This window comes from Oryctolagus cuniculus, chromosome Y (assembly GCF_051225735.1).
Source record: "Oryctolagus cuniculus isolate XC-2025 breed Fujian yellow rabbit chromosome Y, ASM5122573v1, whole genome shotgun sequence".
Taxonomy (NCBI): Eukaryota; Metazoa; Chordata; class Mammalia; order Lagomorpha; family Leporidae; genus Oryctolagus; species Oryctolagus cuniculus.
This window is the reverse complement of record NC_142889.1, coordinates 8,566,698-8,638,786: the sequence shown is the minus strand read 5'-3', so window position 1 is coordinate 8,638,786 and position 72,089 is coordinate 8,566,698. Positions and strand designations below refer to the sequence as shown.

At 40.6% G+C, this 72,089-nt stretch overlaps 1 long non-coding RNA gene across 1 annotated transcript; it reads left to right on the top strand.

Annotated features, from left to right (window-relative positions):
• The first annotated feature begins 33,822 nt into the window (after positions 1 to 33,822).
• On the top strand, positions 33,823 to 67,820 carry LOC149119202 (uncharacterized). The gene is made up of 3 exons (XR_016228611.1): positions 33,823 to 33,963; positions 66,850 to 66,948; positions 67,746 to 67,820. It is a non-coding gene; the product is annotated as an uncharacterized LOC149119202 (long non-coding RNA).
• The last annotated feature ends 4,269 nt before the right edge of the window (positions 67,821 to 72,089 follow it).

The following is a 72,089-nucleotide window of genomic DNA, read 5'->3' as shown; positions in this document are numbered from 1 at the left end:
TTAATTTTTAAAAGATTTTATTTATGTATTCTTAGGGGTAGAGTTGCAGAGAGTGGTGGAGAAATAAAGGTCTTCCATCAGCTGGTTCACTCCCCAAATGGCTAAAATGTCCAGAGCTGGGCTGCTCCAAAGTGAAGAGCTTCTTCCAGGTCTCCTATATTATGAAGGTGTCTGAGCATGGGGTCATCATCCACTGCTTTACTGTGCCATATGAAGAGAGCTGGATTGGAAGAGGAGCAGCCAGGACATGAACCAGCACCCATATTGGATGCAGGCATCACAGGCAGAGGGTTATCCTATTATGCCACTGTGCCATCCCCACTCGTAATTTTATGGCTGATATTAACACAGATGGGGGGGTGGTTCCAAGATGGCAGAATAGGGAGGGAGCTTACTGCTGTAGTCTAGGGAAACTCAGTTAAAAAGGTGGAGAGAGGGCAATCTCAGGGAAGAGTTTGGGAGAAAACTGCTGTGGACTTATGTGGAGGGTGTGGACATGCACAACTCAGGACCCCAACAGCTGAGAATGTCAGCACCATCTTTGTAGAGTGAAGTAAGACCAGACTGGCAGCCCAAGCCACTGGCAATGAAGCCACGGAACAGCCTGATATGAGTCTGGCCTAGAGACCTGTGGGGAACAGTATACCTGCAGATATGGAGAGGAGAGAAAAGGGAGGGCATGTTTCTCTCTCCCCAACTAACTGGCACTGATATCCTGTAACTAGCTGAGAGAGACAGGGTGTCATTTTGGACAAACATAATTGCTGTGCCAACTGGTGTCCACGTGCCCAGCAACCAACTGAGAGGAGGGCACAGAGTGTGGCTTGAGTCTGTGGGAAGTCACTGTAGGCAGCTTCACATGCTTGGGGCTCCTGATTCCTTGGTGAGGGTCAATGCTGTGGGACCCATGCTCACATTGAGGACTGCACAATTCCTTTGTGTGGTCTTTGTTGCAGCACAGATGAACATTATACCCAGTGTGATAGTGCCAAGGCATGAATCTCCTGGGAGGAGATGAGGTAAACATGAGAGTATGCTTATGGAGTTGAAGAATCCTCCACTCAGATGAAAAAAAAAAATATGGGATTTACCACACTCATCCTTGGACACTCCCCTCACAAGAGAGTAGTGAACAGAGCTTACTGTCCACACCCAGCAAATTCTTCAAGGTATGCACTGAAATAGACGACACTCCACTCGGACACAGAGGCATAGTCCACAGATAGGGAAAAAAAAAACTAAATGTATCTCCACAGGGCTTAAAATTAATGCAGCAATTCAACGAACAAGAAAGGAAGACAAAATGATGTGCCCAAAAGAACACAACACGTCTGTACTAGAATGTGAAGATGAAGAGATTGAAGAAATGCCAGAAATGGAAGTAAAACATTGATGGTAGGCGTAGTTAGAACTTATCAGAAGAAAGTCCACAAATTAAAGAAATTCATACATGACATGAATAAAAATTTTCCCGTGAATTTGAGATTTAAAAGAAAAATCAGATCTGAGAAGAAGGTCTTCGGTATCTTGATTGGTATTGCATTGAATCTATAAATTGCTTTTGGGAGAATGGACATTTTGATGATATTGATTCTTCCAATCCATGAGCATGGAAGATTTTTCCATTTCTTGGTATCCTCTTCTATTTCTTTCTTTAAGGTTTTGTAATTTTCATCGTAGAGATCTTTAACGTCCTTGGTTAAGTTTATTCCAAAGTATTTGATTGTTTTTGTAGCTATTGTGAATGGGATTGATCTTAGAATTTCTTCCTCAGCCATGGCATTGTCTGTGTATACAAAGGCTGTTGATTTTTGTGCATTGATTTTATACCCTGTGACTTTGCCAAACTCTTCTATGAGTTCCAATAGTCTCTTGGTAGAGTTCTTTGGGTCCCCTAAATAAAGAAATCATGTCATCTGCAAAGAGGGATAGTTTGAGTTCTTCCTTCCCAATTTGTATCCCTTTAATTTCTTTTTCTTGCCTAATAGCTCTGGCTAGAACCTCCAGAACTATATTGAATAGCAGTGGTGAGAGTTGGAAACGTATATTCATTAAATAAAAGTTAAAAAAAAAAGTAATCTATAGGAGTGAAATGAACACTTTGAGATGCTATGACTGAACAGCCCTTGTCTCGATTGTTGAGGAGCAGGTTTTTTTTTGCTTTCTTTAATATTTGTTGTATTCTTTGCTTAGTATAGAGTTAATCGTATGTGTGTAAAGTTAATTGAAAATATATCTATGCAAAACATAAGAATGGGATTGGGTGAGGAAGGAGGAAGAAGGTTAGGAGTGTGGATGGGAAGAATCACTATATTCTTAAATTTGTATATATGAAATGCATGAAGTTTATATACCTTAAATAAAAGGTTTCTATGTAAAAATAAATAAGTAAAAAAATTAAAAAAAATAAATAAATAAATATGATTATTGCTTGGTATGTAAAAAAAAAAGAAAAATCAAAATAATATATCAAAAATGAGGTATTTAATGGATCAAATAAAAATTGTGTGGTGGAGAACATTAAGAACAGACATGGTGTGGGAGAGTAAAGAACTAGACTCACAGCAAACTTCTCATCAGAAACCCTACAGGCTAGGAGAAAATGATGAGGAATATTTCAAGTATTAAAAGAAAAAAACCTGTCAACCCAGAATACTGTACCCTGCAGAGCTCTCATTTATGAATGAAGGTTAAATAAAGACCTTCCATGACGAACAGAAATTGAAATAATTTGACACCACCCATCCAGCCTTACAAAAAATGCTTAAGGATATGCTACTCACAGAAACAGAAACATGGTCATCACTATGAAGGAAGGTGAAGGCAGAAAAATCTCCCAGTGGGCTGGCACTGTGGCTCACTGGGCTAATCCTCCACCTGCAGCACGGGTGCCCTGGGTCCTAGTCCTGACTGGGGCACCAGATTCTGTCCCGGTTGCTTCTCTTCCAGTCCAGCTCTCTGCTGTGGCCCAGAAGTGCAGTGGAGGATGGCCCAGGTCCTTGGGCCCTGCACCTGCATGGGAGACCAGGAAGAAGCACCTGGCTCCTGGCTTTGGATAAGTGCAGTGCCAGTTGTAGTGGCTATTAGTGGAGTGAACCAGCAGAAGGAAGATCTTTCTCTCAGTCTCTCTGTCACTGTCTATAACTATATCTCTGTTTCTCCCTCTCACTCTAACTCTGCCTGTCCAGAAAAAAAAAGAGTCAAAGGGAGGGATCATGTAAACAAGACTAGTGTCTGCTAATACTTACTGATAGAACTAAAAAGGAGAGAATGATCGACCATGGGAAGCAGGACACACAGCAGACGCATGGATGTCTTAAACATCACTCTGGCCTCAGAATCAGCACTTAAGGCATTTGGATCTGGCTAAAAAGCCTATGAGATTATTTCAGGCATGGAAAGCCAAGACACTCTGGGAAAAAAATGACCTAAATGAAAGATCTCTGTGAATGAGATGCCAGCAGAAAGAACAGGCCATCAAAGAAGGAGATACCTTTCTCCAAAGGGAAGAGAGAACTTCCACTTTGACTTTGGCCTTGTCTAAATAAGATCAGAGATGGTGAACTCAAGGGGCTTCCATAGCCTTGGCAGCTCATGACAGGAGCCTCAGGTGATTACTGATGTCATCAATAAGATTGTCAGTTGTAAATCAACAACACTTACTCCCCATTTGGGATCTCTGTCCTTAATGTGTTGTACTATGTGAATTAATGGCACAACTATAAAGTACTCAAATAGTATGTTATACTTTGTGTTTCTGTGTGGCTGCAAACTGTTGAAGTGTTTACTTAGTATATACTAAATTGATCTTCTTCTGTGTATAAAGATAATTGAAAATGAATCTTGATATGAATGGGATGAGAGAGGGATTGGGAGATGGGATGGTTGTGGGTGAGCAGGATGTTATGGATGTTATGGGGGGATAAGCTGCTGTAATTCACAAGTTATACTTTGGAAATTTAGATTTATTAAATAAAAGTTTATAAAAGAAGTATCAATGGATTTAAGGGAGACATTGACTCCAATACAAGAATAAAATAATACAGTAGCCCACATTCAGCATTGGGAAGATCAACCAAACAGAAAATCAGCAAGGAAACGAGAGTTAATTAACATTTTAGACTAAATGGACCTAACAGGTACCTACAGAACTTTTCATCCTGCAGCTGCAGAATACACATTCTTCTCACCAGTGCATGGGACTTTCTCTAGGATTCGCCACATCTAGGCCATAAGGCATGTCTCAGCAAATTCAAAAATCAGCATTGAAATCATAGAATGCATATATAGCAATTGGTGCCTATATCAAGAAATTGGAGTGGCACCAAGTAAATGAGTTATCAATACATCTCAAAGACCTAGAAGACAAAAACAAACCAAACATAAATCTTGTAGGAGAAAATAGTTAAGGTTAGATATGAATTAAAAGAAGAAACAAAAAATACAAAAGATCAACAAAACTGTTGGTTTTTTTGGAAAAAGCAAAGAAAATTGACACACCATTGTCCCAACTACCCAATAAAAGAAGAAAAATATCAAAATCAATAAAATCTGAGTTGAAAAGGGAAATGTAACAGTAGATACCACCGATAACAAAAATTACCAGAAATTATTAGAAAGAGCTGTCTGTCAATAAGTTGGGAAGTGTAGACAGTTGGTTAGATTCCTGGACATATTTTATCTGCCTAAATTTAGCCATGAAGACAGAAAACCTAAACAGACCAATAAACCAAGATGAAAATCGAATCAGTAATAAAGCTCATCCACACACAGAAAAGCCCAGGGCTGAATGGAATGGCTTCACTGCTGAATTCTACCAGACATTTAAAGAAGACCTAACTCCAGCTCTTTTCAAGATATTCAATACAACTGAAAGGCAGGGAATCCTCCCAGACGCCTTCTATGCAACCAGCATCACCTTAATTCCTACACCTGAAAAAGATGCAACAGAGAAAGAGTATTACAGACCAGTTTTCCCTAATGGATGTAGACACAAAAATCCTCAACAGAATTCTAGCCATTTGAGCCAAACAGCACATCAGATAGATCATCCATTCAGACAAAGCAGGATTTATCCCTGGTATGCAGGGACAGTTCAGCATTTACAAATCAATCTATGTGATGCAACACCTCAACAAACTGAACACCAAAAATTGTATGATTATCTCAATAGATGCAGAGAAAGCATTTGATAAAAATATAACACCATTTCATGATGAAAACTCTAAGCAAACTGAGTATGGAAGCACCATTCCTCAACATCATCAAGGTACTTTAACACAAACATATGGCCAGCATCCCATTGAATGGGGAAATTTTTCAAGCATTCCCACTGAGATCCAGAACCAGACAATGGTTCCCACTCTCACCATGGCTTTTCAATAGAGTCCTGGATGTCCTATGCAGGTCCTTAGGGAAGAAGAAGAAATCAAAGGATACAAATTGGGAGGGAGTATGCCAAATTATCCCTGTTTGGAGATGACATGATTCTATCTATATTTAATGCATCCAAAGGACTCCAAAAAAAGATATTGGAACTCATAGCAGGGTTTGGTAAAGTGGTAGAATATAAAATGAACAACACAAACTTAATAGCCTTTGTCTATTCAGATAATGACATGGCTGAGAAAGAACTTCTAAGATGAATCCCATTCAAAAATAACTTCAAATAAATTTAACCAAGATGTCAGAGATTTATACAACGAGAATTACAAAACACTAAATAAAAATGGAAGATTCACAAAAAATACTTCCATCTTCTTGGAATAGAATAATCCATAGCATCAAGAAATCCACAATGTTGGAAGCAGTTTATAGATTCAATGCCATACCGAAGAAAATTCTCAGATATAGAAAAATTAATGCTGGAATTCATATGGAAAAGCAGAGACCCCAGAAAGCTACAGCAATATTATATAACAAAAAAGATAGCTTCAGCCATCACAATAGCAGATTTCAAGACATACTATACAGCAGTTATAATCAAAACAGCCTGCAACTGATTCAAAATAGAGGCATAGACTGATGGAATAAAATATAAATGCCAGAAATCATTCCACACATCTTTAAGCAACTTACATTTGAGAAAGGAGCTACAATCCAGGAGAGTCACTTCAACAAATCGTGCTGGGAACCTGGTTCTTCATATGCAGCATTATGAAGCAAGATGCCTGCCTTCCACCTTTACAGAAAAATCCACTCAAAATGAACCCAAGATCTAAATCTATGACATCCATATAATCTATGACACCATCTAATTATTAGAGAATACTGGGGGAACCCTACAGAGGCATAGACATAGACAATGAGTTCCTGGAAAAGACCCAGTGGCACAGCCAATCCGAGCCAAAATTGGCAAAGGGATTGCATCAAGTTGAGAAGCTTCTGCAGTGCAAAAGAAACTCTAAGCAACATGATGAGACAACTGACGGTGTGGAAGAAATTGTTTGCAAACTATGCAACTGATAAAGGATTAATAACCAGGATAACTAAAGAGATCAAAACCCCCAACATAAACAACACAACCCACTGGGTTAGTAAAGAAATGGGAGGAGGATTTAAACTGGCAATTTCTCCAAAAGTGGAAATCCAAATGGCTAACAGACACAAGAAAAACTGCTCAGGATCACCAGCCATCAGGGAGATGCAAATCAGAACCACAATATGTTTCACAACATCCCTGTTCAAATGGTTTTCATACAGAAATCAACAAACAGCTAATGCTGGCGGGGATGCGGAGAAAATTTACCCTAATCCACTACGGTGGGAATGTAAAATGGTATAGCCACTGTGGCAGACAGTATTGGAATACTTCTACCCATGTAGAAGACCAGGATGATGTCCCTGGCTCCTGGCTTTATACCAGACCAGATCTCAAGTTTGCAGCTGTTTGGAGAGTGAACCGTTGGGTTCATGTTGTGTGTCTCCTTCTCTCTTTTCTCCATCCCCTCTCCTTTTCTTTATCACTTGTACCCCTCCTGTGTTGCTTGGCCCTTCAAAAACAAAATAGATCTTTAAAAAGCATTATTACACTCTCAACTTGTAGGAATTTTTTTTTTTTTACTTAACATAGGATGAAGAATTATTTTTCTGTGTCTTGCTTCTCTTTACACAATGACCACTGGTTCAGTCTACATTGTGGCAGATGACCAAGTTTCATCCATTTTATAGCTAACTATGCACCAGTTGATGCATATTTAGTTTACCTATACACCTGTTGATAGTCTGTTTCTGTTTCTTGGCTATTGTGATAATGAAATTAACATGAGAGTGCATGTTTGCTTCTACTGATTTTACTCTCCTTGTGTTATGTATACCCAGTAGCTGAAGAACTGCATTATATAAAAGGTTGAGTTGTACTTTCCTGAAAACTTGCATGCTCTTCTCCACAATGGCTGAACTAATTTAAGTTGCTGCCAATAGTGTGTATGAGTTGCCTTTTCTATAGATTGTGGCCAAATCCTTATAATATTTGGAAAACAAATGACATCCTGCCCTGTTCCATTATATTTAGTGATCCTAGGAACTTTAGTTCATTAGTATATATTCAGTTTCTAAATAAAAATTTAAAGTATATGTAAAAGGAAAAATAATGGCAAAATTGCAGTTCCCTTATTGAATAGACAAGAGATTTGTGGTCTGACAGATATACCTTTCTTGATGTTTGTTAGGATATAATTTGATTTGTAAAGTAATTTTTCATTTTAAATATAATAAATTGGATAGTTTGAACTAAAATGTTTTCAATGGTGTAGCAAAAATCCTTCAAAACCTGGGACTGCACTCATGTGACCCTCAATAAACTTGAAAGAAATTTTATCTGAATTATCATTATCCTTGTATTATGAGAAATTCATTTCTGAATGTATTTTCGTAAATAATCTATTGGAAAAAGAACAGGAATTTGAATGAGTTTATAAGACAATCATAATAATTAACTTGTAAATAATGAATTTAAATCCATCTATCCCAGATTCAAATTTGAATGAAATGGAAGACAAGAACCACTGGAAACATATTTTATTTGCATATGTATTTCTTTAGAATTAAATAAAGAAATAATATATTTTTCAAGTCTGTTGATGAATAGCAGACACTAAAACCACGTTTTAGAGAGATGAAAAATGTTTTCGATTTAGTCTTTGATGATATGACTGAGAATTCTCCTAGAGCAGGCTGTGCCCTGGCAAATAGTGTGCCTTTCAAAGTTCTGAGTCAGACATGAATGTCTTCACCACTCTGCTTTGAAGAGTTACTGAACATCACAGTAAATCGTCCCGTTAGAAGAACCCGAGGTTTAGTTATGCAGCTATAAGTAGTACATCTTTCAGCAAGTTAACATGTTTAAGTTTGTACAGGCTACTGGTCAATAAATGCTTTTCTGCTTCTACTTTTAGGGTTTAAAACCAAAATAAAATTCTTCTTTAGATGAAATTCTAGATATTCCCTTTGATTATATAAAGGTATATATTTACTTGAAGGCAAGGTGAGGGGGGATAGACAAGGGATCCCTAATGGTTGGCAGAGACCTAAGTACTGCCTTACCAGGTAAATTATCAGGAAGCTGAATCAGAAGAGTAGCCAGAACTTGAACTGCCACACTGATATGAGATTTGGACAACTTACATGGCAGTTTGAATCACTGTGCCTTACTTTTTCTTTTCTTCTCCATTTTTTTTTTTTTTACTTTTACATCTTCCACTTAAGTATGTAATCTATTTTATTGTTTGTATACTGTGAGACAAGTGCCTAATGTCATTCTGCAATGTGTTGATATGTCCAGCCGCATCATGAGTTTGTATTTTCTCCATTATGTGATCTTAGCATGTTTATAAAAGCTTGTTGTTGTCGGCACATGCTCACACGGACTTACCTCCAATGGTGGAACTAGAAATGTGCCAGGGGATTTCAACTCAGTCTTACCAAGGAGGCAGGTACCTATGCCAGCGCACTTGGTAAAGTGATAAGTATAAATACACAACCGATCAAAAAGATAGGGTATGCGTGGATGAGATTTCACAAATAAGACCAGTGTAAGCAAATAAAGAAGGACAGAATTAAAAGGGAGAGAATGATCCTGCGGGGGAAACAGGACACACAGCAGACTCATAGAATGGCAGCACTCCTGCCTCAGAATCAACCTTGGGACATTCGAATCTGGCTAAAAGGTCCATGAGAGTCTCACAGGCATGGAAAGCCATGGCACGGTGGCAAAAAAGAATCTAAATGAAAGATCCTGGTGAACAAGACCCCAGCAGAAGGAACAGACCATCAAAGAGAGAGGCACCTTTCTCTGAAGGGAGGAAGGAACCTCCACTGTGATACGGCCTTGACTAATCAAGTTCAGAGTCGTTGAACTCGAGGGGCTTCCATAGCCTAGACAGCTCATAGCAAGACTTGCCAAATGTTAAATCAGCAACAGGAGTTACTGGGTACATGCTACCCATGTGGGATCTCTGTCCTTAATGTGTTTTACTATGACACTTAAAAACAACACTACTAGTCGAACAATACCCTATACCTTGTGCGGTTGTGTGAGTTCAGCCTGTTGAAATCCTTGCTTAGTATATACTAAGTTGATCTTCAGTATATGAAGGTAATTGAAAATGAAACTCAATAAAGGGCGGGATGGGAGAGGCAGTGGAAGAGGGGAGAGCCACAGGATGGAGGGAGGTTGTGGGGGGGGCACAACAATACAAAAGGTGCACTTTGTAAATTCACATTTAAAAAATAAAAGAATAACTATATAAGAAACAAAAAAAGAACTTAATACTTTACCCTTTTAGTATATTTTATGTTCTACTTAAAACTATTGGTTGAACACTGTAATTAATACACAATTACTCGTAGGTGTTTAATTAATGCTATAACTAGTACTCAAATAGTATTTTACACTTTGTGTTTCTGTGTGGGTGCAAACTGTTGAAATCTTTACTTAATATATGCTAAATTGATCTTCTGTATATAAAGATAGTTGAAAATTAATCTTGATGTGAATGGAAGGGCAGAGGGAGTAGGAGAGGGGAGTGTTGTGGGTGGGAGGGAAGTTATGGGGTGGTGAAGCTATTGTAATCCATAAGATGTACTTTGGAAATTTATGTTCATTCAATAAAATAGAATAGAATAGAATAGAATAGAATAGAATAGAATAGAATAGAATAGAATAGAATAGAATAGAATAGAATAGAACTTGTTGTTGATATAGATTCATTTTCCATTGTTTCCTGAATCTTGTTTTCTCTCATGCATTGGCTATTATCTATGTCCATGTGGTTTTGCTTACTAAACTTTGTAGCATATTTTGAAGTTGGATAGTGTGATCCATTCAAGCTATTCTCTTTTGCTCAAGATTGATTTGGCTACTTGAAGTCTTTTGTGGTTCCATGCATATTTTAGTATTTCTGGGGAGATTCCAAGATGATGGATTACAGAATGACAAACTAAGCTAGGCTACAGGTAAAAAGAAACATGAGAGGGAGAAAGAGAGGCAGAGCGAGAGGTAGAGGGAAGGAAGTACACTCTCAGAGGAGAATTGGAGAGTAATCTGCACTGGAATTGCCACAAGAGGAAGAGGAACACCAGGGACCTGTGTGTAGGGTGTGATCATGCAGCATGAACACCAACAAGACACACAACTGCAGCAGTCAAGAACCTGAGCAGAAAGCCGCTTGAAGAGGGAAGTGAGACCGGACTGCAGCAACCCATGATGATATCGCTGGAGTGAGAGCGTGGCATAAGCCTGGGTTGGCGACGTCTGGGCTAGCAATTGCTAGAAGAAAATTATCTCCATGGTTGCCTAGAAATAAATTCAGAAATTCAAGAAACAAGAATAACAAATACATCATGACCCTCCACCCCAAGAAAGATAGCAACATTTCACTATTAAATGTGAAGATGAAGGGACTAGTGAAACGCCAGAAACAGAATTCAAAAAATTAGTAATAGAATACTTCTTCTAGGCCGGCGCCACAGCTCACTAGGCTAATCCCCTGCATTGCGGCGCTGGCACACCGGGTTCTAGCCCAGTCGGGGCGCTGGATTCTGTCCTGGTTGCCCCTCTTCAAGGCCAGCTCTCAGCTGTGGCCCAGGAGTGCAGTGGAGGATGGCCCAAGTCCGTGGGTACTGCTCCCGCATGGGAGACCAGGAGAAGCACCTGGCTCCTGGCTTCAGATCAGCGTGGTGCGCCGGCTGCAGCACACTGGCCAGAGCGGCCATTGTGGGGTGAAGCAATTGGAAAGGAAGACCTTTCTCTCTGTCTCTCTCACTGTCCAGTCTGCCTCTCAAAAAAAAAAGCATACTCCTTCTAGACACAATTTATGAATGGTTTTCATCATGAAAGAATGCTGTATTTGATCAAATTTGATCAATGATACCAAAGACCTCTATGATGAAAAATTGCAAAATATTAAAAAAATTCAAGACGTTCAAGTGAAAAAATATTCCATGTTTATGTAATAAGCATCACCAAAGTGCCATATTACTAAAAGCAATTTATAGATTCAGTATGATCCCAAACAATCAATGACATTCTTCACAGATCCAGAAAATGACTAAAATTCATATAGAAACACAAGAGACACCACATAGATCAAGCCATCTAATAAAACAAAAATATTCATCCTAACAGTAGTAAAAGTAAAAGTTTCTAAAGGTTAATAACCAACGTAATAAATATGAGTGGAAATGTTAAAACAGAGACATTGGGGACAGAAAGTGAGTGAGAAGAGGGCAATTTCATCACTGCTACTTTAAGCATCCTCACCCTAACCTCTCTCTTCACAGATTTCTGGCATGGACTAAAACTTTGTTGTTAATTCATATTTTAATTGGATAAGTAAAAAGTTACCCAAATGGGAGTGGCTCCAAGATGACAGAATAGGGAGGGAGCTCACTGATAGTCCAGGGAAAGATAGTTTAATAAAAGTGGAGGTAGTGAAGTCTCAGGGAAGAGTTAGGGAAAAAACTGCAGAGGGAACTCTTACAGAATTAGAGGGACACGGTGGACCTACGTGGAGGACAGGGGTGCCCATGGCTCGGGAGCCCACCTGCTGAGAATCTTCTCCTCCACACCAGTGCTGTAAAGAGAGGTGAGGTGAAACTGCAGTAGCCTGAGGCACTGCTGGAAAAGCGGCAGGAAGAGCCTAGTGGGAAGGAGGCCTGAAGCCCCGTGAAGGAAAGTACACCAGCCTAATTAGAGGAGAGCAAAACAAGAAAGAGACAGTATGGACATGATTGTCTCTCTCCACACTCCTTACAAAGGCATGCGAGATAATCGACAGATGCCATTTTGGACATACGTAACAGCTGCGCCAGCTTGAGGGGTGCCTTCCCTCATCCAAACAGAAAAATTTGAATCTGGTTGGGAGTAATAACAGGAAGTTAAGACATAGTGACTGTGTGGAGCTTATGAACCAGAACTGTGAAAAAAAAAAAAAAAACTTTTGAGGGTGTGTGGGAGAACTCACGGTGTCTGGGACGTGAGTATCTCAGTGGGAAACACCACAAATTTGGTAGCCTTGGCTACCCGGTGAGAGACATTGCAGGGGAATCTGAGCTTACGCTGAGGACTGCATAGATCCTTTGCGTGGTCCTTGGGACAGAGAAGATGAATATTATACCCACTGGGGCTAGCGCTCAGACACGGATCCCCATCGAGGAGAATAGCTCAGCTGTGCAGAATCACTTCCCTTCTGATTAAAAAAAAGTGGAAAAGAAGATTTAGCATGCCAAACCTGAGTGTGTCACATTTGGCACACCCTTAACCTGAAGAAATGAACCGAGATCTCTGGCCGCACCCACCACAAGCCTCTAGAGATTCACCAAAAGCAGACATTCCACTTAATCTAGAGTAATAGCACAAGGAGAGAATGCACAACAACCAACAACCACAACAACAAATGAAGAAGAAACCAAAGGATATCTCCACAATGCCAAACAACAAATGCAGAAACCGAGGAGCCAAGAACAAAGAAGACATTATGGCACTCCCAAATGAACATGACACTCCAATACAAGGTTATAAACATGATGAGGCAGAAGATTGCAATATATTGATTTCAAAAATTTATGAGAAGACCATTTAGAAGTTACCAAAATCTACAGGAATCAATACAGAACAAGACAGGAAATCTCACTTGTGAAAATGAAATCTTAATGAGGAATCGAAATGGAATGAGGAATTTAGTAGAACATGAAAATGAGATACTGAGAAACACAGTGAACTGAAGAATCAATAGAACAAATGAAAAGCACATGTGGGGCCTTAAAAACAGAATCAGTGAGGTAGAAGAAAGAATATGGGGCTTAGAAGACAGAGCACAGGAAAGTGTACAGTCAAACCAGAGAAAAGAAGAGGAAATTAGAAATCTAAAAAATACGGTTGGGGATCTCAGGATAGTATTAGAAAACCCAACATTCGGGTTGTAGGAGTTCCTGAAGGCAGGGAGAGAGAGAAAGGACATCTTAGTTGGGCTTATCCATTCTTTTTTTTTTTTTTATTTTTGACAGGCAGAGTGGACAGTGAGAGAGAGAGACAGAGAGAAAGGTCTTCCTTTGCCGTTGGTTCACCCTCCAATGGCCGCCGCTGCAGCCGTCGCACCGCGCTGATCCGATGGCAGGAGCCAGGATCCAGGTGCTTTTCCTGGTCTCCCATGGGGTGCAGGGCCCAAGCACCTGGGCCATCCTCCACTGCACTCCCTGGCCATAGCAGAGAGCTGGCCTGGAAGAGGGGCAACCGGGACAGAATCCGGTGCCCCGACCGGGACTAGAACCCGGTGTGCCGGCGCCGCAAGGTGGAGGATTAGCCTATTGAGCCACGGCGCCGGCCTGGGGCTTATCCATTCTTCAGACTGACTACATAACAATTACAGACACTTTTTGAAGCCTTGAAGGGTAAGATCCATCCACTGACACTATTTCTGTTTCACCAGAGATGCAATCTTCTGTGGGTGCTAGTAATATCGCACTATGTCATATTTTATGGATTTTATGGATGCCTGCAAAGATTGTTTTACAACTGGCTTTACTGCCCATTCCAATAAAGCCAACAGTAGACTTGATAGCTCAAGCTTCCAGAAAAACATGTTAATGCAATGGCTCTACCTGTCTCACACTCTTCCTCGTAATGTTTAACTTTCTGTATAAGCTGTTGCTGACTTAAATGCAAAAGGTGATTAACTGATCACTTAATGTTCTGGGTCTTGGCCTGATCAACATCTACCTCACATTCTCAAAACAGGATCATGAACAGTTACTCCAATCTCAATTATTTTATTAGATTACTCTAATGGATTCAGTGGATTAACTTTTATATAGCCTGCTCAAGGGCCTCCACTTAACCCTGCTATCTGTTCTTCCTGTTTCTTTCCATGCCATGATCTCTAAAACTCTCTTCCTCAAACTTTGACAGTCTTTTTTGACGGTTCTCCATCTAGTGGTATAATTATTTATAAAAATAAATAAATAAATAAAACTTCCCTCCCCAAAACAATACAACGTATCAGATTAGCTGTGGTACTGTTAACTATGTCTATCCAATATTCAGCCTTCAAATTTGATCACCATTTGTCATTATGTCACTAATTTACTTCTCCACCTGCCTTATGCTCGTATTACAATAGAACTTGACTTAATTTACTCAGTCTTTTCCTCACTGCAGGCGTTATTGATTAAACACCATCCTCCATTATTTGTGGCACATAGTTGCAGTCACACACCCCCTTCCCAGCATATTATCAGAAGTTAATCAGTGCTACCATCACGCTCTTTATGTTGCTGCTCTTTTCAGAGATCCTTACAAAGTCATGGATTTTCCATCAGTCTCCAAAATCTTTCTATTAACAGTTTCACATACTTCTCCCAGAGGCGTGTACTGGTTATCTCCAACTGTGTGCAGAGTGCAAATCCCACATTATTTTGTGCAGCTAATCACGTGGACAGCAAGCTAATGACCTTTGGCAAACGGGTGTTTCTCACTGTCCATCGCTAAAACCTTTTCCTTGCCTACATGTCATCACTGGTACACGGGCCATCCACCTGAAGGGTAAATCTTCTTGCCATGTTATTAACCACCTGCTCATGTCAACGGCTATCATGGGTAAGCCTAGCCAATTGAAACCTGATAATGCTCCTGCATACACTTCACCTGCCCTTTTCCAGCTTCTGTCGTTTGTTGGACATCAAATTCACGCATGGTATCCCTTATAATGCCACCTATTGCAGAGCATGCACATTGTACCCTTAAAACCCTTTAACAACAAAGGAAGGGATAAACACCCTGGGGTTTAATCAAACAATGTCTATTCTTTTAGTTACACTTAATCATTTATGCGACCCTTCAAGCACTTTTGAGGCAGCTGATGCTCCGGTGAGAAAATATTTCTGCCTCGTGCCCATTAGAATATAATAAAGGACCTCCTGCTCTGCCTTGGGAAGTACCAGAACCACTACTAATGTGGCAGTGAGGGGATGTCTTCTGGTCTGTCTCCTACAGGACCTGTGCGGATTCCTGCCCATTGCATTCACCCTGCGTGGCATCATGAGTTGGCTTCAAGGCCTTCAGGACTCCATGTCTCAGTTTTGCCTCAGGTTGGAGGGGGGAGAGAAAACATCTCGGTGTCACAGACCTTCTTTGCCCTGAAATACCACCAGTTACTTGGGGAGACATCAAGTCACTAGTCGCCTCAGCTCAGCAATTGACTCAACAAAAACATCAAGAAGAAACCCCAGAGATTCCTTTGATACTTACAGTGCCTCAACTGACATGGAACTTGTTGTTGTTAGTGTGTTGTCTTCTTCCTTTTTTCATAGGCAAAGTTGGACAGTGCGAGGGAGAGACATAGAAAAAGGTCTTCCTTTTTCCATTGGTTCACCCCTCAAGTGGCTGGTAGGGCCGGCACGCTCGCCGATCCGAAGCCAGGAGCCGGGTGCATCCTCCTGGTCTCCCATGTGGGTGGCCTCATTGAGCTTGAAATCCTGGTTCATTCAGTGCATACTCTCGTTGACTAATACTTGTACAGATTGTTTTCCCTGTTTCCAAAAACCCACCTATTACTAATGGTTACTCATAAAAAAGGGGGCTGCGTGGAACAGTGTTTCTGCAGAAGCACTCTCAGTGGGGACCAATCTTCCTGAACACCAGGTGCTGTGTAGGAGCAGATTGAGGATAATAAATGCCTTGCTAACAAGAAGAGCATTGAGTCCAACGCAGCTATATAGCAGACATGCTTATCTAATAACGCAATTCATAATCATGTGCTGTACAAAGGACTAATGCAACCCTTGTCAATAAAAGAAGCACATTGTAATGCACTGGCAGTGCTTTTTAGAGAAAGAGCTCCCATGTCCTTTCTCTCCTTCTTTAGAACCTCCCCAACAAAACTCGATGCTTCCAGAATTGCATTCACATTCTACTCCTAACTCGAGACCTACTTCCATATTTCCTGTCCCATGGAATACCTTCACAACCCATTCAGTTCTTCAAATCACAAAAGAACAGCTTGATCTTGTCAGTCTCTGTGACTAAATTACCACTGCTTTGTATACTTTCACTTCTTGCATTCTCCTCAGTCCATTAATTTTTTTCAACATTGCTGCTCCCACCAGTCTAAAAAAGGTTTGTCAACAACAGGAATCACTGTGTACTTACTCCTCATGTAGGATCTCTGTCCTTAATGTGCTGTGCATTGAGATTTAATGCTATAACGAGTACTCAAATAGGATATTTCACTTTGTGTTTCTATGGGGGTGCAAACTGTTGAAATCTTTACTTAATATATACTAAATTGATCTTCTGTAAAAAAAAAGAAATTATCAATTCCCAACTTGACTCTCACTGGGATTAAACATGACAATAGGTCTGATCTGATTTCATCAGCATTTAAAAAAATCATTTCTTACTTTTCACTTTATGTTTCTGTGTGGGAGCAAACTGTTGTAATCCTTACTTAATGTATACTAAGCTGATCTTATGTATATTAAGATAATCGAAAATGAATCTTGATGTGAATGGAAGGGGAGAGGGAGTGGGAAAGGGAGGGTTGTGGGTGGGAGGGACGGTATGGGGGGAAGCCATTGTAATCCATAAATTGTACTTTGGAAATTTATATTCATTAAATAAAAGTTAAAAAAAAGGTTTGTCTTAACTTGCAATCTCATAGAATCTAGAGATGCACTTTTAGAGAGAAGAGTTAAACGTCAATGCTGGGAGCTTTGAAGAAAGAGACATGAGCTTAACTAAGTCTTCATTGTTGAAGCTGGCAGAGTCCATCGTGAGTATGAATGCTCTTGTGATAATGAAATAATAAGCTTGTAATTGAGACAGATCATGCTATGTTTTGAAATAACCTCAAAGAAGACAATGGAAATTGAAGATTATATTTTTCTTTTACTCAGGTAATCTGTGATTTTGCACATGCAATAACATTGCTAGATCTTAAAACTCCAGCCTATATATCAGTGATATCACCGATAAATTGATAATTACATTCCATATGTGCATGTTAATGTTAATAAATGTATTTGAAGCTTAACAATTTATAAGCCAGGATAAAATAAGTCAATGTTTTACATGATTACATGATTTTAGTTTATATTTTTGCTAATACCACTGGCTTTCCAGAAAATTCTACTAATGTATCAAAACCATAAAATTGATTGTTATATGATTCGAGGTATCTTTTATGACCCATTTAAGTTTCTAGTCTTTATTGGGTTTTGAAATTGATAAGGTGAGGCCGGTGCCGCGGCTCACTAGGCTGGTCCTCCAACTTGTGACACAGGTACAATGGGTTCTAGTCCCAGGTGGGGTGCTGGATTCTGTCCTGGTTGCCCCTCTTCCAGGCCAGCTCTCTGCTGTGGCCAGGGAGTGCAGTGGAGGATGACCCAAATGCTTGGGCCCTGCAACCGCATGGGAGACCAGGAGAAGCATCTGGCTCCTGGCTTCGGATCAGTGCGATGTCCGGCGCAGCGCACCAGCCATGGCAGCAATTGGAGGGTGAAACAACGGCAAAGGAAGACCATTCTCTTGGTCTCTCTCTCTCACTGTCCACTCTGCCTGTCAAAAAAAAAAAAAAAGAAATTGATAAGGTGAAATTGGTTCATCTGCTTTTTTTTTAAGATTTCATTATAGCCCTAGTAGAGAATTCTAACCTGACTTTGATTTTTAAGTGCTTTTTAGCAGAAGCTACCTTTCTTCAAAGATTTTTTTTTAATTTTATTTAATGAATATAAATTTCCAATGTACGGCTTATAGATTACAATGGCTTCCCCATCATAATGTCCCTCCTACCCGCCACCCTCCCCTTTCCAACTCCCTCTCCCCTTCCATTCACATCAAGATTCATTTTTGATTCTCTTAATATACAGAAGATCAGTTTAGCATACATTAAGTAAAGATTTCAACAGTTTGCTCCCACACAGAAACATAAAGTGAAAAGTAAGAAATGATTTTATAAATGATGATAAAATCAGATCAGACCAATTGTCATGTTAAATCCCAGTGAGAGTCAAGTTGTGAATTGCTAATTTCTTTTTTTTTACAGAAGATCAGTTTAGTATACATTAAGTAAAGATTTCAACAGTTTGCACCCCCATAGAAACACGAAGTGAAATATACTATTTGAGTACTCGTTATAGCATTAAATCTCAATGCACAGCACATTAAGGACAGAGATCCTACATGAGGAGTAAGTGCACAGTGACTCCTGTTGTTGACTTTACAAATTGACACTCCTGTTTATGGCATCAGTAATCTCCCTATGCTCCAGTCATGAGTTTCCAAGGCTATGGAAGCCTTTTCAGTTCTCCGACTCTTATCTTGTTTAGACAAGGTCATAGTCAAAGCGGAAGTTCTCTCCTCCCTTCAGAGAAAGGTACCTCCTTCTTTGAAGATCTGTCCTTTCCACTGGGATCTCACTCACAGAGATCTTCTATTTAGGTCTTTTTTTTTGCCAGAGAGTCTTGGCTTTCCATGCCTGAAATACTCTCATGGGCTTTTCAGCCAGATCCGAATGCCTTTAGGGCTGATTCTGAGGCCAGAGTGCTGTTTATGACATCTGCCATTCTATGGGTCTGCTGAGTATCTCCCTTCCCATGTTGGATCACTCTCCCCTTTATTTATTCTCTCAGTTAGTATTACCAGGCACTAGACTTGTTTATGTGCTCATTTGACTCTTAGTGCTTTCATTATGATCAATTGTGAACTGAAATCGATCCCTTGCACTTGTGAGATGGCATTGGCACATGCAACCTTTATGGGATTGAATTGGAGTCCCCTGGTATGTTTCTAACTCTACCGTTTGGGGCAAGTCAGCTTGAGCATGTCCCAAATTATACATCTCTTCCCTCTCTTATTCCCACTCTTATGTTTAACAGGGATCACATTTCAGTTAAATTTCAACACTTAAGAATAACTGTGTATTAATTACAGAATTAAACCAGTCATATTAAGTAGAACAGACCAAAAAAAAAAACTACTAAGAGGGATAATGTATTAAGTTGTTCATTAACAGTCAGGGCTATGCTGGTCAAGTCACCGTTTCCCATAGTGTCCATTTCACTTCAACAGGTTTCCTTGTTGGTGTTCAGTCAGTTGTCACTGATCAGGGAGAACATATGGTATTTGTCCCTTTGGGACTGGCTTATTTCACTCAATATGTTGTGTTCCAGATTCCTCCATTTTGTTGCAAATGACTGGATTTCGTTGTTTCTTACTGCGGTATAGTATTCTAAAGAGTACATATCCCATAATTTCTTTATCCAGTCTACCGTTGATGGGCATTTAGATTGGTTCCAGGTCTTGGCTATTGTGAATTGTGCTGCAATAAACATTAGGGTGCAGACTGCTTTTTTGTTTGCCAATTTAAATTCCTTTGGGTAAATTCCAAGGAGTGGGATGGCTGGGTTGGACGATAGGGTTATATTCAGGTTTTTGAGGAATCTCCTGACTGATTTCCATAGAGGCTTGACCAGTTTGCATTCCCACCACCAGTGGGTTAGTGTCCCTTTTTCCCCACATCCTCGCCAGCATCTGTTGTTGGTAGATTTGTGTATGTGAGCCATTCTAACCGGGGTGAGGTGAAACCTCATTGTGGTTTTGATTTGCATTTCCCTGATTGCTAGTGATCCTGAACATTTTTTCATGTGCCTGTTGGCCATTTGGATTTCCTCTTTTGAAAAATGTCTGTTGAGGTCTTTGGCCCATCTCTTAAATGGGTTGTTTGTTTTGATGTTGTGGAGTTTCTTGATCTCTTTGTAGATTCTGGTTATTAACCCTTTATCTGTTGCATAGTTTGCAAATATTTTTTCTCATTCTGTTGGTTGTCTCTTCACTCTCCTGACTTTTTATTTTGCAGCACAGAAACTTCTCAATTTGATGCAATCTCAATGATTTTATCTTTGACTGCCTGTGCCTCCCGGGTCTTTTCCAGAAACTCTTTGCCTGTGCCATTATCTTGAAGGGTTTCTCCAATGTTCTCTAATAACTTGATGGTGTCAGGTCGTAGATTTAGGTCTTTAATCCACGTTGAGTGGATTTTTGTGTAAGGTGTAAGGTAGGGGTCTTGCTTCATGCTTCTGCACGTGGAAATCCAGTTTTCCCAGCACGATTTATGAATAGACTGTCCTTGCTCCAGGAATTGGTTTTAGATCCTTGATCAAATTTAAGATTTTGTAATTTTCATCGTAGAGATCTTTAACGTCCTTGGTTAAGTTTATTCCAAGGTATTTGATTGTTTTTCTAGCTATTGTGAATGGGAATGAATTAGCAGTTCTTTCTAAGCCGTGGCATTGCTTGTGTATACAAAGGTTGTTGATTTTTGTGCATTGACTTTATATCCTGCTACTTTGCCAAACTCCTCTATGAGTTCCAATACTCTCTTAGTAGAGTTCTCTACCTTGTGATGCCGACACACCCGGTTCTAGTCCCGGGTGGGGTTCTGGATTCTGTCTGGTTGCCCCTCTTCCAGGCCAGCTCTCTGCTATGGCCCAGGACGGCAGTGGAGGATGGCCCAAGTCCATGGGCCCTGCACCCCATTGGAAACCCCATGGGAAACCAGGAGAAGCACCTGGCTCCTGGCTTTGGATCAGTGTGGTGTGCCAGCCACAGCGAGCCGGCTGCCACTTCCATTGGAGGGTGAACCAATGGCAAAGGAAGACTTTTTCTCGGTCTCTCTCTCCCACTTTCCACTCTGCCTGTCCAAAAAAAAAAACACAATAAATTGATAAGGTGAAATTTGTTCATCTGCTCTTTTTAAAGATGTCATTATAGCCCTACTAAGTAAAGCATTCTAACCTGACTTTGATTTTTAAGTGCTTTTTAGCAGAAGCTAACTCTCTTCAAAAATTAATACTTGCTGCAAGAATAAGAGTCTTCAAGATTTGAATTCTTTCACTGTTTCAAACCTATTATATTTATTAAAACAAAATTGTGGCTTATATATACAATTATGAAATTGTAGACTATAAGTCGTAGGCTATAAAATCTATAAAATTATAGATTGTAGGATAAATTTGCATAGTTTCTTACATTATGTCCTGATTATTTATGCTCTATTTCCTGATGGGGAAAATAATGATTCAAAGCAGTTATTTGCCATGGAAAGGTCTCTGGAATTTAAGCTAAATGTCTCCTATGTCAGATAACCGTAATCAGATGATAAAATCGGTGTGTATCTGTATTCCATAAATTTGGTATGTTGTATTATCACTTCTTTTGTTTCCAGAGATGTTTTTATTTCCTTTTTGATTTCTTCTATGAACCACTGTTCGTTCATGAACATGTTGTTCATTCTCCATGTGTTTGCACGTGATGCAGAGATTCTTGAGTTGTTGATTTCTAGCTTCATTTCATTGTGGTCCAAGAAGACGCAAGGTATGATGTTGATTTTTTTTCATTTGCTGAGACTTGTGTTTTGGCCTAGGATGTTGCCAATCCTAGAGAAAGTCTCATGTACCAGAGAGAAAAATGTGTGCTCTGTGGCTGTGTGGTGTAAGGTTCGGCAGGTCTCTGCTAGGTCTGTTAGTTAAGTCTAAAGTGTTAATTACCTCTGCATTTGCTTGTTGATTTTCTGTCTTGTTGATGCGCCCATTGCTGAAAGCGGGTTATTGAAGTCCTGCATTACTACTGTATTTGAGTCTTTCTGTCACTTTAAATACATTAACATTTCTTTTAAATAGCCAGGTACCCTGCAATTATGTGCGTATACAAGTTCAATATCCCATCTTTCTGTTGAATTGGCCCTTTAATCATTATATGGTGCCCTTCTTTGTCTCTTTTAATTGTTTTTGTGCTAAAGTCTATTTGGTCTGATATTAGGATGGCCACCCCAACTCTGTTTCTGTTTCTATTAGCATGGATTATATTTTTCCACCCCTTCACATTCAGTCTGCTTGCATCTTTGTTGGTAAGGTGTTGTTCTTGTAGGCAGCAAATAGATGGGTTTCCTTTTTTAATCCATCCAGCCAATCTATGTCTTTTAACTGGGGAGTTGAGACCATTCACATTCAGTGTGACTATTGTTAAGTACCGACATTTCCCTGACAGGTTTCCATAGATAGTTGTATTTTATTTTATTTTTTATTTATTTCTTTATTTGACATGTAGAGTCATAGACAGTGAGAGAGAGAGAGAGAGAGAGAGAGAGAGAGAGAGAGAGAGAGAGAGAGGGGTGTCTTCCTTCCATTGGTTCACCCCCAAATGGCCGCCATGGCTGGTGCTGCGCCGATCCAAAGCCAAGAGCCAGGTGCTTCCTCCTGGTTTCCTATGCGGGTACAGGGGACCAAGCAGTTGGGTCATCCTCCACTGCCCTCCTGGGCCACAGCAGAGAGCTGGACTGGAAGAGGAGCAACCGGGACTAGAACCTAGCGCCCCTATGGGATGCTGGCACCGCAGGCACAGGATTAGCCAAGTGAGCCACGGCACCGGCCCCCATAAATAGTTTTGTTTATGTATTTTGGATTTCAGTTTTACTTTACCTGGTTCATTTTCTGTGTTCATCTACTTTTGCAGTGATGTTCCCATTTCTGTATTTCTCTGTGTAGGACATCCTTGAACATCTTTTGTAGGGTCGGGTAAGTAGTTATGAATTCTTTCAATTTCTGTTTGTTGTGGTAAATCCTCATTTCTCCTTCATTCAAATATTTTTCAAAAAAATTTTTTTCTTTCAATTTTTTTCTGACAGGCAGAGTGGACAGTGAGAGAGAGCGAGACAGAGAGAAAGGTCTTCCTTTGTCGTTGGTTCACCCTCCAATGGCCGCCATGGCTGGCACGCTGTTGCTGGTGCACCACATTGATCCAATGGCAGGAGCCAGGTACTTTTCCTGGTCTCCCATGGGGTGTAAGGCCCAGGTACATGGGCCATCCTCCACTGCACTCCCTGGCCACAGCAGAGAGCTGGCCTGGAAGAGGGACAACCGGGACAGAATCCGGCATCCCGACCGGGACTAGAATCCGTTGTGTTGGCGCCGCAAGGCAGAGGATTAGCCTAGTGAGCCACAGCGCCGGCCCCATTTCTCCTTCATTCATAAGTAAGAGTTTTGCAGGATATACTAACCTGGGTTGACAATATTTTTTCTCTTAGGACTTGGAGTAGGTCTCTCCATTCTCTCCTTGCCTGAAGGGTTTGTGATGAGAAGTCCCAAGTGAGTCTGATTGGCTTTTCTCTGAATGTTATCTGTCTTCTCTCTTGCATGTATTTTAAGATCTTTTCTTTATGTTACTGAGGAGAGCTTAACTACAATTGTGTGGTGAAGATCTTTTTTTTTTAAAACTTGAAAATTGTTCTTAAAATTTTTTAGTATTTCAATTACATATTTCATGGGGTATAGTGTTATAGTTTGATACAGGAATTAAATGTGTGATGATCAAAAAGGTTAGCATTTTCACCTCTAAACCTTTTTTAAAAATTTGATTGGTTCATCATAATTATATTTATTTGTGGTATTTCAAAAATATATACAATGTCCATTGATCAAAGCAGAGTAATTAACATATTGTTATGTTCTACAATTGGTCTTAATTTTGTCACCTCTTTTGATCAAAATATTTTGATGCCAACCTTCCTTCCACATCCCCAAACAACAGGCACTCAATGAGTTGAAATAAAGGAAAGACTACCTCAGTATAAAGGATTACATCGCTATATAAAGATAGTTCCAGGAGTTTGAGGTTATAAAATCCCCTCAGACAACTCATTACAGTATATTTGTTTTTTTAACGTGTATTTAGTAGATATAAAATTCCAAAGTACAGAATAATTGTGTGTTGATTACAGAGCTCAAGCAATAGTATTAAGTAGAACAAAAATATTAAAAGGGATAAAGTATTAAAGTGTACATCAACAGTGATGACAAGGGCTGATTAATTCACTGTTTCTCATAGTGTCCATTTCACTTCAACAGGTTTCCTTTTAGGTGCTTAGATAACTGTCGCCGCTCAGGGAGAACATATGATATCTGTCCCTTTGCAAATGACCGCATTTCATTGCTTTTGCTGCTGTATAGTATTCTATAGAGTACATGTCCCATAATTCCTCTATGCAGTCTACTGTTGTTGGGCATTTGAGTTGATTCCAGATCTTAGCTATTGTGAATCGAGCTGCAATAAACATTAAGGTGCAGACCGCTTTTTTGTTTCCCAATTTCATTTCCTTTGGGTGAATTCCAAGGAGTGGGATAGCTGGGCTGTATGGTAGCGTTATATTCAGGTTTGTGAGGAATCCCCAGACTGACTTCCATAGTGGCTTGACCAGTTTGCATTCCCAGGAAACAATGGGTTAGGGCCCTTTTTCCCCACATCCTCACCAGCATCTGTTGTTGGTAGATTTCTGAAGGTGAGCCATTCTCACTGGTGTGACGTGAAACCTCATTGTGGTTTTGAATTACATCTCACTGATGGCTAGTGATCCTGAACATTTTTTCATGTGTCTGTTGGCCATTTGGATTTCCTCTTTTGAAAAATGTCTGTGGAGGTCTTTGGCCCATCTCTGAAGTGGGTTGTTTGTTTTGATGTGGTGGAGTTTCTTGATCTCTTTGTAGATTCTGGTTATTAACCTTTTATCTGTTTTATTGGTTGCATATATTTTTTCCCATTCTGTCAGTTGCCTCTTCACTTTCCTGACTGTTTTTTTTTTTTTTTTTTGCAGTACAGAAACTTCTCAATTTGATACAATCTCAAATGTTAATTTTGGCTTTGACCGCTTGTGCTTCCGGGGTCTTTTCCAAGAAGTCTTTGCTGGTACTAATATCTTGCAGGGTTTCTCCAGTGTTCTCTAATAATTTGATGGTGTCGGGTCCTAGATTTAGGTCTTTAATCCATGTTGAGTGGATTTTTGTGTAACGTGTAAGGTAGGGGTCTTGCTTCATGCTTCTGCATGTGGAAATCCAATTTTCCCTAGAATATTTATTGAATAGACTCTCCTTACTGCAGGGATTGATTTTGGATCCTTGATCAACTATAAGTTGGCTGTAGATGTTTGGATTGATTTCTGGTTTTGACTATTCTGTTCCATTGGTCTATCCCTCTGTGGGGAATCGCAGGCTGGCCACCTGTGGGAACTTCCTCACTTTGCTGTTTGCCTTGCCTGTTGTAATAACTTGTGCAAAACAAGTTAAGGAAGTGCTGGCTGCTGAGCAAAACAAGTCAAGGAAGTGCTAACCACAGGATGTCCTGAAGACACAAACAACCCCGATGGGAGCAAGATGAACTTTCAACCTGAGGCACTATGTGCCCTTCAACTTGATTGGACTGTGCCTGCATGGACTGCATGTGAACAGACTAGCCATTGTCTGGGAGCATCCTGCTAGGGGAACCTAGGGTATATAATGGGGATAGGATTGTGTAGGAAGAGGAGGGCTTGGCTTCTTTTCTTTTGCCTTGCATCTGGATGAATAAAGTTCCATGAGAACCAAGTAAGCAGTGATCGTGTCTTTACTACGCTGGACTCTCGCGGGCGAGCGTCCGGCATCCCTCTGTTTCTGTACCAAAACCATGCTGTTTTGATTACAACTGCCCTGTAGTAGGTCCTGAAATCTGGGATTGTGATGCCTCCGGCTTTGTTTTTGCTGTACAAGATTGCTTTAGCTATTCGAGGTCTCTTGTGCCTCCATGTATATTTCAGCACCATTTTTTCCAGATCTGAGAAGAAGGTCTTCGGTATCTTGATTGGGATTGCATTGAATCTCTTAATTGCTTTTGGGAGAATGGGCATTTTGTTGTTATTGATTCTTCCAATCCATGAGCATGGAAGATTTTTCCATTTTCGGTCTCTTCTTCTATTTCTTTCTTTAAGATTTTGTAATTCTCATCGTAGAGATCCTTGACGTCCTTGGTTAAGTTTATTCCAAGGTATTTGATTGTTCTTGTAACTGTTGTGAATGGGATTGATCTTAGAAGTTCTTTCTCAGCCATGGCATTGCCTGTGTATACAAAGCTGTTGATTTTTGTGCATTGACTTTATATCCTGCTGCTTTGCCGAAACTTTGCTGCAGTTTTTCTAGATCCTTGATATGCATTGAAAGCTCATTTATTTGGTGCCTTTCCAATTTCTTGATGTAGGCACTTATTGCTATAAACTTTCCTCTTATCACTGCTTTTGCTGTATCCCATAAGTTTGATACGTTGTGATGTGGTCCTCATTTGCTTCCAGAAAGTTTTTGATTTCTCTTTTGATTTCTTCTAGGACCCAGTGTTCATTCAGGAGCATGTTGTTCAATCTCCATGTGTTTGCATATGTTCTAGGGATTCCTGAGTTGCTAATTTCCAACTTGATTCCACTATGGTCTGAGAAGCTGCATCATATGATTCTAATTCTTTTGAATATGTGGAGACTTGTTTTATGGCCTAGTATGTGGTCAATCCTAGAGAAAGTCGCATGTACTGCTGAGAAGAATGTATATTCTTTGTGTGTAGGATGAAAAATTCTGTAGATATCTGTTGGATCCATTTGGGCAATGGTGTCCTTTGAATCTACTGTTTCCTTGTTGATCTTCTGCCCTGTTGATCTGTCTATTTCTGAGAGTGGAGTATTGAAGTCCCCCAGTACTATTGTATTGGGGTCTAAGTCTCCCTTTAAGTCCCTTTACATATCTTTTAAATAAACCGGGGACCTATATTTAGGTGCATATTCATTAATAATCGTTATATCTTCCTGTTGAATTGATCCCTTAATCATTATATAGTGCCCTTCTTTGTCTCTCTTAACAGTTTTTGTGGTAAAGTTTATGTTGTCCAATATTATATGGCTATGCCCGCTCTGTTTTCATTTTATATCTTTTTCCAGCCTTTCACTTTCAGTCCGCATGCATTGTTGTTGGAAAGATGTGTTCCTTGTGAGCAGCAAATACATGGTTTTTGTACCTTGCCCCATTCAGCCAATCTGTGCCTTTTAACTGGAGAGTTGAGGCCATTAACGTTCAATGTGACTATTGATAGGAGTAATTTTGCCCTGCCATTTTCCCAAAGATATTTTCTAGCATATGCTTTGAACTTCCTGTGATCTTTTGCTGTGAGGTTTCCTTCCGTTACCTTCTTTCATACTGATGACCGTGTTTTGGTGTTTCTCTGTGTAACACATCTTTCAGCATCTTTTGCAGGGCTGGATGAGAAGAGACAAATTCTTTCAATTTCTGTTTGCTATGAAAGGTCTTTATTTCACCTTCATTCACAAATGGGAGCTTTGCAGTATATAATAATCTGGGCTAGTAGTTTTTCTCTGTTAGTACCTGGGCTATGTCTCGCCATTCCCTTCACAAAGGCACAGGTATTGTCCCATCTGCCCACCTCTATAGTTCCAACACCTGGCTTGGCCCTTGGCATGTACTGAGGCTCTGAGTTCTATCTGATAGAAAACTCCACAACATTAGGCACTACTGGAAGGCCAAGGGAAGTACATCACTTTCCTTGAGAGGAGGAGTGTCAAGGAGAGCTTCCAGGATAAAGACACAAGAGAAGTACTTGTTGATGTGGCAGTGGAGAAGCTGAGGGTCAAGAAGAAGCTGGGACAGTACTCTAAGTGGAGGAGAGTGTGTAAGTGCTGGGGAAGAGGGTGATGGCAGCAGATGATGGCTCAACTAGCTGAGTGTCTGTCATGCACCTGTGAAACTTGGATTTCATTTCCACCTCCTGGCTTCAGCCCCACTCAGCCCTGGCCTTTGTGGGCATTTCAGAAAGAAACTAATCGATGGGCGCACTCTACCAGTCTCTCTCTCTCTCTCTCTCTCTCTCTCTCTCTGTCTTATGCTCTCAAATAAATAAATAATCTTGGGCCGGTGCAGCAGCTCACTAGGCCAATCTTCCGCTTGCGGCGCCGGCACAGCGGGTTCCAGTCCTGGTCGGGTCACCAGATTCTGTCCTGGTTACCCCCCTTCCAGTCCAGCTCTCTGCTGTGGCCCAGGAATGCAGTGGAGGATGGCCCAAGTCCTTGGGCCCTTCACCCCATGGGAGAACAGGATAAGTACGTTGCTCCTGCCATCGGATCAGCGCGCTGCACCGGCTCCAGCGCACCGGCCATGGCAGCCATTGGAGGGTGAATCAACGACAAAGGAAGACCTTTCTCTCTGTCTCTCTCTCACTGTCCACTCTGCCTGTCAAAAACAAAAACAAAAACAAAAAAAAAACAAAAACAAAAACAAATAAATAATCTTGAAAATTTATTTTGGTGCAAAACCATTTAAAAACCATCATCAGTTTTTTTCCATAATATTTGCTTTAATGAACTTTTTGAAGATGCCTTACATTTGCCTAAAGCAGCCTATGCAGACCAAGACAGGAGCTATTTTGGCTTATTGATGAATTGACCCCTTTATCATTATGAAATGACACTTTCTCCCTACTACTATTCTTCATAACCGTATCAGCACTGGGACCAGCATTGTGGTGCAATTGGTCGGGCTGCTGCCTACAATGCTGGCATCCTATATGGGTGCTAGTTTTGAGGCCCAGCTGTTCCACTTCTGCTCCTGGCTTCTGTCTAGGCCAACCATAGCTGTTGTGGCCACTGGAGAGTAAGCCAGCAGAAAGATCTATCTTCCCCTCTCTCCACAACTCTCCTTTTCAAATAAATAATGTTTTAAACAAATCAGACCAGTACTTGGGATATCCCTAGTGTTACTTAAAGTCTATTTGGATGTTCATATAGCAACCCAAGCTTTCTTATGATTAAAGTTAGCATGGCCTATCTTTCTCTGCCCTTTTATTTGTGTCTGTGTCTAAGGTAGGTGTCATGTAGGCAGTATATCATTTCGTGTTGCCTTTTCATCCGTTTCAACAAAAGCTACATTTTGGAGTATTTAGATCATTTACATATCATGCTATAATTGATACAGTTGTGCTTAAATCTACCAATACCAAAAATACCAAAAGCTGCAATATATGTGTATGTGTATGTGTATGTGTATGTGTATGTTCATATATATGAATATATATGGGGCCCTGCACCCACATGGGAAACCTGGAAGAAGCTCCTGGCTGTTGGCTTCAGATCGACCCGGCTCCAGCTGTTGGGGACATCTGGAGGTGAACCAGTGAATGGAAGACCTTTCTCTCTCTCTCTCTCTCTCTCTCTCTCTCTCTCTCTCTCTCTCTCTCTGTAACTCCACTTCTAAAATAAATACATTTTTAAAAAGAAAAACTTTCGTTAAAATTAAAAACATAAAACTGTACAGATCATAGAAACCCTCAAGAACCCCTTGGGAACCTCGGCATGAGCACCTTGCTTCTACCCTATTTTCTTTCACAACAGCGATAAGTTCCTCCATCACTGTAAGACAGAAGTTTGAACTTCAGAATATCTAATGAAACCACCTACCCAATCCGTGGCTATGAGAACACCAGGACCAGAAGATATACTATGGCTAATAAGTACACGAAAGATGATGAACACTCTGGGCTCTCAAGGAAATGTAAATTAACTGCACTGAGATTCCATTACACACACATTCTACTCCGCAAAGGCTATAGCAGCACATCATCCAAGTTTACAGGAGGATATGAAGTTAATGAAACTGTCACTCATTGTTAGTTGAAATAAAAAAGTGGTACAGCCACTTATTGGTATGCCAGTTTTCCCCTAAAGGTAAACATTCACTTACTATACAACCCAGCAACGCCAGTCCTAGGTAATTACTAGGTCAAAAAAGCATGTCTACACAAAGACTTTTACCGAAATGTTTGTAACAGCTTTGCTCATAACAGGTGAAAAATGAAGAGCCTAATTGCTCACCCCTCGCTAAACCCATTATCAATGGCACATGCACATGAGATAACTTAATGCAGGAGTGCTCCAAGGACACATGCAAGATAGCTGGATGAATCCATGTGGTAACCTGGAACAGTGAAAAGAGCTACACACCAAGGGTCAATACCACTTGAATCCACTTCCATGAAGCTTTTGAAAAGACAAAGTAACAACAGAAAGAAGTTCAGGACTCCCAAGGCCTGGAGTAGGGCACGGCATGAATGGCCAAAAACAGACATTCATTCTGTGGGGGCAGTATTTGATCTAGAAGTTTAACTTCTCTGCCCTATTTTAGAGTGCCTGGGTTCAATCCCTGACCCTAACTCTACCTTCCTGCCAATGCATGCCTTTGGAGGCAGTGGTGATGGCTCAAGTACATAGGTCCACACCACTTATGACATGGATTGAGTTCCTAGCTCCTGGCCTCAGGCTCAGCTAGGGACAGTTGGGAGCATGTGCAGTGTAAACCAGTGTGTCGGAGCTCATTTTATCTCTGTGCCTCTTGAACTAACAAATGAATGAATAATACATATTTTGAAAAGGAATGGTTGTAGGGTGACATATATTGCTGTAGTGGCAGAGCCATGATATATCTGACAAAACTCAGAAAGAACAGAAAGTTGTGGATTTTGTGTTTTTTAACCTTATTATGGTCTCCCTGATCGGCGACAACTAACTGAGCACCAAAGGGGAAACCCGTTGAAGTGAAATGGACACTATGAGAAACACTGACTTGATCAGCCCTTGCCCTTACTGCGGATGAACAACTTGATACGTTATCCCACTTAGTATATTTTATGTTTGTTCTACTTTAGGTTGAATACTGTAATCAATACACATTTAAGTGTTGAAACTTAACTGAAAAATGATTGCTGCTAAATATAAGAGTGGGAATAAGAGAGGGAAGAGGTGTGCAATTTGGGACATGCTCAAGCTGACTTGCCCCAAATGGTAGAGTTAGAAGCATACCAGGGGATTCCAATTTAAGGTGGCATGTACCAATGCCATCTTACTAGTCTGAGTGATCAATTTCTGTTCACAATTGATCATAATGATAGGACTAAGAACCAAAGGGATGACATAAGTAAGACTAGTGTCTGCAAATACTAACCGATGGAATAAAAAGGGAGAGAACGATCCACCATGGGAAGCGAGATACACAACAGAGTCAAGAATGGCGGATGTCCTAAACAGCACCCTGGCCTCAGAATCAGCCCTTAAGGCATGTGGATCCAGCTGAAAAGCACATGAGAGTATATCAGGCATGGGAAGCCAAGACACACTGGGGGGAAAAATGACCTAAATGAAAGTTCTCCACGGGTGAGATCCCAGTGGAAAGAACAGGTCATCAAAGAAGGAGGTACCTTTCTTTGAAGGGAGGATAGAACCTCCACTTTGACTATGGCCTTGTCTAAACAAGATAAGTGTCGGAGAACTCAGAGGGCTTCCGTAGCCTTGGCAACTCATGACAAGAGCCTAGGGTGATTACTGATGCCATAGACAGGAGTGTCAAGTTGTTAAGTCAACAAGAGGAGTCACTGTGCACTTACTCCTCATGTAGGATCTCTGTCTTAATGTGCTGTACAGTGTGATTTAATGCTATAACTAGTACTCAAATGATATTTTCCACTTCGTGTTTCTATGTGGGTGCAATCTGTGGAAATCTAGACTTAATATTTGCTAAACTGATCTTCTGTATATAAAGAGAATTGAAAATGAATCGATGACAATGGAAGGGGGGAGGGAGCGGGAAAGGGGAGGGTTGCAGTAGGAGGGAAGTTATGGGAGGAAAGCCATTGTACTCCATAAGCTGTACTTTGGGAATTTTTATTCATTAAATAAAAGTTAAAAGAAATTTCAGGTCCAGACTTGAGGGTCACAATAGATATTTAAGAAAGAAGAAGCAGGAGGAGGAGGAGGAGGAAGGGGGGGAGCGGGAGGAGAGGGAGAAGAGGAAGAAGAAGGAGAAGATAAGAAGAAGAAGAAGAAGAAGAAGAAGAAGAAGAAGAAGAAGAAGAAGAAGAAGAAGAAGAAGAAGAAGAAGAAGAAGGGGAAGGGGAAGGGGAAGGGGAAGAGGAAGAGGAAGAGGAATAAGAGGAATAAGAAGAAGAAGAAGAAGAAGAAGAAGAAGAGGAGGAGGAGGAGGAGGAGGAGGAGGAGGAGGAGGAGGAAGAGGAGGAGGAGGAGGAGGAGGAAAAGAAGAAGAAGAAGAAGAAGAAGAAGAAGAAGAAGAAGAAGAAGAAGAAGAAGAAGAAGAAGAAGAAGAAGAACAACAACAACAACAACAACAACAACAACAACAACAACAACAACGACAACAACAACATGTATATTTCCCATGCTTACACACACTGGAAATCAACTGGGGAAATAAACTTGGAAGAAGCTTAAATATTTCTTGTGTGAAGCCAGGATATGTCAATGTATTAACTGAAGAAGTAGATGAAATTAAAGAACATATTTTTGTAAGCAGAGTACAAACGATGTTAGTAAAATACTATTCTACAAATCAAACTATATGTGGAAACACAGTACATCAATAGAGTGAGGTAAGAATTGTAAGAGTGGCTACCTTTTTAAATAAACCATTTAAGTTACTCATGTAGATGAAAAAAATCTGCATGCTTATTTAGATTAAATATTTAACAGTACTTAACAAATTGTATTACCTGGCTATAATAATAAACAGAAGAGTAAAAAGAAATAGTAACTTGCTTTTCGGACCAAGAATGCCTAAAACCAACTTACATCAACCAAGTAATACAGAATCATTGGAAGCTTTTTCCCTGGGAATGGACTCAGACAAGCTCTCCTCTTTTCACTAGCTGCCTCCGACATTGCACTGAAGTGGTGCACTCTTGGAAACACGCTTTAAGGACCGACATTTAAGGAACAATATTTGAGAGTCACACTTTCGGATGAAAGGTAACTCCACATAATCCAAACCCAGCTAAATCAATTTACTGGATGCAATAGCAATAACTGAAATTCACAGAATTACTATGTAGCAACAAACACAATAGGAAAATAAAACTAAACGACAAAACACAGAATAGGAACTACATATCTAAAGAATGAACCAAAAAAGGTCTAATCTATGTAATATGTGTAAACATCTATCAGTGAAAACGGTACGTTAAGAAAAGACTAGGAAGACCTAACAGAAAAATAGATCGAGCATATGCAGAAAGCAATACTAAAAATGGTCCAAAGGCCACTGAATGTTCAGTGGACTGTTAAGGCACCCTCAGCAGGTTACTGCAAACTGCAGATCATAACTTGCTAGCGGGAACTCAGACACATGAGGTAAAGAGGAGAGCACGAAGTGGGACGAACAGAAAAGTGAGCACCCTCCATCTTTTGAGAGGTGTGGGACAAAACAGAAAGCAGCCGCTTCAAATCAGACCTCAAACCTCGACATTCACTTCCCCAGTCACCCGGCACAACTCCACGTGACCCCACTGTGACGGAGAGGGCTTTGATTGGCTGAGTCACTCGCTATGGCATACGCACACAACGGGCGTGCAAACTGTCCAATCAGCAGGCACGCTAGTTGCACCAATACGTACTCCGACTCCGCGGGATCCCTTTGAGAAGACGCCATAGTTGCGCATGGGTTTGGCTGATAGACGTTGAACAGCGCTTAGCGCTTCAAACTCTCCTTTCTGGTGCCCTTCCTCTGCGCGGGGCGGAGCAAAGGAGAAGCTTGGGATCCCTTGGAAGCCGGAAAGTGGTGAGTGCACGAGGCTGGGCCTCTCATGGGGATGAGTGAGTAACCGGTGGCAACACACTGGAAATGACTAACGTGAGCCACAGGGCTCCCCGTGCTCAGTTTCATAAGTTTCAGAGCCTAGTTTTGTGCTGGGGCAGCAGCTACCTGGATCCCGCCCCATCCATGGCGTGTAGAATGGGCCAACACCGAGGACCCTAGTCATCCCAAACCCCTTCCTGCAAGCAGCGGCGTTGGCTCAGTATGAGCAGCTTTGTACCATCAGCCCGTGTCTACAGTGAGGCCACGGTGGTCACTAAGGAAAACCAGGACTGCAAGCGGGGATTGACGCAGAGAAAACCTGCTGTCTGTGGGGCCGTCAGTCACTCCTGTCCTGGTAGTGGTTATCGGAATCCCCTGAGTTTCCTGTCCCGAGTCCCTGCAGAATAGCCTTCCTAAGGGTCCAGTCCTTTTTCTCTGCCTGTTGACACAGAGCCACAGACAGAGTAAGTTGGAAACAAAACTTTTATTTTAGCTGCAAGTTATGGTCCTCTACATGGAGGAGGCCTGAAACTTCGCAGGACCTAATGTGGAGTCAGAAAGGATCAGCAGGAGACACCAAGCCAGTTAGCCTTTTTTAGGGACACTGCTGAGTTTCCTCAGGTATTCTTAAGGGAAAGAGCCGATGGGCCCTTAAAGAACCTCCTTTTTCTTTCTGATAATGGAAATTAAATTTTCACAAGAAATTCAGATGGGTGTCATCCCGTAGCCATCTTCTTTCATTTCTTTAACAGAGTCATGCTGCTGTTTGATTTCTCTGAGCCCATCCGTTTTGGAATTAGTTCCATGCTTTGTGCATGATTGTTTGATTTCGTAGGATTAACCTGAGTAGAAAGGATGATAGGGAAAATTCGTGAAGTCATTGTTTTCTGCTAACTTCTAGTAGGAATAGGTGCACCCATGGATTGACCACCCTGGTAGCTCAGTGAGTTTGGGTCAGTTCAAATGACTTCCTATTCCTGTCCACCTTTGCACCCAGAGGTGTCCCAATCCTGTTTTTTTTTCCCTTTTGTTGTACTTTATAATAAACATTGCCATTTCTACCAAAGAGTAATTTTGCAAATTTTGAAGAAGTTGCTAGGAATTATTGTTATTATACTGGAAAGAGTTTTCCCCCTTTTTTACACACATGTGTGTCTCAGGCTGTGCTTTACCTAGTTCACTGATTCAAGTGTTTAGGGGACTTGGCTTCTTTCAGGTTTATTTTTGAAGGTGTTGGTAGTGCCATTCTTGCTCGTGACAGTGCATTGTGATTTTTTTAATGTTCTGAGGAAAATCAGGTTGTAGGTTGTAAATAAATTTAAATTCAGTAGGAAGTGTTGTCAGTATAGAGAATAATATCCAGGTATATTATTCTTGTGAATTACCAATACTTGGAGTGGTCTAATGTATCCTTTCCATATAATTTAAGTAGCTTCACTCTATGATAAAACATTGCTAAATACTCCTCACCACTACTTTTGTATTTATGGAGTGCTATTTAATTACACTTTTTGTCATTAATGTGTCTGTAAATTCACTTGTAATTCTGTAAGCTTTTGCCTTATGCAATTTCTTCCCTGTGTAGGTGCATACATATAAGCATTTTTCTAGGTTGGAGAACTTTCTCCTTTATTTTTATCTAATTTCAATAATGTTTATACTTATACCGTTATAATTTCTAATGCATGATTTGTGAAAATCAGTGTCACCAATCCATTTCTTTGAGCTGCTGTTAGAATGGTTTTTCCTCTTCACCTTTATTTTAACCTAATTGATTCTTTTTTATTATTTAAAATATGTAATTGTATGTCTCAAAGCAGCAAATATTGAATATATTTATTGGTTAAAGATGGAGCTAGTAAATACATCCAGAATGCAGAATGGCAAAATCAAGCTAATTTTGGTGTGTATTATACACATGTTTTATCAAAATAAAATTTGATACGTAATCTCCCAGCGGGTTTCTGTAGAATACACTGTTGTTAAACAGTGCCACCATGTTGTACAATAGGTCACTTTATTGATTTTTTTAAAGATTTTTATCAATTCATTTGAGAGGTAGAGTTACAGACAGTGAGAGGGCGAGACAGAGAAAGGTCTTCCTTCTGTTGGTTCATTCCCCAGATGGCCACACGGCCGGAACTGTGCCGATCTGAAGCCGGGAGCCTCTTCCTGGTGTCCCATGTGGGTGCAGGAGCCCAAACACGTGGGCCATCTTCTACTGCTTTCCCAGGCCATAGCAGAGAGCTGCATTGGAAGAGGAGCAGCCAGGACTGGAACCGGCGCCATATGGGATGCCGAGCTGTAGGCAGAGGATTCACTCACCTCGCCACGGCGCCCACCCCCGTAGGTCACCTTAATTTACTCTGATATAAATGAAATTTACCACCCTTTTGATAACATGGCCTCAAATCTGACTCCTCTGTGTGTCTTTATTCTTTTTGTGTTTTTGGACAGGCAGAGTTAGATAGTGAGAGAGAGAGAGAGAGAGAGAGAGAGAGAGAGAGAGAGAGAGAGAGAGAGAGAAAGGTCTTCCTTTTCCGTTAGTTTACCCCCAAATGGCCACTACAGCTGTTGTGTTGCAGCCCTTGTGCTGCGCCAGTCAGAAGCCAGGAGCCAGGTGCTTTCTCCTGGTCTGCCATGTGGGTGCAGGGCTGAAGGACTTGGGCCATCCTCCACCGCCTTCCCGGGCCACAGCAGAGAGCTGGACTGGAAGAAGAGCAACTGGTACTAGAACCCGGCGCCCATATGGGATGCTGGTGCCGCAGGCGGAGGCTTAGACTAGCGAGCTGCGGCACTGGCCTTTATTCTTAAAACATATGTTTTTTGGACACAGTAGTGTGTTAAGTCTCATTCCTCATGTATTGCATCAGTCTCTATCTTTTAATTGGTTATCTAGTCTTAATACTCCTTTATGTGTTCTGGACATCGATATCTTGTCAATAAATGTGTTGCAAGTCATTTTCTAGTTTTAGAATTTCATTTTCATTGTCTTTATAGTAACCTAGTTTAAAGTTGTTTAAGTTCAATTTGTCTAAATTTGAAATACAAATTTCCCATGAAATACAAATTTCATATACACATATTTAGGAACACAGTGATATTTTCCAACCTGCCCCCGTTGTGCTCTTGAACCCATAATCCCATGCTCCCACACTTCCAACATTTTCCCTCCTCTATCACCTCTTCTCATTCTTAGTTCTTAAAAGGATCTGTGTTCAGATTACTTCATACTCTTAAGATTAAGCACTCAAAAAGAGTAGGAAACAATAGTAAAAACAATGATAAAAAACACTTTTCTTCAACAATAGAAACTGAAGCTGTAAACGATCGTCAAATAGCAAAACATCGATTTCAATCGTGTGTGATTTAATATTAGGTACTCTGTTAGTTTCCATAGATCAAGGAAAACATACTTTTGTTCTTCGTGTATCTAGCTTTTTTTTTCACTAAGTGTAATGGTCTACTTGCATCCATTTAATCGCTAGAGACAGGGTTTCATTTTTTTTAATCATTGAGTAGTATTCCATAGTATTTCTCTACCTGTCCTCAGTTGATGAGCATTTGAGTTGAATCTATGTCTTTGGTATTGTGAATTGAGCTGCAATAAACATTAGAGTACAGATCACTCCTTCATATGCTGAAGCTGTTTTGTTTGGGCAAATTCCCAGGTATTGGATCATTTGTTCTATTTTCATACTTCTTTTTTTCTAAAGATTTATTTATTTGAGAGAGAGAGAGAGAGAGAGAGAGAGAGAGAGAGAGAGGACTTCCATGCACTGGTTCACTCTCCAGTTGGCCGCAACAGCCAAAGGAAGCCAGGAGCTACTTCCCGGTGTCCTAAATTGGGTGCAGGGGCCTGAGGACTTGGGCCATCTTCTACTGCTTTCCCAGGCCATAGCAGAGAGCTGGATTGGAAGAGGAGCAGCCAGGACTAGAACAGGTGCCCATGTAGGATGACAGTGCTACAGGCCAGGACTTTAACCCACTGTGCCACAGCGCCGGTCCCTATTTTCATACTTCTGCGGTATCTCCATATTGTCTTCACAGTTGCTGCACCAGTTTACATTTCCACTCACAGTGGATTAGGGTAATTTTCCCCCCATGTCTTTGCCAGCATTTCTTATTTGTTGATTTATATATGAGAGCTATTCTCATTGGTGTTAGGCAAAACCTCCTTGTGGTTTTGATTTGTATTTCCTGAAGGCTAGTGATCGTGGTCAGTGTTTCAAGTGTCTGATAGCCATTTGGATTTGCTCTTCAGAAAAATGCCTGTTTAATCCTTTGTCCATTTCTTAACAAGGTTGTTTGTTTTGTGGTTGTTGACTTTCTTGAGGTCTTAATAGATTCTGGATAGTAATCCTTTATCATTTATGTGGTTGCAAATATTTTCTCCTATTCTGTTGGTTTCCGCTTCACTTTGCTAAATATTTCTCTTGCAGTCCAGATGCATCGTTTTTTGCAATCCCATTTGTGAATTTGGACTTTGATTGGCTGTGCTTTTGGGTTATTTTCCAAGAAGTCATTGCCTATGCCAATGTTTGTCTTTCAGAGTTTCCCCACTGTTCTCTATTAATTCAGTGGTATCAGTTTGTAGATTCTGGACCTTGGTGCAATTTGTGTGGGTTTTTGTGTAAGGTGTAAGGTAGGGGTCTTGTTTCATACATCTGCATATGAAGATCACATTTTCCTAGCACCGTTTGTTGAAGAGATGGTCCTTGATCTAGGGACTGATTTCAGTTTCTGTCTCTCTCTCTCTCTCTCTCACTGTCCACTCTGCCTGTCAAAAAAAAAAAAAGATAATTGGTGAAGCCTGGGCTGTGGTATAATAGGTTAGACCTCTGGCTGTGGTGCCTGAATCCCATGTTGGCACCAATTTGTGTCGTGGCTGCTCCTCTTCTGATCCAGCTGTCTGCTTATGGCCTGGGAAGGCAGTGGCAGAAAGCCCAACTGATCTGTGTCTGTATCAGTTAAGCTACAGCCATTGTAGCCATTAACCAGGGAAGCAGTGGAAGAATGACCTTTCTCACTGCTCCTCACTCTCTCTGTGTGTAACTGTACCTCTCAAATAAATAAATACATAAATCATAAAAATATAAGTTGTGCCATTGTAATCCATAAGAAGTACTTTGGAAATTTATATTCATTAAAAAAAAGTTAAAAAAAATAAGTTGTTTGTAGATGTGTGGATTGATTGATTGTCCCACTGCCCACACGTCTATTTTGTGTTTTTTGCTTGTATGCCATTACCAGTCTGTTTTGATCTTAAGTGCCCTGTGGAAGCCTTGAAATCTGATATTATGATGCGTCTGGCTTTGTTTTTGTATATAAGATTGCTTTAGCTATCTGAGGTCTTATGTTTCCATTTTAATTTTAGAGTCATTTTTTCTTCTAGGTCTGAGAAGAATGCCACTGGTATTTTGATTGAGATCACACTAAGACTCTTAAGTTGCTTTGGGTATTCTGAAAACTTTGATGATATTACCTCCTCTAATCCGCGATGAACAGAGACGATTTTTCCATTTTTTGGTGTATGTCTTCTATTTAATAGTTTGTAATTTTATTGTAGGAGTATTTGACATTCTTGGTTACATTTATTCCAAGGCATTCAATTGTTTCTGTATCTTATATCAGATGTTTCCTTAACAAGGAGATAAAGATGTTTTCCTACATTTCCTTTTACTAATTCTAAGGTTTTACTTTTCAGGCGTTAATTTGGTAATCTACCTATAATGGCTTACTTCTAGAAGTGTTGTGCAGAGGGGAATTTTTATAAGGAAAATTCCGGAATGTAACAGATGGCAGGTTTTAAAGGATTCGTAGAATTATGCCAACTGTCTAAGCAATGAAAGGATGTATCAGGAAGGGAGAGCAGCAAAAGTGGTAGTGAGAGGTCTTGCATCTGCTGCTTCACTCCCCAGCTGGCTGCAACGGCCAAAGGAAGCCTGGAGCCAGGAGCCAGGAGCCAGGAGCTTCTTCCAGGACTCCCACCTTGGGTGCAGGGACCCAAGGTCCTGGCTGTCTTCTACTGCTATATATAGAGTGAGAGAGAGGAGGGCGGGGCTGGGAAGATGGTCTAGGCAGGATCAGAAACAAGATATTGGGATGAACAATACCAAGTGGATAAGGAGAGGAGAATAGGAGTGCTGTAATATGATCCACAATTAGCCCAGGGCAAGACAGATGTGGTAGAAGCACTGGAACTAGAACAGGAGAGGCAGTTTAGTTCGGTTCCAGAAGACACCATCTTTCCAGTTCGAAACTGTTGAAACATTGGATAGGAGCCTGCCTACACAAACATGTTGAAAGTGCTGTCTAGTACCTGACACATAAAGGCTGACATGGATGGACATTTGTCATTTACAGAATTCTTCGTACAGATGATTGTGATTACCCCATTTCTATTAGTAGTGTTTTTAATTGCAACTCAAGTAATCATTGTGTAAGGATAGGTGATACCGTAAGGGATGTTGAATCCTGTGATTTTCATCTAATGACATCAAGTGTTGTGCTTTAGAACATAGCTATTCAGTATGAATTAGAGAAAACTGGGAAACATCCATGCAGAATTATTCACATTTTGCTTAGAGTTCCTTTCACAGTACAACGCAGACATGTATGTATAGTCACAACAGAGATTGTGTGCACTGTCTTGCCTGAAATATTTTATATCTGTCCTTCATGAAAGTTTCTCAGCTTGTGATTTAAATCCTAGGGCAAATGGAACAAGCCTCTCATCACCTAACATGAAAATAACCACAGTAAATTAACACTAGCTTATATGTTTTACTCATCATGCGAGGGAGTGTCAGTCTCGTATTGTAGAGAAGGAAGGCAACAAAAGGATTGATTGATTGATTGATTGATTTGAAAGTTTGTGTTAGAGCCATAGAGATAGATAGGGAGAGGGAGAGAAAGAGAGAGAATCTACCATCCACTGTCTCACTTCTCTGATAGATGCATCAGCCGGTGGCTGGTACCAGGCCAAAACCAGGAGCAGCCAGTAGCTTCTTCCTAGTCTCCCATGAGGGTAGTTGGGTCACAGGCACTTGGGCCAACTTCTACTACTTTTCCCCAGGCCATTATCCGGGAGCTGAATTGGAACTAGAGAATCTGGGACATGAACCGCTGCCCATATGGGATCCAGTGGTGAAAGGGGTGGCTGTACACTCTTCACCACAGTGCTAGCCCCAGGTTTTCAATTCTGATTTGGCATGATTGCATGAACACAGATACTTTGGGGTCTCAAATGTCTGAATTTCCATTGCCAATATATGAGTGTTAAGGAAAGCTAATGCAAAAAAAAAAAAAAAACTTTACTGATTCAAATAAACTGTTTTCTGTAAGAGTTATTGATATTCTCAATTACATTCACAATACATATAGATATAATATTTTCTCTGAAGAGTGGTGCATATTTTATTTTTATTTTCCTCACATAGGGAAGAAATTATGCTAATTTATCGGCAAGATTATCTTCATATAAAGACCACTGATCATGGTTTCAGTACTTTTTTGGTTCATTTAGATCCATCTTAAAATCCTGAAGCATGTTGAGTGTATTTTGAGCTTGCTGACCTGGGTGGGGCCCATCTACTTTTTGGAAACTCTATTTGTAAATTATGAGGTTTACTTAGGTCTTTTATGAGGAACACAGTTTGTATTGTTCAAAATTTACAGCAAGTTTTATTAGAGAAGATATGGAATAACAAAGAATATGAAAGAATATGTAGTTGTACTACCCACTTCTTTATTTGTCTTTTTTTCCCCTTTGGTGTCTTGTCTATACATTCATTCAGTGTCCCCATTTGTTTAGCTGGCTAGTCTCTCTATTTCTCCATTTTATCCCTGTGCCCATTGTCTCTCCCTTCATCATTCCCTCCATTGTCATAGTATAAATTCCTCCTATCTTGTTTTACACTCAAAATGCCCATCCATCCATTCATCTAGACATCCATTTCCTACTTCTCTCTAATTAGGAAACATGGGTAATTAAACACCAAACAAGGATGGCACTACAAAGGGACAAGAATAGGTGAATTCAGATAAAAGAGATGCAAAATTCCCAAATCCACAGATAGTCAAAAAACACTTGGAACAGCATATGATAAGCAATTGTTTTACTGTCAATAAATGTGTAACATTATAAATAAACCTTTAAAAGTACAAGGTAAAATGAAAATAATCACTTCAATGAATGCTAAGACTTAACTTGATAAAATGTGAAGGAGGTACCTTTCTCTGAAGGGAGGAGAGAACATCTACTTTGACCATGGCCTTGTCTAAATATGATCAGAGTCGGTGAACTCAGGGGGCTTCCATAGCCTTGGCAGCTCATGACAAGAGCCTAGGGTGATTACTGATGCCATAAACAAGAGTATCAAGTTGTTAAGTCAACAAGAGGAATCACTGTGCACTTACTCCTCATGTAGGATCTCTGTCCTTAGTGTGCTGTGCATTGAGATTTAATGCTATAACTAGTACTCAAACAGTATTTTTCACTTTATGTTTCTGTGTGGGAGCAAACTGTTGAAATCTTTACTTAATGTATGCTAAACTGATCTTCTGTATATAAGAGGATCGAGGGTGAATCCTGATGTGAATGGAAGGGGAGAGGGAGTGGGAAAGGGGAGGGTTGCGGGTGGGAGGGACTTTATGGGTGGGAAGCCATTGTAATCCATAAGCTGTACTTTGGAAATTTATATTCATTAAATAAAAGTTAAAAAAATAAAAATGCAAAAAGATTTATATATTAACTTACTGCAAAAGCAGAGATGGAGACGGACAGGTTCTCTGGTTTACTCCCCCAGTGGTCACAGTAGATAGGGCTGGTCCAAGCAGGAGCCGGGATCGATCCAGAAACTCTATCCAGATTTCTCACATAGGTAGCAGGGGTAAAAGTACTTGGACCCTACTACATTGCTTTCCCAGGTATATGAGCAGGGAGCTGGATTAGAAGCAGGGGATCTGGGACTCAAGCTGTATTCCATTATGGGATGCTGACATTGTGTGTGGTGATTTAAACTTCCCGACCACGTCCCTGGTCCTGCTTTGAACATATCTCTTTAAACTTGCTACATATTTGTAATGGAAGGAAATGTTTTAATTTGATAAAGCATGTAGCCTCAAAATGGAAAGCTTGTCCCATCTGTGATGGTAAAATAATCAGCAGCTTTCCCATGTATAAAAGCATGTAACAGAAGGAAGCCCATTCTCCACACTGCAGTCAGGCATTGAATTAGCAATATAAATTAAAGAGGGAATACAAGAGATAAAGGAGGAGACAGAGAAGATAGAGATCACATATCTTGATAGTCCAAGATACTCCATTATCAAATATAGGAACTAACAGTTCCTTCAGAATACAAGACATCCTACAAATGGGTAAGCAAAAACATGATAAGAAATGCATTGTATGTGTGTGTATATGCAATATAAAAATAAGCATAAAGCCATAAATCGTATGTATGTTGTATATAAAATAAGGTACAAATGTGTAATGTTGAGAAAAGATGATGATAGAAGGGTAATTGGAAAGGTGTATCTGTCTGTGAGTTTGAAAATTCACTATTGAACATTGATTAGTTTTCCTTCAAGTTAAACTATAAATTCAATACCTTATGGCACACATTGAGGAAAATTTGTAATATGCCATATGGTGGGCCAATTATAAAGACCACATTAAAGGAAATTCACAGAATTATCCTTAGGAAAATTATAAATAAACATATTGTACCACCATCAACACATGCTACATTCAGCATATTAAAAGTATAAAGCTTCCTTGGGGAAAATCTCAATGAAATAGATTCAGGGTTCAGAAACACATGACATCTTGTAATACCTGACTGCAAAAATTGTGTGGGTTTGTTTTATGAAATCACAAGTCATCCCAGCACAAAGCACACATGTTTCCTATCTGCTTTTACAATAATAATGTATCACTTGGAGATTTAATGCAGTAAAGTAGCCCGGAACTGGAGGCCAAAATTGAAAAGATGTCCTGAATCACCCTGACCCTCCCCTTGGCCCTGTGGTACACAGGCAGGAAAGTGACTCAGACATGCACCATCATGCTGAATGTCAGGAACTTGCTTTCATGAAATCTGTCGGGCAGGTTCCCGACTGGGAAAGCCATGGTGACTTCCCAGGTCCGAGTGACAGGTATCCCATGGCAGAGAAGAAAACAGTGACTGAACCTCGTTGCACATGGTGATACTACGACCATGATCAAAATGTGCTTCTGCATCATAAAGAAGAGAGGTTACAGGCCCGATTCCACAGCCATTTGGATCCAGAAAGAGATGGGAATGATGAAGCTAGGTGCCTTAGTAATAATTTTTTAAAAAAAAGGTAGGTGTCCCTTATCATTTTTCTTTCAGCGGTGACCTTTGAATGCTGAGTCAGAGTAATTACGTTGGGCAGAGCAGTGGAAATAGGCACAGTGAAAATAAGTCCAAATATGTTCTCCCGGAGATTGCCCATTGTGTCGGGACAGTAATTTTAAAGGGAAGAGCAGAGTAAACAGAAGTTGAGGAAGATGAGCAAGATGTAGCTTGGGAGACTGTTATTTGCAGGAGTTTCTAGAGGTATTGATATCACTGCATGTGAGCCTTCTGGCAATCTGGACACTTAAGACACTAATCCATAACTGGTGAGAAATGAAAATTGTCATTAGCTCAGCGTCAGCAAGTTGCTCTTATTCATAGCCTCCACTGCCAAGAACCACATTGAACTAGTTGTCTCAAAATGTCTTCTCCTGTTTATCTGGACAACAAGTAAAAGAAGGCTATTTTGGGACCAGCGGTGTAGTGCAGCAGGTGAAAGCCCCAACCTGCAGCCTTGGCATCGCGTATGTGTCCAGGTGCAGTCTCAGCTGCCCACATCCATTCCAGCTCTCTGCTGTTGCATGTGGGAAAGTAGTGGAGGATGGCCCAAATCCTTGGGCATCTGAACTCATGTAAGAGACCCAGAAGAGGCCCCTGGCTTTGGTTCAGCTCAACTTTGGGCGTTATGGCTATTTGGGGCATGAACTGGCAGATGAAAAACTTCCCTCCTCTCTCTCTCTCTCTCTCTCTCTCTCTCTCTCTCTCTCTCATTCTCTCTCTCTTTCCCTCTCTCTCTCATTCTCTCTCTCTTTCCCTCCCTATCTTTTCAATAAATAAATCTTTAAAGAAAAGAAGGCTTTTTAGGAAATATTCCAAAATTCATAGTGGCATCTTTTTCATGATATGAGAAAGAATGCGATTATATCTTACTTAACTAGTATGTTCATAAGAACAACTTTTTTTATTCTCAAAAAGCACATATATATGTATACCACTGAATTTTTCTATGCTGTGTTCTAGGTTTATTCAGCAGCGAACAAGCAAGCAGTAAGAAACAATCATGAGACACATAATTTTCTAATGTTTAGGGAAATAAATGTGACCAATAATACTTTATATTAGTTGAGTAACGCTTAGTACCATAAAACAAATTGTAAATTCTTTCATACAACATGTTGGAAGTTTTACTGTGGTTGATCACTCACTAGATCATATTTGAGGGTACTGACAGTTCCCCAATACTGATTTTTTATAGTTGGAACGATGCTATATGTCTTTGCTAGTTTCAGTCTTCTAAGTGCTTTTCCATAGTTTATTTATTTTTAAGGTATGCCATTTTCTGAACTTTCATTGCATTTGTTTATACGGCTGGCCAACAGAGAAGAATGCAGGTGAATGTGCATACAGAAGCACACACATTTTTTCATTGCTAGTTTATTCCTCATGTCCCAGCAACAGCTGGGCCTGGATGAAAACTGGCTATTTAGGTCAATGCTCCATCTCTTAGGTGGGTGTTTGTTTCCTTGTTGTAGAGTTTCTTGATCTCTTTGTAGAATCTGGTTATTAATCTTTTATCAGTTGCATAATTTGCAAATATTATTCCCATTGGGTCGGTTGCCTCTTCACTTTCCTTACTTTTCCTTTTCAAGTAGGGAAACTTGCCAATTTGATGTAATCCCAATTGTTAATTTTGGCTTTGACTGCCTTTGCCTTTTTTGCCTTTGCCTATGCCTACATCTTGCATGGTACCTTGGATGTTCTCTAATAATTTGATGATGTCGGATCATAGGCTTAGATCTTTCATCCATATTGAGTGGATTTTTGTGTAAGGTGTAAGGTAGAGGTCTTGCTTCATGATTCTTGTTTTCCAGCACCATTTATTGAATAGACTGTCCTTGTTCCAGGAATTGGTTTTAGATCCTTGATCAAATATAAGTCGGCGGTAGATGTTTGGGTTGATTTCTGGTATTTCTATTCTGTCCATGGCCTGTCCATCTGTTTCTGTAGCAGTACCATGCTGTTTTGATTATAACTGCCCTGTAGTATGTCCTGAAATCTGGTATTGTGATGTCTCCGGCTCTGTTTTTGTTGTACAGTATTGCTTTTGCTATTTGAGGTCTCCTGTGCCTCCATATGAATTTCCACATCATTTTTCCGAGATCTGAGAAGAATGTCTTTGGTATTTTGATTGGTATCGCATTGAATCTACAAATTGCATGTGGGAGAAAGGACATTTTGATGATATTGATTCTTCCAACCCATGAGCATGGAAGATTTTTCCATTTTTTCGATATCCTCTTCTATTTCTTTCTTTAAGATTTTGTAATTCTCATCCTAGAGATCCTTGGCAGCCTTGGTTAAGTTTATTCTAAGGTGTTTGATTGTTCTTGTAGATGTTGTGAATGGAATTGATCTCGAAGTTCTTTCTCAGCCGTGGCATTGAATGTGTATACGAAGGTTGTTGATTTTTTGTGCATTGATTTTAATTCTGCTACATTTCAAAACTCTTCTCTGAGTTCCAGCGGTCTCTGAGTAGAGTCCTCAGCATCCCCTAAATAAAGAAGCATATCATCTGCAAAGAGGGGTAGTTCATCTTCTTCCTTCCATATTTGTATCTCTGATTTCCTTTTCTAGCCTAATGGCTCTGGCTAAAACTTCCAGTAGTATATTGAATAGCAGTGGGGAGAAGGCATTCCTGCCTGGTACCGGTTCTCACAGGAAATGCTTCCAACGTTTCCCCATTCAATAGATGCTCTCCGTGGGTTTTTTGATAAACTGCCTTGATTGTGTTGAGGAATGTTCCTTCTATCGCCAATTTGCTTGAAGTTTTCATCATGAAAGGGTGTTGTCATTTATCAAATGCTTACTCTGCCTCTATTGAGATATTCATATGGTTTTTATTCTGCAGTTTGTTTAGGTGGTGTATCACATTGATTGTTTTGCGAATGGTGAACCATCCTGCCTACGAGGCATAAATCCCACTTGGTCTGAGTGGGTGATCTTTCTGATGTGTTGTTGCATTCTATTGGCCAGAATTTTATTGAGGATTCTTGTGTCTATATTCATCAGGGAAACTGGTCTGTAATTCTCTTTCTCTGCTGCATCTTTTTCAGGTTTAGGAATCAAGATGATGCTGGCTTCACAGAAGGAATTTGTGAGGACTCTCTCTCCTTCAGTTGTTCTGAATAGTTTGAGAAGAATTGGAGTAGTTCTTCTGTAAATGTCTGATAAAATTCAGCAATGAATCCATCCGGTCCTGGGCTTTTTTCTTTGTTGGGAGGGGCTTTATTACTGATTCAATTTCTGCCTCAGTTATGGGTCTGTTTAGGTTTTCTGTGTCTTCATGGTTCAATTTAGGTAGGATGCAGGTGACCAGGAATCAATCCATTTCTGATAGATTTCCCAATTTGCTGGCATACAAGTCCTGTAGTAATTTCTGATGATTCTCTTTTATTTCTGTGGTGTCTGTTGTTAACATTTCCTTTTCACCTCTGATTATATTGATTTGACTCTTCTCTCTTCTTTTTTTAGTTATTTGGGCTGCTGGTGTATCAATTTTGTTTATTTTTTCAAAAAGCCATTTCTCGGGGGCCAGCGCCGTGGCTTACTTTGTTAATCCTCTGCCTGTGGTGCCGGCATCACATAGGGGCACCAGGTTCTAGTCCTGGTTGCTCCTCTTCCAGTCCAGCTCTCTGCTTTTGCCCGGGGAGGCAGTGGAGGATGGCACAAATGCTCGGGCACCTGCATTGCATGGGAGACCAGGAAGAAGTACCTGGCTCCTGGCTTCGGATTGGCACAGCACTGGCTATAGCTGCCATTTGGGGAGTAAACTAACAGAAGAAAACCTTTCTTTCCCTCTCTCTCTTACTGTCTGTCAAAAAAAAAAACAGCTGTTTGTTTTGCTGAGCTTTGCTAATTTTTTTAGATTCAATTCTGTTGATTTCTTCTCTACTTTTAATTATTTCTCTTGTACTAGCTTTGGGTTTGGTTTGCTGTATTTTTTCTAGATCCTTGAGATGCACTGATAGCTCATTTCTTTGGTGTCTTTCCAATTTCTTGATGTAGGCACTAGTGCTGTCAACTTTCCTCTCAACACTGCATTTGCTGTATCCCATAAGTTCTGATATGTTGGGTTGTTACCTTCATTTGCTCCCAGAAAGTTTTGGTTTCTCTTTTGATTTCTTCTGTGGCCCACTCTTAACTCAGAAACATGTTGTTTAGTCTCCATGTGTTTGCATATGCTCTAGGGATTCCTGAGTTGCTAATTTCCAGCTCATTCTGTGGTGGTCTGAGAAGATGCATGGTGTGATTTTGATTCTTTTGAATTTGCTGAGACTTGCTTTATGGCCTACTATGTGGTCAGTCCTAGAGATAGTTCCATGCACTGCTGAGAAGAATGTGTGCTCTTCAAGTGTGGGATGAAAAGTTCTGTAGATATCTGTTGGATCCATTTGGTCTGTAGGGTCGATTAAATCTGCTGTTTCCTTGTTGATTTTCTGTCTGGGTGATCTGTCCATTGCTGAAAGTGGAGTATGAAGTCCCCCAATACTATTGTATTGGAATCTAAGTCTCCCTTTAAGTCCCTTAACATATCTTTTAAATATCCAAGTGCCTTGCAATTATGTGCATATACATTTATAATAGTTACATCTTCCTGAGAATTGATCCATTAATCATGATATAGTGCCCCCTTTGTCTCTCTTGACAGAGTTTGTTTTAAAGCCTATTTTTTTCTGATATGAAGATGGCTACGCCAGTTCTCTTTTGGTTTCTGTTAGCAGGGAATATCTTTTTCCCCACCTTTCACTTTCAGTCTGCATGCACCTTTGTCGGAGAGATGGGTTTCTTGTAAGGAGCAAATAGATGGGTTTTGTTTTTTAACCCACTCAGCCATTTGTGCCTTTTAATTGGAGAGTTGAGGCATGAACTATTCAATGTGACTATTGATAAGTAGTGACTTTGCCCTGCCATTTTTCCAAAGATATTTCTAATCTATGCTTTGGCCCTCCTGTGGTCTATTATTGAGAGATTCTTCCTTTACCTTCGTATTGATGACTGGGTTTCTGTGTTTCTGTGTGTAACACACCTGTAAGCATCTTCTGTAGGGTTGGACGAATCGTGACAAATTCTTGCTATTTCTGTTTGCTATGATAGGTCTTTATTTCACCTTCATTCGCACATGAGAGCTTTGCAGGATATAATATTCTGGTAAGGCGGTTTTATTTTTCTCAGTACGTGGGCTATATCTCGGCATTCCCTGCTAGCCTGTAGGGGTTCTGATGTTTCTGATGAAGTCTGCTGTTTCTGAAAGGGTTCTGATGAGACATCTGCTGTGAGTCTAATTGGAGATCCTCTGAGAGTAATCTGACACTTCTCTCTTGCACATTTTAGAATCTTTTCTTCCCATTTCACCTGGAGAGTTTGATTACAACGTGTCCTGGCGAGGATCTCTTCTGGTCTTGTTTATTGGGAGTTCTGTGTGTTTCCTGTACTTGGATGTCTCTGTCCTTCTCCAAACCCGGGACGTTTTCTGCTAGTATCTCACTAAAAATGCCTTGTAACCCTTTCTCTCTCTCCATGCCTTCAGGAACTCCTAGAACCCGATTGTGGGGTATTTTAATAGTATCCTGTAGCTTCACAACAATATTTTTTAGATTTCTAATTCCCTCTTCTTGTCTTTGGTTTGACTGTATACTGCATATGAAATCATTTTTAAAGTGACAATATTCCATTAAAATATTACTAATAGCACGTATTACAGACAACAAGTTTAAGCCAAAAGGCATCTGTGACACAAGAAAACGCCCGAGGGGCCAGAACAGCCTTGTGGGCACTGTATTAAGCCACTGTTTGCCATGACATCATCCCATATCAGAGGGGGCCAGATCAAGTCCCTGCTGCCTTGTTTCTGATCCAGCTTCCTACTGATGTGCCACCGATGGCATCAGAAGATCGTCTGACTTCCTGGGCTTCTGCCAAAAACGTGGCAGAATACGATGTAGATCCTAGCTCCTAAATGTAGCCTGGCTCAGGCTTGGCTGCTGTAGCATATTTGAGGGAGTAAACCAGTGGATTCTGTCGTTCTGCCTTTCAAATACATTAATAAATACATGATTAAGTATTTTTTAAAAGCTGAGTGAAGAGTAGGGGCCGTTAGTGGGGCATGCCAGGTAAGGCATTCCTTGGAATTCAGGCATTCCACATGGGTTCCAGGTATGTCCAAGCTGCTTCATTTTCAATCCAGTTCCCTGATAATGTCCTTGGAAAAGAAGAGGCAAATGGCCCAAGTGTTTGAGCTCCTGTTCCCCTTTTGGGGCACCAGGAAGAAGCTTCAGCCTCCTGGCTTTGGTTTGGCCCCCTCGGCCATTGCAGCCATCTGGAGAGTTTATCAGTGAATGAAACATTTTCGTCTCCATTTCTCTCTCTCCCTTTCTTTTTCCACCTGTCCCTTTCCCTCTCTTGCTGGACCTGACTTTCTAGTATAAAGAAATATTTAAAGAAGAAAGTGAACAATAGGAGATGTTTAAACAATAGATGTTTAAAATCAGTGTTTCCTGAAATTGTATATATGGAATGCAGAAAGGTTGTATACCTTAAAATTTTTTTCGAGGTAAAAAATGTTGAAATGTGAATTAGGAGACAGTTAAACTAGAAATCAGGATGAAGATATCCTATCCTATACTTTCATAATGAATGGTGATAACTAGCTGCTTTTAACAACATAAAAGATTCTGTTGAAATCTCATTTTTCATTATCTCTGCCATTTGTTATCTTTTCCAGTCACAGCGTGGCATGCCAGAGGTACAGTAAGCCTGGCTTTGCATATTATGTACTTTTTATCATTATATATTTGAGTACTAGATGCTTCTGAGATGAAAGCTATAGCACTCTCAATTAAGAGTAAAAGCGTTAGGAAAATGGAACTGCCTGTAGTGTAACTTTCTTAAAGAAGCATCTGTAATGCATGGCAGTTTCTTCAAATTGTACCTAATTCGAGGAAAACCTAGTGTGCAGCAAGATGCTAAAATATCCAAATGGGAAAGCTCTAGAAAGACTTTAATTCAGTAACAAAATTGCTGTTATATGCACCTGCTTTTACTAAAATTTCCATTGACCATTTCATTTTTCATTATTATTCCTGTTGCAGAAGGAGATAGCGAACAATCTAAGCCTGAGTTGTGGCCACTAGGTTATAAGCTCCTTTGGGTCACCAGAGGAAAAGATTCATAGACTTGATGTAGATAAACTACAGGGAGTATGAGGAAGAGTCATAGTATAGAAACAGTTTCACTTGATTTTCTGTTGGTAGTGGAAAAACTGTCCCCCTTGCCACACATGCATTAAAAAGATTAAAGAACATAGTAATGCTGTCCCGCACATGAGATGCAAATTGGATCATCACATACATTTCATTCAGATTGTAAGTATTAATAGTTGGGAGGATATGCAGAAGTTTCCAAAGTTTTACAGGTGAGCATAAGGAAGGGCTGTTTTCATTTGGATCATAGTAGACTCTCCCCTAGAAATGGAAATAAGGAAGAAAAAAAAATAACTGGGCCAGAAACCAAGAAGAACAAACATTTTCTCTTGGAAAACTTGGGAAATTTTGAAGAATTAAGCTGATAAACCACAGATCAGAAATATTACCATACTGTATTTTTCAGTGACTTATCTCAGCAGTAGGAAGTGATCTCAGCCTTTGATTAGACCCACAGTTTGTGTGATGTGATCTCTCAGAATCATCAGACATCTAAATAGAAACCAAACAAAACCAAAATAAATCCACGTTAAGAGTTTGCACAGCCTCAGATCTCATTGCTATTACTCTTCTCAGTGACATTGTTACATTAGTTATCCACCCTAACTACTCAGTCATTAGAGAGGACTCTTGTTTTAATATGCCTTGCTGCATTTCCCACTTGGCTTTGTTTAACTGGGAACTCTCTTTTCCCTTGCAGCATGAGGTGCCCCTCTGTTCCAGGCAGCAGCCAGTAATGGTCGTGGAAAGTTTCCCGGTGTGTGGAGATGGGCTATGAAATTGTGTGGAGCCCCATTCCGGCTATAAAAATCCTTTCTTCTGTTTTACTGTGTGTCTTTTCCAAATTCTGTCTTTTAGGATTGCCCTTAATTATATCAGTTACTCACTTTTCTTCCCAAGTGTTCAACTTTTTTTCTGAAATTTATTAGAGTTTAGGTTTCATTTCAGTCAAGAGTCTGCAAGGAATGATTTAGTAATCTGTCTGTGGTAATTTCAGGGAAATATCTTATGTTAATATTTCCCTGGCGTTCTCATAGTTGTTAGCATGGAAACTATATTTTGCTTGAAATGTGTTATTCTGCGTTGAGGAATACTTTTTCTAGGTCAATATATTATCGCATCATTTATAATGACCAGGCTATGGAGGGCTAAATAGAATAATTCACTTGAGCTTGAAGGAATGTAACCTAGTTCTAGAAGTATAGTTTTGGAATTCACGGTATATTTGCTCTCTCTTATTTGCAAAAATCTTGAGAGAACATGGATATTGGATGGTGTTCAAATATTCAGGTCTTCTCCGTAACACGGAACATTGTTAATCATAACCAATAGAGACAAACTCATGCCTCACATAATCCCAATTTTTGTGTGGGCTTGGGCCTGTGCTGTGGCTTAGAGTAAGCCTCCACCTGTGTTGCCTGCATCCCATATGGGCACCAGTTCATGTCGCAGCTGATCCTCTTTTGATCCAGCTCTCTGTTGTGGTCTGGGAAAACAGTAGAAAATACCCTGAGTGTTCAGGTATGAGCACAAATTGAGTTTTGTAAATACTTTTGCAAATCATGAGCTGGTGCTGTGGCATAGTGGGTAAAGTCACCCCCTGCAGTAGCCAGCATCCCATATGGGTGCCACCTCAAGTACTCGCTGCTCCACTTCAATCCAGCGTCCTGCTAATGAACCCAGGAAAGCACTGCAAGATGTCCCAAGTCCGTGGGCCTCTGCACCCACGATAGGAGACTAGGAAGAATCTCTTGGCTTTGGATAAGCCCAGCTCTGACCGTTGTGGCCATGTGGGCATGAACCATCAGATAGAAGAGTCAGTCTCTCTCTCCCCGATCCTCTTCTCCCCCTCCACCTCTGCTTCTTTGTAACTCTGCCTTTCAAATAAATAAATTAACCTTTGAAAAATAATACTTCAGATTCAGAGGGTAACCTTGATAGAGTTGAGAGCTTTGTTCTTATGTAGTGAAACATATCAAGGTTTCTTTCTGATCAGCCCTGTAAACCAGAGTCTGACTACATACTAGTACTAGGTTCAGACCAGATAGTTCTTTAGATTTCATTTTATTCTTGAGCTGTAGTCAGCATGCAGGTATGCCTGCAATATTAGGTTGGAACTTAATATCTGATGTGGCAGTATCGGAAGGCTGTTTCTTTCTGGGTTGATTATGTGCTGAGGCTCTCATGTTATGAATAGGATTAGTGTCCTTAGCAGAAAGTCTTGGTAGGAGTGGCAAGGGAGTAGTCGGTCCCATAAAATCTCCTATGAGAGGGAGGATGAGCTGCCAGAAGGCAGAATAAGCTGGTGTCTTTATCTTGGATGTCCCAGTGTTTAGAACTGTGAGCTTCACATTTCTGCTTATAAATTACTCATATAAGGAATTTTTGCATCCTGAATGCATCCAAATATTACTGTGAAACCTTTCATAAATGTCTAAAAGGTGATAAATCTGGTAATATTTAAGAAGCCATGAAAACACAATTGCTCTTCCTGTATTCTTAGGAAATTTACATTTTCAGGTGTCACATATGTCTTTTCCTGTCAGCGCGCACGCGCGTGTACACACATGCACACAGTCACTAACACACCTGCATAATTTTAATTGGAGTTTTGTTGGATGCCTAACTTAGTTCAGTTTGAGGAGAATTGGCATTTGATGGTATTGAATTTTGTCATACACATGGAAGCTGTAGCTTAGTGTCTTCACTGATGGTAAAGATGTAATTGACTTTGAATATCAATCTAGTAACTGCCCATATTGGTGCACTCATTTGTGCCTTTATTAATGTTTGTTTATTGTTAGGATTTTCTTTATAAATGATTGGAGGAAGTTATTTCCACATATATTTCTCCTTTCCCTTTATCTTTGCTTTCTGTATTTCAAATACATTAATTTTTCTCCATTTAATTTTGTATGTAGTGGGTTTTTGGAGACGCTAGTTTTGTTAATGTTTTCTCAAAATGTATTTTTATGCTTCACTTTCTGTAATTGCATTCTGGCCTACTAGCTTCAGGTTCACTGATGTTTAACTCAGTGGTATCAAGTCTACTGATTAGTCTGTCAAGCACATTCTTCACCTTTGTTGATGTGTTTTTCACACACTTATTTTTTTCTGTTTGATTTTTTTCTCCTTTATGTCTGCTGAAATCTTTAGGGTCTCATCCAGATAATCCATCTGTTGTCAAGCAGACTTTAACGTATTAATGGAAATTATTTTAAATGCCAGTCTGATGTTGTGCTCATGTTTTATTTTTGTCCTTTGCTTTGTTTCATGAGTATTTTTGCTTAGTTTATTGCGTGTCTATCATTGTCACGTGAAAAACAGAGCAAAAGAGAGATGGAGGTAAATCGCCGCTGTGACTAGAGTTGGTGTCCCTTTCCCTATCTTATTTCTGGATTTGGAACCTGCATTGATCCACTCCAAACTAAACATATTTTGTTATTATTTCTTCTTTCTGTGGTTTGCATCAGAGTCCACAACTTTTATGTTCTTGTAACTTTACACTCCAAGAGGGCTCCCCTTCCAGGCCATTGCACCCAAGGTGGAGGTATTGCTTTTTGCATCATGTCCTTCTTTGCTCATGTCCTTCTTTGTTCACTTTCCTCTCTGGTGAGATACTGGTGCTGTGTGCTATTTTGTTGCAGTGACTTGGTGCATAGGTTTAAGGAAGAAGATTCACTGTTTTCTGAATAATTTTCACTAGAGGGCTGATACCGTGTCCCTGGTTTTGTGGGCCAGGCCTTCCCATTGATTCTACCCTATACCTGAGTAAAGCTCTGAACCCAGCCTCTCTGTCTGGTCCTCCCCACTGGTTTTCTATTGTGTTTTCCAAGATACAATAGGATTTCACCTGTTTCATAGAAGCTTTAGATTCTGTTTTACCTTGCCAAGTGTTTTTAAGTCTTTTTCATAAGAGGAATAGAGAAAGGTTGAGTCAGGACTTCAGCTTTTTCCACTTTCTTTGGAATTCCCTTCCCATAGTCCTTTACTTCAAAGACATGTTTTCTTGAGTAAGATTCATTGTGAGTGCCCGAGGGAGCCCATGAGGACAGTTTTGTAGGGTAGAATTCATTTTGTTTGTTTCTGTGAGCCACTTGTCACTCTATGCTGTTTTACTAAGTCGCACTATACTTTGCAATATATTCAGCTTTGTAGCTGAAGTCTTACCATGGCCTGGCAGCATCTACATCATGTAAGGAACTGATGACTTTGCGTCTCTCCATGTGTGGACTATCTTTCATCGGATTTTATTTTATACTAGCTGGTTTCATCCTCAGTGGGTTCAGGCTTGATGTAATTATTCAGCAGTTATTACATACATCATAAAATCAATCTGATTCATAAATATGTAGAATTTTATTTCTCAGTTGTGATTTAATAAACTGCATTGATGTTTAACATTTTATAGCTAAGAGTCTGCTCATGTCCAAACTCGCCTTATTGTTTCTGAGGACTGCAATAATGCTCTTTCTAAATTTCTGTTTTCTGAGTTAAACTAGGAGTGTTTCTGAGGTGGAGCTTTGCAATATTAAAATAGATTCCGACCACAATCAAAATAAGCAAATGAATATATAATTTTTACTTAACGTATTCTTACCACACACATGTTTATTTCTTGCTCCTCTTTAAAATCCACTATCTTAAGACGTGACTCTTCTCATTGTTCACTGTGTCATACTGAGATACCATAAACCCGATTCCTTCTGAAATATGTTCAGCTTTTCACCTGAATAGTTGTCATATCCACTTGGGAACTCATAGGATACACTGGAATTTGTCATTTCCATTTTACAGGAATTCTCAGTAACTTATGTCACTCTTATATACTTGCTTCTTTATGAAGCTTTTTTCCCATAGCTTGTTGAATCCATCCTTTGCCTTTGCTTCATCCTTCTGGGTCTCTTTATCAATATATGGTTCTTCTTCCAAAACATTACCTGTGGGATTTCCTGAAGTTTGGTATGAAAATCCTATTCATTTTCACTCATTTGCCCCTATATTCAACTCTCTGCTCCAAAGAGTTCCGAAGGCATGTATCCAAACCAGGTCTCTACCATAGTCTTCATTTTAATTTGATGTGTGGGGGTTCTTCAGCAGTTTGTTGAAGTGTGTATTTTGAAGAAATGAAGATGAAAATCCATGCATAAAAACAAGCTATTCTTTAATTTCATTTTCCCATAAACTCTTTGATGCCTTCTTGAATTTAAGGATATTAAAATTAGATTTTTGAACTCAGCTCAAATTCTTTCATCTTTATTCACTAATGAGTTCCCATTGACCTGGCTTCATAAACTAGAACCCTTAGGCTTACGCTAAGGACTCATTGCTTCCTCAAAACCGTATACTTAAATCAGCAATATGCCTTTTTTTATTTGTTACACATCCTGATATTTGTCCTGTTCAGATAACTTTTCAGCTTGATACTGATCTCCAGTTTTCCTCAACTTCAAAGAAACCATCCATTAGTGTCTCAAATAGCACTATTCTTTCATTTGTAGAGACTGCAGTGATCTTCCTCTCTTATGTATGTGTGTGTGTATATATATATATATATATATATATATATATATATATATATATATATATGATATGCCTTTTCTTCTAAAAACTTCACTCCTCTATGTAGCAGACTTTCATTACCAAAAACACATGCTTCCTGATAAATAGCCTACCTCACATTTTCTTTTATTAGAGGTTCCTATGGAAATATAAAACTTTGTTTCAGAGAACGTTTTCTAACACTTCATTGAGCAGTGAATTCATAGCTGTGATCTTTATGACAGTGTAAGCTCTGAGGACTTTTTATTTTGACAGACATTTAAAGAGAGAGGCACAGACACACTCACAAACACACACACTCGCACGCACACACACACACACACACACACAGAGCCTTTCATCTGCTTATTTACGCCCCACACGGCCTCAGTGGCCAAGGGAGCAGGAGCTGAGCTAAAGTCAGGAGCCAGGAGCTTCGTTCAGGTCTCCCATGTGGGTACAGGGGCCCAAGCACTTGGCCCATAGCCCATTGCTTTCCCAGGCCTTAGCATAGAGATGGATCAGAAGGAGGCCAGCCAGGACTCAAACCAGTGCCAATATAGGATGCTGCTGCTGCAAGGCAATGCTTTGACCCACTGTGCCAATGCACCACCACCACCCCAAAATTATTTAGAAACAAGGTCTTATATCATTTAAGATGGTGTTTACAGTGATTTATGAAGAATCCAATAAGTATAAAATGTTCAGTAAATGACTGTTAAATTAATTTAGTTACCACATTTTATTTGCGTATAAAGAATTCATGTTGGTTCCAATAATTTGGGTTACAATGTAAACCGAAAAAAAAGATTCATTGTTCAAAATTCTATGGTGTTTTCTTTGTATTACTATATTTAAAATACGACCGTATGGCCGGCACTGCGGCTCAGTAGGCTAATCCTCCGCCTTGCGGCACCGGCACACCGGGTTCTAGTCCCGGTCGCGGCACCAGATTCTGTCCTGGTTGCCCCTCTTCCAGGCCAGCTCTCTGCTATGGCCAGGGAGTGCAGTGGAGGATGGCCCAAGTACTTGGGCCTTGCTCCCGCATGGGAGACCAGGAAGAAGCACCTGGCTCCTGGCTTCGGATCAGCACAGTGTGCTGGCCACAGTGCGCTGGCCACGGTGGCCATTGGAGGGTGAATCAACGGCAAAAGGAAGACCTTTCCCTCTGTCTCTCTCTCTCACTGTCCACTCTGCCTGTTTAAAAAAAAAAGAAGTAGACAATGGGCCATTTGAGGCCTGCCAAATTTGGCACAGAAGGTTGGTCTACCTGTGAATAATGGTAATATCTGTATGGGTTGCAGTGATTCTCAGAATTTGATTCATAATTGCTAGAAATCTCAGAACAGAAGTCATATGTGCATAGATGCTGATAATCAGAAAAAATGTTTTATAATAGAGTTGATTGGGAAGAGGCATCATCAGTAACCATAAAGCTATACAAAAGTTGGTATTTCAAGAATTGCATGTCTGTGACGATGGGCATATATTCTGTTTCTTTTTTGGAAAGGCAGGCTTGGACTGGTGAAAATAGGTTCAAAATAGTACAGTTGGACCCTGGGAAAACACACATCTCATGATCTTTTTGTTCTACTCTGGATAACGCACTCTCTTCCTGAATTCCCTGAGTAGTTAAGACACAGTGTAGACTGGCTTACATCTAACCAACACTGGCGTGCTGATGATCATCTGACTGCTAAAATATGGGGTGAAGGGATATTTATGTCAGAGATTTGGATTACGTGAAAACAATTTTTCAGTATAAAAATCATTGCTTGGACCAAAGTCAACTTTATTTTTAACCGTAGTTACCATTTAGAGTTGCTGTAAATTCTCATGGCATTGATCCGTGGCTACTTTCTCCATCCTATGGTGAATTAGAAATCTAAACTTTATCTTCCTCTGATTACCACATCCCTGACAAGTAGGAAGGAAACATTTCTTATCCTCAGCAATTGTAGTTACTTAAAAAAGCTAAAAATATTTCAAGTCAAACATGTGCACCTACCATCTGACTGAGTGGGAGGATTACTTAGTTTACTCTCTGTCAGCACTGTGGTTGAATTCTGGAGATACAGTGTATAAGAAGTCAGTGTTAACTAATTTTTGTGTAACAGAAGCGACAAGAACTGCATTAGAACAGAATGATTATAGGCAGAAATTAAGTTGTGATTTTGGTTGGCATGTAACTGAGCTCTCACCACTCTGAACAGTTTGTATCCTGTGAACCAGCTGAAGACTTGAAGGATGCTTTCTGTGTTATCTTCCAGGAGGCATTATTTCAAGGTGTGATTTTCAGAATGCTTTATATCTAGCAGTTTATTCAAATATAAAAACCAGAAACGCGGTATTTTGCTTTGTGCAATAAATGTGCCACTGCAATTTTTTTTTTCCTTTTGTAAATGGAAACTAAATTGAATTTACCTGGGTGGCAGTTTGCCAGTTTAACGGATCCTGGTGTAGATTGTTTTTTTCTCTCAACAATAAGTGCTTTTTATTCTATTTTGTGAATTCACATTTTGTTCAGTGAGTTTCATACAGCTGAGCTTATGTGTGTAGATTCAGGTAAATATTCAGGGTCATAAGTTTAGTGATAAGTCTTTTGTGGGCACCTCCCACACCTTCAGACCACAGGGGAATTTTGCAACTTGAAAGCAACACAAGTACTTTTTTTGAACAGGTATTATTCTCGAGGGAAAGGCAAAGAGGAAGGGAAGGAGAGGGGAAAAGGAAGAGGAGAAACTTCCATCTGTTGGCTCACTCCCCCCTGATGGCCTGAGTAACCAGGTATAAACCAGGTCGCAGCAGAAATAAGAACTCCACTCTGATCTCCAGTATCAGTGGGAGAGAGCCAAGTACTTGAGACGTCATCTGCTAGTTTACCAGGCACATTATCAGGGGGTTGGATTTGAAGCAGAGGTTCTGGTCCTTGAACAAACTGCCCAGGCATGGGATGCCAGCATCACAAGGAACAGTGTTACTTTACTGTGCCAAAACTGTGGGCCTACCGTCACCCATATGGACTTTATGGACTTTATCAAACTCTTCAACGAAATTGTCATTAGTTCAGACTCAAAACTCGCCTAAATCTCCCTACTGTGTTCCTAGTATAAGGCAGAAGAACATGATTGAAGTATAAAAAATGTAAAGGAAATAGGTAATCCTTTTTAAACACTGATGCTGCAGAGTCTTTCAGATATCTCCTACAATCTCATGTGGAAGATCACGCTACGTAACCACGTTTTGGAGTTGCTTAACCAGTGACAAGTTTTTTTTAACATCTTTGAGTATCAGTTAGCTCTGCGTGCAGGGCAGGACATTACCCTGGGGCATAATACACATTTCATATGTGGGTAATTGCTACCATTGTTGCTAGTATCATTATCATTGCCTTTACTCTTTCAGAGTCCTCCATTCTGCTCTGAGTGAATTAAGGCTCTAAAGCTCCTTGCAGTTTCCTGTTTCCCTGCAGTAGTCACTTTCTAGACCTTTATGTTGTCTGTTCTCTAGCTTAATTGCTTCAGAGCTATTGAGTTCCTGTGTTCTGGGCATCTGCAGTCACTCAGCACAACCTCAGAAAATGATCTGCTCATGTTTACACCCAAGCTGGGCCCTTCTTTTTTTTGATTTTGTTTGAGAACTACCGCTCCATGCATTTAATATATACAGATGCAAGATCATGATGCTTCTCTCCCCACTACCTCCCTACCACTCATACTTCCTCTTTCTTCTTCCTCCTTCTTCCTATACCCTTCTAATTTTTACAGAGATCAATTTTCAGTTAATTGATATACTTGAAATATTAACCCTACACCGGGTATGAAGAAAAAAACAAAGGAAGTAAAGAACAAACAAACAAACAAACAAGAAAAACATCGTTTCCACATAGTCAAGACAGGGGCTGTTCCGACTCAGCACATCTCAAAGTGTAAGGCTGGCTTCCATAGATTACATTTTAAGTTCTCTTTTGGCACAACACAGAGAGATCATATGGAATTTGTCCCTTTGTGACTGGCTTATTTCACTAAGTCTAACGGTTTCCAGTTGCATCTACTTTGCTGCAAATGAGGGAGGTTTTAGGATTCTGGACATGGAGTGTGATTAGCAGTCTGTCGTGCATGTTATAATCACCACCATTATTGGTATTTGCTGTGTAGGTACGAGGCAACTTTCCATTTAATAATGTGATTTGAGATGTGTCATTAAAGTTTGATTCTCAGCTTTCTCAGTTCTGAAACACTGTTCTTAGAGGATGAGGAAGATCAAGCGAAATAATCAGTTTAAAAGATTTAGCAACGTGCCTAGTACCTACAGAGCAAACTAAATGGTGGCCTCACCACAGTGTTACATTACCTACTCTGTTAGACTCATCATCCACTAATGCAGATATTGCGCTGATCCGATGGCAGGAGCCAGGTACTTATCCTGGTCTCCCATGGGGTGCAGGGCCCAAGCACCTGGGCCATCCTCCACTGCACTCCCTGGCCACAGCAGAGAGCTGGCCTGGAAGAGGGGCAACCGGGACAGAATCCTGTGCCCCAACCAGGACTAGAACCCGGTGTGCCGGCGCGGCAGGCGGAGGATTATCCTAGTGAGCTGTGGCGCCTGCTGAAAGTTGGTTTTGACTGCAGCTTTTTTCTAATCAGATGTGAGGGAGCAGCAGTAGTGGCTCAGGAAATTGATTTTCTGCCATCTTTGTGGGAGATCTCAATTGAGATCCCTGCTGCTGGCTTCTGATCTTTTGGGGAACGAAAAAGCAGAGGAGAGCCTCCCGGTCTGTGTGTCTGTGTCTCTCTAAAATAGAAACACAGATAGCCATTTCTCCTTCCCTCTCACCTGAAACTTCTAGTTCACAGCTCCTGCTCTAACACTGAATGCTCTGCTGCTTTGTGTCCTTCTCAGACACCCAGTAATATGCAGCACAGTAAACATTCTCCTATGGATGTAGGATGATGCACTAGTAGTTAGTCCCTGTGGTTTCTTCTCCACATTTTTTATTCTTTTTTTAAAACTTTTATTTAATGAAAATAAATTTCCAAAGTGCAGCTCCTGGATTACAATGGCTTCGCCCCCCCCATAACTACCATCCCACTCCTACCCCTCCCATCTCCCGCTCCCTCTCCCCTTCCATTCACATCAAGATTTATTTTCAATTCTCTTTATATACAGAAGATCAGTTTAGCATATATTAAATAAAGATTTCCACAGTTTGCACCCACATAGAAACAGAAAATGAAAAATACTGTTTGAGTACTAGATATAGCATTAAATCACACTGTACAGCACATTAAGGACAGAGATCCTACATGAGGAGTAAGTGCACAGTGACTCCTGTTGTTGACCTAACAAATTGACACTCTTGTTTATGGCATCAGTAATCACCCTAGGCTCTTGTCATGAGTTTCATAGGCTATAAAAGCCTTTTGAGTTCACCGACTCTGATCCTATTTAGACAAGGTTGTAGTCAAAGTGGAAGTTCTCTCCTCCCTTCAGAGAAAGGTACCTCCTTCTTTGATGACCCGTTCTTTCCACTGGGATCTCACTCATGGAGATCTTTCATTTAGTTCATTTTTTTTTGGACATAGATCTTGGCTTTCCATGCCTGAAATACTCTCAATGCCTTTTCAGCTGGATCCACATGTCTTAAGGGGCTGATTCTGAGGCCAGAGTGCTGTTTAGGACATCTGCCATTCTAATCGTCTGCTGTGTGTCTTGCTTCCCGTGTCGGATCTTTCTCTCTTTTTTATTCTATCGGTTAGTATTTGCAGACACTAGACTTGTTTATGTGATCCCTTTGGCTCTTAGTCCTATCATTATGATCAATTGTGAACAGAAATCAATCACTCAGACTAGTGAGGTGGCATTTGTACACGCCACCTTGGTGGGATTGAATTGGAATGCCCTGGTATATTTCTAACTCTAACATCTGGGACAAGTCAGCTTGAGCATGTCCCAAATTGTACATCTCTTCCCTCTCTTATTCCCACTCTTACATTTAACAGGGATCACATTTCAGTTTCAACACTTAAGAATAACTGCGTATTAATTACAGAATTTAACCAATAGTATTAAGTAGAACAAACAAAAAAATACTAAGAGGGATAACATATTAAGTTGTTCATCCACAGTCAGGGCTAGCGCTGATCAGTCACGGTTTCTCATAGTGTTCATTTCACTTTAAAAGTTTCCTTTTTGGTGCTGGTTAGTTTACTCCAATCAGGGAGAACATATGATATTTGTCCCTGGGACTGGCTTATTTCACTCAGCATAATGTTTTCCAGATTCCTCCCTTTTGTTGCAAATGACCAGATTTCATTGTTTTTGACTGCTGTATAGTATTCTAAAGAGTACATATCCCATAATTTCTTTATCCAGTCTGCTGTTGATGGGCATTTAAGTTGATTCCAGGTCTTAGCTATTGTGAATTGAGCTGCAAGAAACATTAAGGTGCAGATTATTTTTTTGGTTGCCAATTTCATTTCCTTTGGGTAAATTCCAAGGAGTGGGATGGCTGGGTTGAATGGTAGGGTTATCTTCAGGTTTGTGAGGAATCTCCAGACTGACTTCCATAGTGGCTTGACCAGTTTGCATTCCCACCAACAGTGGGTTAGGGTCCCTTTTCCCCCACATCCTCGCCGGCATCTCCACATTTTAACATGGCTTGATGAAGAATGGCTGCTGCACAGTTTTCACAAAGGACTGAAGCCTGGGCATTTTCTTTGCCTTGTGGTGATTGAACCCTTGGCCCCATTTGCTTTCCATTCTCGCCATGTGAATCGCATTACTGAGGAGCAATGGTTGAGCATGGCAGTGGTAAAACGGTATGTTTCTGTGACTTTTCTTCAGTTGTTTCCTTGTGGGAACTGGAATTCTTGCCCTTCATTGTCTTCCTTTTCCTTTCCCTTTAATGAGCAGGTACATAAATGAGGTTCAGGCGATCATATTTTGCCATACTTGCAATCTCTGTGGTAACTTTTGTTTTTTTCTTGGTAGAGTAGGCTGGAAAATGCACCTTACCCCCAAAATATCATCTTCCCAGTTCCCTGCAACTTATGGATGTGAAACATTGTGTGGCAATGTAGACTTGCTGGAATCATTTAAATCAAGGACTCTGAACTAGAAGGTTTTCCAGGATGATGTGGTTAAGGTCAAATAACCACAGGGTTCCTTTTGAGAAAGGAGCGAAGAAAGTAGCAGTTGAAGTGAAGAGGTTACAGTGGCAGCAGGTGTTAGAGAGATTCTGTATGAAGATGAAGACTGAATAAGAGAAAAAGGCTACAGGCAACCTCTGGATGCTGCAGAGCTTTAGGCTCCTTTCAGGGCTTCCAGTCAGAACCAGTACTACTCACAGCTCCTCATTCCTATATTGCACTTCTGTTATCCAGAAGCATGCAGCAACACATTGGCATCTTAAGACTCTTGATATCCATAACTAACGGGGGACAGACTTTTATTTTAAGCCAGGGAGATTGCAGTGCTTTTCTGTGTTAGTGAGGGGAAATAAAGTCAGAACATACCTTTCTCTTAGATCTAGAGGTAATATAGGGCATGTTTAATTTTTGACAGGCTAATTTCTTTTGCTGTTGAAATATTATGCAGAATTGAGTTAATAGTAGCCCCAGTCATTACCCTATTCAGGAAGCCACCTGAATTTCCTTCAATTCTGTTGTTCTTTTTTTTTTTTTTTAAATCTCTGCTCACCAGTTCTTTCTTGTTGCTCCTCTCCCTTGGCATAGACTTTAATTTAGTTGACCTCATCTCTCAGAAGTTAATTCCAAGGCCGGCGCCGTGGCTCAATAGGCTAATCCTCCACCTGTGGCACCAGCGCCCTGGGATCTAGTCCCGGTCAGGGCGCTGGAGTCTGTCCCGGTTGCCCCTCTTCCAGGCCAGCTCTCTGCTATGGTCCGGGGGTACAGTGGAAGATGGCCACTTGGGCCCTGCACCCACATGGGAGACCAGGAGGAAGCACGTGGCTCCTGGCTTCGGATCGGCGCGTTGTTGTCTACATGCTCTGAGATTGTTACAGAGATTTAATATGAATTTTGCCTCATGACATTTTGTTCGTTCATGTTCTTCCAATTAATTGGTGTAGTTGGACTTTCCTAATTTTTATCAGTTTGATATATGGTAGCTTGTTTGCATTGCTGACTTTAACTTTACTTTTTCTGGGAGGTAACTGGGGTAATTATTTCTTTATAAATCTCCTATCCTTCAATCAGTGGTCATGGTAAATGACAGAAAGCCTAGAGACAGGGAGACTGAATGAGGCTAGCCTTATGGGCATTGCTGACGTTCAAAGTAAACACATATTGACCATATGACTGAAGATGTGTTCTATACTGGATGGAAGGCAGAACAGAGGTGCTCCAGATGTGAACTTCTTGTAACAGGGCCCAGATGTTTTCTAGCCAGGGAGCCAGAAATTGTAAATCCAAGGGTTTTCTCTTCTCTGAAAGCAAAAGGGGAGTGACGATGAGCAGTGGCAGAAGAGGCAGGTCTCATTGTGAACCAACATGACACTGATCTCAGTAGAAACAGAAACTACATAGATGTATAGATTTAAAACATATATTTTTTGACTGGCAGATTGGACAGTGAGAGAGAGAGACAGAGAGAAAGTCTTCCTTTTGCTGTTGGTTCACCCTCCAATGGCCCCCGCGGCTGGCGCGCTGCAGGCCAGCGCACCGCGCTGATCCAATGGCAGGAGCCAGGTACTTATCCTGGTCTCCCATGGGGTGCAGTGCCCAAGTACTTGGACCATCCTCCACTGCACTCCCTGGCCACAGCAGAGAGCTATCCTGGAAGAGGGGCAACCGCGACAGAATACAGTGCCCCTACCAGGACTAGAACCCGGTATGCCAGCGCCACAAGGTGGAGGATTAGCCTAGTGAGCCGCAGCGCCGGCCTGGATATGTAACATATTTTTAAACTCTCACCTAGAAGCCAACATGCAGATTGAATTTTGAAATTTAAACCTTCAACTTTTCTTACCAATTTAACAAACATAAGACTTCTTTGTGTCATTTTGATATATGTATACAGAGTGTAATTTTCAAATATTCTTCTTGTTTGTGTATGACATACACTACTAATAGTGTATTTATCTTAAATCTCGTGGTAGGATTTCCATTACTTAAATTGCGTCATCTTTGGTCATTGATGGTAGCAAATCTGTGGGCCTCCACCTATTTGCTGAACCCCTGGAATGGAGTGATGTCATCAATCTGTCACAGAATATTCCTGGTTACTGTTGACGTACTGTGTTCCAGGCTGGACAGTAATTAGGCGAAGAGAGAGACTCAGGCGATTTGTTCTTGGGTATTCCCATTTCATTCTTTATCAGAGGTGACTTGCTGGGTGCCCAGTTGTAGAGAGGAAGGTAGTAGATTTGAGTAACTTTCCGAAGGTGGAACATACTAATGGAAACCAAAGGCAAATTATTTAGAACCCATATACCATCTCCTGATTTCAAAGAGATCAAAAGGTATGTCTTAGGATATTATCTAGTAACCGGTAATCAAAAACTGCCTTCTGAAAAAGAAAGGGAATAGTCTAATTGTGGAAGAGGAGAGGAGAGAGGGGAAAGGTGGGAGATGGGCTGTGGGTGAAGAGGGGAGAGAGAGAAGGAGAACCTGTGAGTGTGTGTGTGTGTGTGTGTGTGTGTGTGTGTGTGTACCAGTCTTCCTGAGGATCCAGGTCACTGAGAGTAAATGACCTGTATTATTATCTGTGCAACACAGGGCCTGTGCTACTTTATGGACTTTCCGTGGGTTGCTACGCCACAGACATGGTGATGCACTATGCTTGACAAATGATTGCTTTCTGAAAGAATTGCAGAGGTAGGTGATCGTCTTATAAGTTTTCCACAAGTAAATTATCCTTTCTTTGTGAGGCAAGTGTGACTGCTTGAGATGAAAGCACACTTAAAACAGTTGGGGCAAGAAAACTTGTTTGAGCAGGGGATGACATTATGACATGGTGTGTTAACAGTTGAGATGCCAGCATCCTACCCTCTGACAGAGGATGCTGGGTGACTCTCTGTTGCTCTGCTTCCATTCCAGTTTCCTCCTAATGCACCTGGGGAAGCAGTGGAATACGGGGGCAAATACTTGGGCCCCAGACAGCCTCATTGGAGCCCCTGGTGAAATTCTTGGCATTTGATTTTGGTCTGCCTGGCCTTGGTAGCCTTTGGGGAACTGAATAAGGATATAGACATGTGTCTCAACCCCTTTCTCTCACTATGTTGCAGAAGAAATAAATAAAAAATAAGCAAATGGATAAATAGTTTAAAAAGAAAACTGAGCAAGGATGAGTTCAAAATCATGTGAAGAACTTGTTTACTAAGGGATTTATCCAATAGTCCCACCTGTTCAAGTGCACCCACATATAGTACAGAAACAAACCAGGGGTGACAGATGTTAATATATAATGTGTTGCCTACATACCGTCTTCCAGCTATAAAAACACATTACACCTGAATTTTAATTTGGAACAGACTAAGCTTTTATCAATAACCTGTGATCAACCTATTTCTTGCTTTTATAAGACTTCAGGATATATGGGGAGATCCTTAGGGAGAAGTCTTCATGTGACACATTATGGCCTTAGATTGATGAACACTTTCTCATCATTATAGGCAACTTGCATAGGAAACTTGGATTGTTACCATCCCAGAAGAACAGAAAAGGAAAGAGCATGAAGAGATACAGAGGTTTGTATGGGTGGTGGGTATGGTCATGCCTGAAAGGTGCTTTTGTCATTCCTTTCCTTTGACCTAGACGTATGCTCAGAACTATCAGTAAGGGAGGTAGGCAAATAAAACAACAGGTACACAGGTGGACAGAAGATTGCTTATGTGTTCTACTCTGTTGAAAATGAGACACTGTGCAGTACTGCCACCCATAGTATGCACGGATGGAATAATTAACAACTATCTTACCTTACAGCATTTCACTACAGGAACAGAATGTGGAGGCCATGAGTGGTCATGGAACCTGCCACGTAGAAGACCCTTATTTAAGTATGGACAAATGCAAATATACACCAGATGTGAAACACATCTCTTACTTTATTAACTTTTTCAGTCAAGTTTTATTTACAAATATGACCTGCACTGTAACCTAAAAGGACCATACCAACCTGATACCACAAAGCAAAGGCTGCTGCTTCCTTTCGTGCTACTTATCCTGCCTCTCAACTGAGGAGAATCTCACTGGGGCAGGGATGGAGAGACTCATGCAGGGAAAGTAGAAGTTTCTCACAGTAGAAGGTTTTTCTCATAGCACAGAGATGAGCTGAATGATTCTACTCATCAGTTGACACAATTCTGCATAGTCCAGAAAAAAATCTCAAAATGTTTGTCTTGCCTTTTCAGTACTATCTTGGAATCTGTGAGGCAGCCTAACTTTTTAAAGGAAAGGATTGTTTTAATTCTTGGTTCTTGAGATTTGAAGTCTAGGGTCCTTGTGTTTTGAATGGGCAAGAATCCCAAGGTGATACCTAGAACCAGATGTCATGAGACAGGTAAATAAAACAAGAATACATGAGTCTGTGTTTCTGTGTCAGTCTTACAGACACAGCAGAATTCAGTAAAGTGACCTCTGTGCTAATAATCTGATATAAGCCTAATCACTGCCCAGTGTCCCACCCCTACACCTTGTGGCATCTTATGGACCTAACAACTCAGGTATTTTCAGGAATGGTTTGTTGTTTTTTCTTTAAGATTTACTTATTTATTTGGAAAGAATTACAGAGAGGCTGAGGCAGAGGGAGGGATCTTCTTCTGGTGGTCTACTCCCCAGACAGCTACAATGGCTTGAGGTGGGCCTATCTGAACCAGGAGCTTCTTGCTGGTTACCAATATGGATGCAGCATCCCTAGGTCTTGTACCGTCTTCCACTGCTTTCCCAGGCATATGAGTAGGGAAGTGACTTGCAAGTAGAGTAGCTAGGACAGGACTGGTACTCATATTGGATGCGCTCACTGCAGGCATTGGCTTTACCCACTACATATGGTGCCAGCCCCAGGGCTGGCTTCTCTTCTTGGGTGATGGAGGAGTGTCCTTCCTTCCTGTGGCTTCACACTGTCCTTGATTTTCTTCCCCTTCAACAAAAATCTCCAGCCTCTTGTTTCCACTGTCACATATCTCGCCATCCTTTTCACCTTCTTGCCTCCCAGCTTTAAATATCCTCGGGGTGACAGTGAAGATCCCACCATTGTACTCTAGGGTGCTGTTCTCATCATAAAAGCCTTGGTCTTCCATCATCAGTAAATTCCCCCTTCACATACTAGGTAATATTCACAAGCTCCAGGGTTAGATTGTGGCCTTCGTGGGCTACATTATTCAGCGTTTCGTAACTATAATGGAGCCATAAAACGCAGTTACAGATAAATGAATACTAAAGTGTCTTACATTTAGTGACAGCACATATTTTGTGACAGCCTTGTTTCATGAAACACATTACAAGTGGGTTCCAAAAGACAATGAAATACACCCTGTTTGCACCAAGCCTAGCACAACCAATTAAACCTCAAAGTTACTTAAGACTTATGTTCCAAACTTTGGTCATGGTCTGCGTGAGTGGCATGCAGCAAAAATGAAGATTCACTGAATGGTGAAGCTGGCCTTATTTTTGTGAGCACAACTTCGTTGGGTATCCCCATGCCTGAAACAACATGATTCACTTTCCTACTCTTCTTTTGGATAGATGCACAACCCAGATGAGGTTGCATCTCAAATGGTCATTTTCCCACTGCATTCCAGAAGCCTCAAGAGGCTGCTTTTGAGATTCGTTTGAAGACCTCATGCCATCTTAAGAAAGATGGAGATAGTTCACCCACCTCAAATGATGTGCATTCAGTTTCTTCCTGGAATAGGCCCATTCTTATTGAAGATGGTAAGACAGATGCAAAGGGAAGGTGTGAACTTAGGTGAGAGTTACAACTGAACTGCCGTGGCCAATCCTTTCTCACTCAACTCTTCCCTCAAGATAATGAAGTGCTTCAGGTCACAGCAACTAGACGAAGACTGTGGGGAGTGACACATAGGTAATGTGGTCCCAATAATGGGTCACAGCTCCTCAACACGAACTCACCATCTGTGGTCACGGAGAGAGCTGCAAATGAGGTCACGGGCACCACTGACACATCTGGAAACATGTGGCCCCAAATATTGGGGACAATCCCCTGCTCACATACTCTGCTTTTCTATTCCTCCTCACTCAGCTGTTCTATTCCAAAATTTCCCCTGGAACTAATCTTCTCTTATCCTCCTTGCTTGATCATGTGCTTCCCATTGCCTAGTGGAATTGCACAGGGGCATGCCTGCACCCTCAATTATGTACCCCTTTTCTCTAACTAACCTCATGAATACTTCACACCGCATCACACAGATAACCTGTTTTAACTACCAAGCTCTGGAGCTCATATATGAACACTCATCTGTCTGATGAGAATTCACTTTTGCGGACAGCATTCCCTCTTACATATCCACAAACTCTTACTGCACCCACAGCACCTTCAACCTTTCAAAGTGCTGTATGTGGTGAGAGCTGCTGCATGCTTCCTCCAACATGCAGTATCTAGTGTCTCATGGAGTAACACACTTCTGAACCCCTCCAGCACAGAGCACACAAATACCTATGCCTTACAACACACACACACACACACACACACACACACACACCACAGAACACCCATCTGTATGTAATACAACACACACTCAAATCCACGTGATGTGACATTGACATAGAGCCATGTGTGCCAAACACACAGACACAAACATTTCCTTTCTACCTAATTAAAACTCACTGCAGTATTCATATAGGTAAATACTGAATTTATTTCATATTAATTTCAGACCAATTCAAGCAGTATGTTACAAAGTTACATACATGTAGCACATGATTTCACCACACTGTTTCACTGCAATGTGTGAGTGCATCATATACAGCACACCACATTCATGACACAACTTGATAATCTTAAGAATTCAGTAACAATCAGTGGACTGTGTTAACATTTAACAGCAACAGTGGCATGAGACAATCATGAATATGTATTTTATTCAAGTTCAGAATTCAGCCATTGTTTCATTGGCATGACAAATTAGTGGAGGCCAACAGGGCCAAAAGCAGTGGCCAAGGACTGTGGTACTGAGGAGACCTGAGGGCTGGACCCAGGAAGAAATATAGACAACCCAAAGGGTAGCACCCCCTTGCGCATTTTCAATTGCACCTAAGAGGAAAATGTCATCTTGGATGTGGGAAGGGTGCTCACTGGAAAAAGTCAATCAAGGAGAATAGAAGAAGCTGTGTCCCTGCAGGGAACAATACAGAATATTCAGAGATGTTGGTTGTTCTGTAGGTAGGATAAGGCCCAATACAGGACTTAAGTGAGGTCACATATGATATTTTGTACATAATCTTTGGTAAAGCAAGAGAAATGCTAGTTGTATTCCTTCACACACTCTGACACCATTAAAAAAAGAGCTTTAGCACATAGCATGAAGTCCAACCCAATTATATGACTTCTAACCCAAACTCCAGCATCCAATGATGAGACGAATGTGCTGTGCACATGTATGTTATAGATTTATAAGGACATGTATTTGGTTGCCTGTGAGATTATGGAATATGTCTATTCTGAGAACTCAGATCATGATCATCAGAATATGTTTGGATTGGATAAATCAATGAATGAAACATCAACTGCATATTCATGACCTCTGATCCACATTGCAGACATCTCAATCACCCAGTGTGATCCACAACCTGAAAACCTAATGGAGGGCAAGACCTTGGTCCTTGAAGCAGAAGAAACATCTGATAAATTGGAACCCCACATCAGCCACTCACCTTCACCTTTACAACCTCATCCTGGTAAGGACAGCGACAGGTGAGGCTGGGCACATCAGTGCAATGTGTGTGGGTATGTTCAGCAACCATCACGGAAGACAAATGAACACAGAATAAAATAGTGT